We start from the raw sequence: 72,089 nt of genomic DNA, 5'->3' as shown, positions 1-72,089 counted from the left end.
TCAGAAGAAAGATTTGTCAGAATTCAGCATCTAGTTTTATCATCTTCAGTCTCAACAAATGATGGTAATACGTTTCCATCTCCAAGGAATCTTCTCATCCAGAATAGGGATTCCTCCATTATCAAGGTGCCATAGGAAAGAGCTTTAAGTGAACCTACTGAATCAGTCCTCAGACATACTTATGCACAAATAAATCATTGGTGCAAGATCCAAAATGAAAAGTTTATGGCGTGTGCCACAGAAACAAAATGGATTGTGCTCACCACAGACTACAACGCCAAAGGTTGGGTCGCTTTTCTAATTACAGAAGTGAAACAAATTTATATGGCTATAGAATAAAAATGTCTGCACACAAACATTCTGAGAATGAGGGCACTATGGCATGCATTCAGCATCTCAAGACACAAACCTCTTCGGATATATTTGACAACAGAACAGTAATTGTTTTCAGAAACCGCCAAGTAGCACAAGAAGAACCTTTATGGTTAAAGTATCAACAAGAATGGGCATAAATAATTATCTGTCTGCACTGCATGTTGTAGGCAATGGCCACAAAATACATTCTCAGTTAATATAGTGTATATAAGATTTTAGATACAGTAAAATAGACATACAAAATGTGTATAAAACGGCACAATTTTGACAGATCACAAGTAACATCCCCAAACCAGAAAGAGAGTAATCGCTATCGCCAAATTAAGCAGTCGCAAAAGGGGAGAGATATGGGAAAAGTCCAAATACTGTGCGCTGCAAACTTAGATTGGGGCTAAAACTAACTAGGGGGTAGGATCTCCGCACACAGGAGTCTGTTTGTCATACCAATAATAATTCCAACCGAGCCACTTAATTAAGGAGAAAGAGCCTGAGGTTCTATGAACACATCCTGCAATCTTCATTTTGCAGTGTCCATAGACTTGCAACAATGGAGGAGAGGCTAGGGGCAGCAGCAGAATGCCAAATTTGGGCAATCGCTGCTTTGGTGGTAAATAATTTTTAAACCATCGCATACGGATCACCTAAAAAAAAAAAAAAAATTCCCCGTTATAAACATTGGGAAAAAAAACAACAGGAGTAGGGACAACCACAATCAAACAACTCTCCAAAGGGGCTCCATAGCCATGCAACCTGAAAATGCATTAAATATTTCTTCCAAATTCTCCATAAGTACCGAGAAACTGAGGGCCAAACTTATGTTGCATTGCAGGAGTCATACTCTATCAAGGGTGGCCAACCTGGTACTTGAGATCCCCTAACAGTTCACATTTTACAGACCTAGCTGGTGTACAGGTGTAGTCATAAGTCATTACTAACAGTCACATTTTAAAACGTGGTGCATTAAATTCTAACTGACACATTCTAGAGATCCACAGGTGGTCTGGAAAACATGCTGTTGAGGGATCTTGAAGACTAGTTTGGCCATCCCTGCTCTATATAACACTGGGAAACAAAAAAATATATATTTTGTCTTGCAAAGGATTTAAGATCGGTTTGAGAGTACTCGCAGGTCCTATTTTTGCATTAGATCTTCACTATAGCTGAACTGGCTCCAGTTTTCAAATTAATGAAAAATTATAAAAATTTTATTATTTTCTCCATTTGAAGTACCTTACTAGTCTAGGCCTGCTTTACAGAATCTACTTAGTTTTGCTTTTTTAACAACTACCCTCTTTCAACAATAACAAGAATTTGTTTTATTTGTGATAACGTAGCTGGTAGTCACGTTTGAGATGCAACACATTCAAATCTCACTAACGCTGGGAGGAGGCATGGCAGTGCACTGCTGAGCCTGCTGGGACATCCTCAGACCACAGCCACACCTCCCAGCATACAGAGAGGAGCAACGGAGAGGACCGAGTGACGCAGTTAGCACACCTTCTGTTCGGTCTTCTCTCTGTCCCACCACAACAAATTTCCAGCCATTTGGGCTTGTTTTGCTCAGTCCGTCCTCCTGATTTTGTTGGGAGTTAGCACTGAATGTGTGAAACAAAACATTTTGGCTCTAAAAATTAGTTCTTCTCGGAGATGGTGTACTAACAACTGTGATTGTTTTTTGTTATATTTGTGGCAAATCTAGTGTTGCAAAATAAAGAAAATAATATAACTGTATGTGTAAAACAAGCGTATCAGGCTTATTTTGGACGTCACATAATTCAGCAAGACAAGATTTGAGTGCCTCACAAAGTTTGTAAAACCTGCGTGGGATCACTCAGCAATTGGACTAAAGGTGATCAAAAAGGACTTAATTTCGGCATGCCTATGATGTGGTGTGAGCCAAAAGATCACTTGAGTGACTGCTATTTTTGTGCTGTAAATGTGTGAAGGGTATGAATCGATTTAAGAAACGCAACTGGGCATACCCAAGTATGAATTCTGCAAAACAAACAATACCACATAGCGAAGATTTACCTGTAGCATCATTCAGTTCTTTGTGCGAAGTTGAATGTGGAAATGTTAATTTCATCCAGTGCAAGTAACAACACAGATGAAAGTGAGTTTGAAGAAAGTTCCTCTACTCCAAACAGATTTTCTCAAAAGGATCTAAACAATTTAATTTGTGACTTCAATTTATTGAAAAAAAAAGGGGTTGAGCTTTTAGCATCCAGACGTCAAGAAAAGCACTGGCTTGAGCCTGATGTTACTATAACGTATCAAAATAGAGAGCAAGCCATACTGACGTTCTTTAGCCAAGATAACAATCTTGTGTATTGCAACAATATTCTGGAACTTATCCAGATGATGGGCTTAGCAGAATATCGAGCAGAAGTGGGCGGCTCTTTTTGGATGGTTCTAAAAGGAGCTTAAAATGCGTATTACTGCACGATGGGAATAAATTTGTATCGGTTCCGATCGGTCATTCAACAAAACTTTAAAGAACAGTATGAAAATATCAAGTTAGTCTTAGAAAAAATTGCTTATGATCAGCATCTGTGGTCTGTTTGTGTTGATTGGTAAACCATCTTCTTGGGCAGCAAAGTGGATATACTAAGTATCCTTGTCACATATGCTTATGGGATAGTCGTGTAAAACAAAAGCACTGGCAGCAAACCGTATGGCCTCCAAGAGAAGTTATAATTGTAGGAGAAGCCAACATCATTCATGAGCTCTTAATTGACAGGAAAAAAAAAAATCATATTGCCGCCTCTCGATATCAAACTGGGTTTAATAAAACAATTTGTAAAAGTATTGGACAAGTCAGGCGATTGTTTCACGTATATTTGTCAAACATTTCCATTTTAGTAGTGAAAAATGAAAGGCAGGAATTTTTGACGACCCACAGATACAGAAACTGGTGAAGGATCCAAATTTGACCACACCTATTACTGAAACCGAATCTGAAGCATAGCTAAGTTATGTGTCTGTTCAAAAATTTTTAGGCAATCACAAAGCAGACAACTATCATGAATTAGTCCACAACATGCTAAAATGTTTTGAGAAAGTAGGTGCCAACATGAGTATTAAAGTACATTTTTTGTACAGCCACCTAGATCACTTCCGTCCAATCTAGGAGATTTAAGCGAAGAACAGGGTGAACGGTTCCACCAGGATATTCAGGTAATGGAAGAAAGATATCAAGGAAGGTGGGATCGTCACATGATGGCCGATTACTGTTGGAGTCTGCAGAGGGACTGCCTGCAACAAGAATACAAAAGAAAATCCAACAAAAAACTGTTCTCATAGCTTCCTAACACTTATGTATGTAATTATCCTGTGTCTTTTTATAACATTTTTAGTCAAATTTAATCAGAATAAAAAAAACAGTTTCCAAATTGTTCATTGTTTTATGTTCTGTTCATATAATCTGATTAGTGCTGCGCCCAGCAACATCCTTCTTTTCCCACTCTGGTCATTGTGGGGTGTCCAAGTTTCTGTAACGGTCGCTAACTCTGCAGTAATGGCAACTGACTGCAGCATTAGTGACAGTTACAGGAACAGAGATAATAGTCTAAAAAATAATAGAGATTTTATTTTTGGAAAGTATTGAGTTCATTTTTTATCATAACAGCAGGAGTTACCAAAATAAAACACTAGGTTTTCCAGCCTTGGAAATATGCTTTCATTACTGATAAAAAATGGTCCTTAGTGTACATTGCAACCAAATACAGATCAGAACCCCAGATGAGGAATAAAAAACCCCATAGCACCATCCTGCATCCTAATTACTTACGCTAGCAAAAGTGTCAAGATCAATTAAAAAGCCACTTGTAAGAAACAAAGTAGTAGATTATAAGAGATTGTCTCCACTGCATATATATAGTTTATATAATGGCTGACATTTTTAATCAGCCTATAAAAATAAGAGTTTATTTATTATATATATATAAAAAACTGTGTGTGTATGTGTGTACATATATATATATATATATATATATATATATATATTCTTACACAGCTTATCAGTCTATATATACATTATATAGAGGGAGTTTTGTTTTTGGAAGAGAGCAAAAACCAAGCCGACAACCTCTTTGAGGTTGGGGGCACTCTTATTAGTATTAAAATTTTACTTTTAATGGTTATACTTAAAATATATAGTAAAAGGAAGAAAGGATAATTCCCTAAAAATGTTCTATTTTCTTCATGCATAAGTATGTGGTATATTTTTTGAATCACAACTTATGAGTGGCGAAATCTAAAAGGGAAATGCTCTAACTAAGTTGTACAATAATGTAACTCACATATTGTCATCCAAATATAGCAATTTGCGTTGAAGAAATCAGGCACCAAGAATTATTATATAAATTTCATAGTACATATACTGTCTATTTTAACTATCCTGGACAGGTCCAAACTGCTGGTAGCTGATATTGGACTGCTTGTTATTAATTTACAAATGACGTATAAGGGAAGAGGTGCCTAGATGGTTAGCGTCCCAACCTCTGCTAACGTCTTCACAAATGGTCCAGATGCCTTCAAACAGTTGTCAGGATTTGGGTTAAAATAATTCTACACCCAAGACGTGGCTTTTCCGGTCTTATACCCAGGCATGACAATGTCTTGAACTGATGCCACTGGTGGTTGATTTAAGCAAACAACATCCTCATCATCAACATTCTCATTAGCGTCAGATAGGACTCAAATATCCCCCTCATCCTCCTTTTTCACTTCCTCCACACTATCATCCTCAATTTCTATTATTTCACCATCTAATATTAGCAAAGCCGTCATGGCGTCAGTGATCTGCTGTGCAACTGGGTGACAGCTGTCATACTTGCTTCCTCTATCAAAGAATTGTTTAACAGTCAATTGTAGTCTTTGTCCCTTTCTGGGATGAAGATCCACCACCAGCAGCAGCAGGCCTAGCGCTCAATGTTTCTTTTGAGGAATCCTGGATAAGTATTATCCTGAATGGAAAACTTCTATCGATCACTAGTGAGGACATTGATGATGAAGGTGCTGGGATCTAGCTGAGGGAAGGGAGCTAACTGATGCTGTAGCTATTTTAGCATCAGTTTCTGATTTTCCCAAAAACATTCCACGAAACTCGCTGAAAATGACGTAACAAGGAGGAGGTTCCTAGATGGTTAAGGTCACTTCCTCTACTTACTAATTCCACAAATAAGAAGTTGATTATTTTGTCTTCTGCCCAAGCATGACAATGGGCTTAAACGTATAATGGACAACAACTGTTTCCACTAGTGCCTGATTTACACAAACATCATCCTCATCAACAACATCTTCATAAACAACATCATCATCAACATCTTTATTAGCGTCCGCTACACAAATAGCCTCCTCATCCTGGTGCACTTCCACAGCAGTACCTCAATTTCTATGTCAGCATGTTGACTTGTGCTGCTCATTCCCACATTTGCAGAGGGTGCGCAAATGGTTGAAGGAGGCTCCTCTTTGAGTACAGTACTGGAAAGGTCAGGCTCGCACATTACACCCACGGACACACTTAGACTCTCCTCAGGGATTTGTGACGTTTCTGTTCACACAGTCTGTTCCTGCGCCTTAGTGGTTTTAATTTTTTTGACACCTCTAGAGTGAGAAGGGCTTACATTGTCATAACAAGATGCAGAAGAACATGCCTCACCAACAGTTGCAGAACCACTACTCATAAATAAAGGCCAAGGCCTTAGCCTTTCCTTGCCCCTTCGTGTGGGTACTATGTACTAGGGTACGGAAGCATACACTGGGGTATGGACTTCAGCATCACAGTGCTTATATAAATACACTGGGATACGGACTGCAGCATCACAGTGCTTATATGAATACACTGGGGTACGGCCTGCACCATCATAGTGCTTATATGAATACACTGGGGTAAGGCCAGCAGCATCACAGTGCTTATATGGATACACTGGGGGGGGGGGGGTACGGCCTGCAGCGTCACAGTACTTACATGGATGGATACACTGGGTAGAGCACAAAAGAAATCTACTTTTTAACATTATCTTTTTTTATTTTTTTAAACTTTTATTGACTTATTTTTTATAGACCCTGGATGGACAGCACACCACTGGATGGACAGCACAGCTCTCCCTGGACGGGACTCGGCAAGGAAATGGCGCCGATCACTGCAGGGAGGGACTTATATACAATCCAAAACCCGTGAGAATATGACGTGCGATTGATGAAGTTTTGCCTCATTTTCAGATCCGAATTAGGTGGGAAAACCCGAGCTGGACATGGATCCCATTCAGAATTGCCATGTGCGGGCGGGTCCGGTTCTCTGAGAACCGGACACGCTCATCTCTAAGCTAGAATAGTACTGTAGCTGTTCTTGTATGTTAGGGCCTTTCATTTATGATTGGAAAGCCGATTTCCGACCTGAAAGGTAGTTATGTATTGCTCCAGATTGCCATTGAGTTCAGTAATCTCTTTGTAACATTTATGCTCCTGACGCATATGATAAATCTTTCTATGTGTCCCTAGCTCTTTTACTTTACCCTATTGCTGACACTACTTTGGTGCTGGGGGGTTATTTTATTGTCATTACCTCCCATTTCATGCATAGACAGGGCCTGATTCGGCTTTGATCGCAACTGCTAAAATGCATGCAATCGGCCAATTGTTGCGTTCTGCGTATGCATCGCAGAGCGTGTGCCGGGGACCGCGATCAGTGACTACACAGATCCATCACAGAATGATTGACATGAAGCACCATTTGTGGGTGGTGACGGGGGTGGGTGGCGAAACGCTGGCGTGCCAGTGCGTTTGAACGCCGTTGCAGGTGCATGCATAAATTATTCACTGCGATGCCCTAAGGTCTCATAGCATGTGTGGAAGTTAGCAATTTCGGAGTAAGGTCAGACCTTGTGCAAGTGTGCGTGAGGCTGCGATGGTACTCGATTGTACCAATGGTTTTGTAGACTTGCTAAGCATTACGGATGTGTGTAAGGTAAGGTGGGCGTCCTTATATAGTGCTGCAGCGGCATAGTGATCACAATGGATTAGCATACTATAGCAGTTGAACTGCGAGCGTAATCGCTATTGCATTCACAGTTGCGATCGGTAGTGAATCAGGCCCACTGTGATCTGTGCAGGGCCCCCTTAGACAACATAAAGTTGGTATTGGCTTTCTTCTTAACAGCTTGCATCTTACTGATATCTGGCGCCTTCAATATCATTTGGATAAGGAATTTATTTTCTATTCCCCACCTTCTGGGACACCAACAAGAATAGATTCTATATTAATTTCTGACTCTTTGATATCTTGTGCTTCTTCATCTGCCATTGAACTGCTGAGCATTTTGGATTATTCTATGGTCTGGATAGAGTTTAGATCTTTTGATATTGTCTCTTCCCCTGTTATTTAACATTTCTACATTTAAATATATTCTGCAATCATCATGGAATGCTTATGCTTTCTCAAATGCCCAACATTATGATAATCCCTCCTTATATTGGCAGACTGTTCTTAGAGGCAGTGGCGTATCTATAATGGGTGCAGTGTGCGGGGCACACGGGCCCCCGGATTCCAAGGGGGCCCCGCACCGCACACACTGCACCCATTTTTTTTTTTAAACTTACCTGTCCGTGGTCCCACGTCGGGTCTAAGCGCTGCTCGGAACACCGGAAAATGGCCACCGCGGCCTTTTTCCCCATGTTCTGCGAATGCGCAGTAGACTCCGTGCATTGGTAACCTCATCAGACCTGGTAGATAGATACTGTAACATGTATTATGTTGCCTTTTCGACTTCTGTATATTTATTGTCATGGTTACAACCTCGTGACCAACCCCCGTGCCCACCTTACAGTATTTTCCTTAGTTGTTAATGGTATGTATTACCTTTTGTTATGTATGACCCTCTTAGTTTTGGGTTTCCATAAGCTGTAATGTCAAAATGAAAAGAAATGTATATATACATTTTTATTAAGGAATTACTTTATATGGTTAAATCTTCTGCCTCTAGGATTTGCAAAAGAAAGATGCCATCTTGCTGATGATACAGCCCTAAATTGCTGAATCTCATCCAATCTCTCCAGCTATGTGTAGGAAACCTATATTGACAGTGATCCTGCAAATCTGTTCTTATCCAATATATATTCATCTTTCTCCTGAACGTGTTCTGTTATGGTTTTTAAGTGCTTTATAAAGCACACACTCTTTTTGCCTTTTCCCTCCTTTTTAAAAAAAAAAAAAAATAGTTATCATGAATGTGTATGGAGAGTACAATACCTACACACACAACCATTTATATATCAAATCTGGAACAAACCACATTCAGGATCAGTTTGGTGATTAATAATATTTAGAGAATATGCTTCAAATACTTTCAGTTTGAGCTATATTCAGTTCACAGTATGGAGGGGGCGTGTTATCCTTACACAAAGAGGAGGCTTGTTTTCCCAGGATTAAATTATGCACTGTTAGGGACCTAAAAAAGAAATATTGGTGGATTTTATGGACTGAGGAAACTTAAAGTGACTTGAGTCCTGTTTTTTGTTTTTAAAATGTTGGTGTTGCTCTATTCGGGTACATCGTACACTAGTGTTCATAAATGTTCGAATATGTTTTGAATGAAGCATTTGATTCGAATTTTTTTTTGCTATGTAAATAAAGGGTAACAAATTGTCAATTATTTTCCAAGCATTAATTAAATAGGCTCACTCTTCTAGGCCCATATGTAGCCTTTTTGAAAGTTGCCTTGTACTGTTAATTGAAAATATTAATTATGCTAGATACTCAAAAGTTCAATATTGTTTGTGACCAAAATGGTCCAGTATCATTCTTTGTTAATTTGCCTGTGTGTGTCCAGCTAACCATGTATGTGGCAGGTGGGTTAGTCTGTTTGCTTAGTCCAAAGTAGTCTATTACTGCCCAATCAATGAGACTAAAGCTGGGTACACACTGACAGATACATTTTCCGATCAATTGATCGGCCAATGTATCTGCTGCCCGTCGGGCAGTGTGTACCCGTGATATGTCGGTGAACTTCGGCGTTCACCGACATATCTCATTGGCTGTGCTTCACAGCCGATGGACAGATATGTCTGCAGACATATCTGTCCATTGGCAGGTGTGTTCGGGCAGTCCGCAGACCGCCCGTACACACACAGCGCCAGCCGTGGGGAGGGGGGGGGCACACGCCCCCTGGTCGCCGGGACCCGCAGCAAGACACAGATGATGGCCATTCAGTGTGTATGAACGACCATCATCTGCAGATATATCTGTCAGGTGAGTACCCACCTTAAAACAATTGTCCAAGTCAATCACAATCCAGTTAAATGGAATTTTGTTTAGTTCTGTTGAGCAGTGACCTTTTTGCATGCATTGTGATTAGCTACTGTGCCCCTTGCTGTCTGGTTTGTTTGTGTGTGTGATTTGCCCGATCTGGTGCTCCATCTGTTTAGCCAAACTTTCTGCCGACCCATCCATTCACAGCTCACATATTCTATTTAAGGGGAGATTCAATTAGGTGCAGGGTTTACAGGCAGCTAATAGAACATGCTGCCTGATCCAGTTAGATGCGGGTACCCCCTGCGCTAAGTCCCAGAGAGTGGATTTTTCCTCGCAACCTCAGGAGCAGCGAGAAAAAAAAACTGTTAAAATGCAGACTCTCCATTTTAATGTGTGGGGAACCCATAGATTCCAGCACTTTGCGCAGAATCTATAGGTTTGCACGCATTAACCAATTGTTTACCCCGTGCGGCAAACCTAGCACTTAATTGAATTTTCCCCATAATGTTTAAATTCAGTAAAATAAGTAAATGAGGAACCGTTTTTCTTGAACAGTTTCTGATTTTCTGTTACTCCAAGTGCTCAGGTATGTGCTTTAATGTGACCCAAAATGGAGCATTTTAGTGAGCGATTTTCACCTTTATGATTACTGTAGTAAAAGTGCCTACACACTTACCGACTTGCTGACGATCCGACATCGTGCACGATTTCCCTTGAAACTCTCCCCGGCAGCTCTGCACACGATCTACACATGATTTGGTGTCCAATCTTCAAACGATATCTCCTGCATCCAGACTTTTTCCAGTGCATCGTGTCCTAGATAGTCAGATCTGCCCTACTGCACGGCAGATCTGACGATGCGATGTGCGACCAGAGGGGACGCGCATTGCATCGTGATCGTGAGTGGGGACTCACGATTTGGGCATTTTTTACATGATCTGTCGTTCCAATGCGTCGGAATCGGCCAGATAGTGTAAATAATCGCCAAGTGTGTAGGCACCTTAAAAGTCACACTTTTATAGTCACTCTCACAATTATCTCAACAATTTATTTTTATCTATATATGTTTAATGAAGTAACATATATACACAAATGCTTACCAACAAACATTATACCATGCATAAAGTCACTAATCTAATACATACACTTAGTAATTGTTTGTTAAAGGAAAACCGTTAATCACAAAAGAAAATAGTATGACAGGTAAGGGTGCATGTGACATTTTATCTTAGGGGAAACAAAAGTGCTCATTTGCAAATTGCTACAATTCTTACATACTTTAATCATGATTGTTAGTTGTAGTATCACAACACAGAGAGAGCTTACTGTCCTCCAAACTATTGACAGTTCTGTGTGTATAAATCGAAGTATAAAATAATATATTCCTACATTTAAGAGGTTCAGATGAAGTCTTACAATGAGCTGCAGTCATAATACTGACCGCAGGGATTCTGGCGCTCAGAATACCAGCGCCAGAATCCCGACACCTGTCAGAATCCCAGAGCTGGCATCCCGAAGGTAAGTAGCAGGGTTAGGGGGAGGGTTTGCTTTAGTGTTAGGAACTAGTGGGAGGGTTAGGTACTAGGAGGAGGGTTAGGATTAGGCACTAAGGGGGGGAGGGTTAGGTTTAGGGTGGGGGGAGGGGGAGGTTAGATTTAGGCACTAGGGGGAGGGTTAGGTTTAGGGTGGAGGGATCGGGAGGTTAGGTTTAGGCACCAGGAAGGGAGGGTTAGGGTAGGGAGAGGGGGAGGGTATAGAATACCAACCTACAAGTGTCGGTAGCCTAACCCTGTCTGTCCGCCGGGATCCTCACATAATCAAACATTAGTTACACTAGAGGAGCAAAGCTGAGAGCTGATTGGCTACTACAAGTTAAAGAACATTATTGTTCTTTATGTTGTCATATTAAACATTGTGAAAGCTGCTCAATTTCTTGTACATATGTACACGGTATCCGGTCAACTCGTCGACGTTCAGACTTTCGACATGTTCTGAGTGTTGACATAATGTCGACATGGTCATTAGGTCAACAACCAATATGTAGACATGCATTTAGGTCTACATGGTTCAAATGTCAACACATTCAGAATGTCAACGTTTAACATGCCGATACCAAGATGTCAAAATATATATTTTTTTTGTTGATTTTTAGGGCTAAGGTTAGGCTAAAATAACTAAAAAAATGTTGACATTTTGGTGTCGGCATGTTAAATATCGACATTCCGAACGTTCTGACATTTTAGCCATGTAGGCTTTAATACATGTTAACATATTGATTGTTGACCTAATGACCATGTTAACAATCTGACTGTTGCCATTCAGAACCTGGTGTCGATCTTCTGAATGTCGACAAGTCATACCACACCTATGTAATTGTACACCATACTAATAGTACAGCATAGATATGTGTAACAGATCATTAACAATATTATTAACTAGTAAACACTATAATGGTTTCAAAAGCAAACTTTTTCATAGTAAAATATTTTCGAATATTTCTATTGTATCCTTGTCAGAATGGAGTTATAAGCTGCACCTATGATAGAAACTGCAGATATACTGTCATTGCACTTTTGTATGCAGCCATAAAGCACATGATTTAAGCTTGACCATCGGAATTGTTTTGTCTTTACTATGAGGACTGTCCTGCTCACTGTGGTAAGTAGATGCATGTGGCAATGCAGGGGTGCTTTAGAGGATGGGTTTCTTGTAGCCTAGTGCTTCAGAAGTGCTAGCTATGCCCATGAAATGTCCCCAGCATGAAGCAGCCATGCACATTTCATATTAAAACAATTGGGCAAAGAAGAACAGAAATGAAAATACAATAAAGCATTTTGAATATCCAATGTTGAGGGTGCGCTGGGTTTGTTTTCATTCTAGAAGTTTTCAAATTCGCAGTTGAAGTCTGTCATTCTGCAAACGATATACTTCCACTGACGGTCCCTTGAAAAATGAAAAAATAATTAAGAAGAAAAATAAACATCCTAGTTTACATGACTCCTTTTTTTTATATATATATATATATATATATTTCTACTTCAGGGTCCATAGGGTATCCACAGGATACCTTGGGTATAGGCGATGGCGGCAGACATCCAGGCACCACAGAGTTAAATTTTCAGCCTCCCAGGATGCACTGGGGTCCCTCTCCTATACCCCGCCCCCGAGCCTCAGGCCACTCAGTTTTTCGAAGGTGCCTGGCCGGACCAGTCGCACCGTACAGAGGGGGGTCTTTTTAAGGCCCCTGAATATTTCTTCGCAGCTGTGGTTGCACAACTAGAGTGCTCCAGCATAGGACAGTCAGTATTGACGTCCATGCTGTCACTCCTACACCCCGCCGGTACCAGAACGCCGGTACCGATCCGGGGATGCTGGTAGGTAGCTGGGGTCACAGCTAGCGGTGATCCCCGGCTACCTGGACTGTGGCCGGATGCACGGGGAACAAGGTAAGCGGCGGGGTCCCGCAGTGGGCACCCGCCGGTAACACAGTCCTGTTTGGTCCCCAGGCAGGGGGCTCCCTGGGGACCGGCTGCGCGTGGGGCCAGGTACTGATCCTGCGCCTTCCACTAGACCACCAGGGACAGCGGGCCGCAGCATGTGCGGTACAGCGCGGCGTCCCAGGGGTTAATAGCACGCCAGGGGAGAACGCCTTCCCTGTCTCACAGCCGGCGTCTCCCCCGCTGCACAGTGCCATTCCTGAGCGGGCTGTGTCAGCGCTCCTCCCCCGGGCCCTGCCTTCTCTCTGCTCCTCGGTGACCATTTTCTCACTACATGTGCTGGGGATGGCAAACGCTGCTGGAAGCTGATACAGATGCCATTGCGGTCCGGGTCCCCCGCATACCTCTCCTTCAATTAAGGTCAGTGTGTGCAGCACTGTTTCCTACCAGGCTCTGGTCTGTGTAGTTGATCGCAGTGCTTGTAATGCAGGATGTTATCTGTGCATTGTATGTGACTTAAATGCTAGCGCTGTTTGCCTGTACTTTCATTTCTGACTGTCAGCCTTTTCCTATCCCTGTTCTTCTGCTACAGCCCTTGCGGTGCGGTGTCGCAGGGTGTTTATTACCTCACAGTAAACGTGGTTTTTCTGTGTGGGAGGTCACATACGCTCCGTTCACACTCCTCATGTCGGAAAGTGAACGAGGATATCCTCTTCCAGCTATAATGTACTGATATCATGTGCAGTTAGCGGAGGGATATGTAGACGCTGAGGGTTTATGGAGGGCATGTTGTATTATATATCACGCCCCATTTCTGTCACTGTGCCTGCACAAAAAAAGGGGACCGCCCTCGGCTGGCTAAGATGCTTACAGCCTTTGTGGGCAACGCCCCCTGCGTTTCCCCATAGGGGTTATCGCAGCCTGTGGTGGTCTCATCACATGCAGGGGTCCCTGGACAGTTGATGGTACCCCAGTGTATCCTGCTTTTCGCCCCCCCAGGTCTCGCAGGAGCCTGTGTGGGTGAATTTATTGTCCAAATGGTATAGCACCTGATGGACGTTTTACAGGGGGAGTCACCATTTCGGCCTTCTAAACGGCCTTTCGGGTCTCAGACGGGTAAAGACATGACGTCTGATGACGGTGACATTATTGACTTTTTCAGACACGAGCCCCTTAGTGCAAAGGAGGCGTAGTCTGGGTCTAAAGTCTATATACCTGGCCTTCTACGGGCAGTCCGTGCGGCTTTGGTTATTACATATCCCCCGTGGCTAAATCCAAATATGCCTTCTTTAAGGATAAGGGTGTTGCCACTGTAATTCCTCTATCTGGTCAGGTGGATCATTTAGAGGAGGCGTGGAAATTCCGGGTAAGCGGTTCAGCCTCAAAAACGGTTGACCTTTTGCATACCCTTTTTGCGGATAATTACATTTCCGAATGGGAGTTACCTTTCCGGGTAGATTCTCATGTTACACGCCTAGTGAGGAGTGCTACGTTGCCCATGCCCTCCAGGTCCTCTTTGAAAGAGGTTCCAGATTGCAAGGTGCAAATATATCTAAAATCCAATATTCCCTTGCTGGAGGGGCTTCCAGGCCGGCTATGGCCGTGTGCTGGGGGGCCAGAGCCATGGAACACTGAGTAGGTAACTGGATCTCTGCACACTGACTCTCCAGCAGAGCAGGTGGATAGTGGCAAATTCTCAGAGACTTTGCCACGTTCATAATGAGACGGTCTTACATATAGCCTACTCCTTTCCAGAATCTCCTCGGCAGCAGTAGCGGCTTGCCGCTCCCTGTGGTTGCGCTCTTGGAGAGCGGACGCAGATTCCATTTGGAATGCTTTGCCTTTTACGGGACAAGTCCTGTTTGGCCCTCGTCTGGACGCAATTGTGGCCCTGTAGGCAGCAGCTACGTCTGCGTGTCTGCCATCGGCTACAGTCCCATCAGGGTCTGGGACTTTGTCTTTTCGGCCCTGTGAGGCCAGGGTAAATCTAAAATACAGCTTTCCAAGACAGTCAGTAGCCAGGAAATCTGCTCAGCCATAAGAACAGGCTTAGAGTACAAGACGTCCTACTCCCAAGTTTGACTATAAGCCTTCAGCCTCACGGGACAGGCCTCCTCTCGGGAGCCCCCAGAGTTGGAGGCCGGCTTCTCCAGTTCGCCCAGTGCTGGTATCTGACCACCACGGTCACTGGGGTAAGAGAAGTATTTTCTTGAAGGTATGTCCTCTCTTCCCGGTAAAAGCCTCCCAGACGGTTTTTCGTTACAGGTCTTCTGTCAATTCAGGACAAGGCCCTGTAATTTTTGAGGGTGTTACACTCTATGCTCCAGGCAGGAGTTATAGTACCTATTCCGTTGCCCCAAAGGGGAACGAGGTATTACTCCATCCTCTGTCTGGTACAGACACCCAATGGGGCTTACCAGGACATTCTCAACCTCGAATCCTCCAACAAATTCTTAAGGGTTCCTCGGTTCGGGAGAGGGACCCTGCATTCCATCATTCAATGGAGCCTGGGAATTTTGTGGTGTCGTTGGATATATTCAGGGTGACTACCTGAATATCCCTCTTATCTTAGCACACCAGTGTTTTCCTCAGGTTTGCAGTGGTCGATAAGCGTTTCCAGTTTCTGGCATTGCCCCTTGGTCTGGCCTCCGCACCTCACGGTTTACCAGGGTCATGGTAGTTATGGCAGCCCACCTGCGGATGCAGGGGGTCCGCTTGTTACCCTATCCGAGTGACCTCCTGTTGTTACCACGGTCTCCAGAGATACTTCAGTGCCATATGCAACGGACAATATCTGTGTTGCTACGTTAGGGCTGACTGATAAACTGGAAATGGTCCTCTCTGATTCTTCACAGAGGATGCTCCATATCCCAACATCTGAGGATCTTTGTGATTGAGGAAAAGATCTCTGCAGGCAACTGCGTACCTTTGCCTGTAATGCAGAGTCGCCGAGTGTCTATTCACTTGGCAATGTGGTTCCTGGGTTCCAGGATGTCGCTGTTCGACATGGTGGAGTACCCAGCTTCACTCTAAAGAACTTGATCCTCTCCGGATGGCATGGGTTGCCCCATAGGATAAAGTCAATAGGCTTTCCCCGGAGGTTTGTCTCTCTCTGGCCTGGTGGCTGCAGAAAGCTCACCTAAACAAGGGGCACCCCCTTTGGGATTGCGGACAGGGTCCTTCTGATGACGGACGCCAGTATCCGTGGCTGGGAAGCAGTGACTGGTCCACACTTGTTCCAGGGCAGGTGGACACCAGTAGTTTTTGCGCTTCCCATAAACATCTGAGAACTCTGAGCAGTATTCAAGGTTCTCCAGCATGCAGGACAGGTCCTCCACGGAAATACCGTGCAGGTACAGTCTGACAACGCCATCATGATGGCTTATGTAAGCCACCTAGGAGGTTCCCGAAGTCAGGCGACACTAACAGTGGTGTCCCGAATTCTGGCTTGGGTGGAAGGCTATATCCCTGCCGTCATCGGCAGTGTTCATTCAGGAATCCTCAGATGGAAAGCAGGCTTTCTCAGCCGTCAAGACGTGCATTCAGGGAAATGTCCTCTTTATCAGGAGGTGTTCAATCTTCTGGTGAACAAGTGGAGCCTTTCAGAGATGAGACTCTTCTGATAGACGTAGGTAGGTCCAGTGGACCTTCCAAGTTGTGTACCTCGTCCCTCCGTTATCCCTTCTTCCTCCAGTAATAGCAAGAAGGAGGCACGCTCCTGCTGATAGCTCCAGCGTAGGCCAGATGGCTCTATTACTCAGATCTTCGGAGCCTCTCAGTTAACACTCCGAAGCTGTTGCCTCTACGCCCGGACCTGTTGTCTCAGGATCCTGGCTGATACCCAGACCTGGGTTGTCTGTCCTTGACGGTGTGGCGGTGGAGACTGCCCTCTTAAGGTCTAGGAGTTTTTCCAGCTCTATAATTAACAGGGGCTCTGTCCATGCTAAGAGCTCGGAAGTTTTTATCTGCAAGAATTTACCATTAGGTATGGTATACTTTCTTTCAGGTGTCGCCCTAGAGGCTAGGTATTCCGGATATCCACAGGTTGGCTTTCCTACAGGTGGGCTTAGATAACGGTCTTCGCCTTGCTTACCTGAAGGTGCAGGTTTCTGTCCTGTTAGTATGGTTTCAGTGTAGGATTGCTACTCTTCCTGATGTCCGCACCTTTGTGCAGGGTGTACGTTATATTCAGCATCCCTTTGTTCCACCTGTGGCTCCTTGGGATTTGGCTGTGGTCCTTAGGGCTCTCTGAGGACCACCATTTGATCCACTGGGCTCAGTGGATTTCAAATGGCTTACGGCTAGGACTGTATTCCTTCTGGCTCTTAATTTGGCCAGTAGGATCTCAGAATGGGAGGCTCTGTCATGTAGACCTCCCTTTTTCTCATCTTTCCTAGGAACAGGGCAGTGCTTGCCTTTACTTTTCCAGTCCTGTCTGCTGGTGAGGCCTATTTGGCTGTGGTACGGGCGCTAAGAATTTAAGTTGACCGTACCAGTCCATTTAGGAAATCAGACTCTCTGTTTTGTCCTTTCTGATTTCCATAAAAAGGGTTGGCCTGCCACTACGCTAACTTTGGCAGGATGGATTCACAGGTCTTCCTGTTCCATCCTCTATTAAAGCTCTTCCACTAGGTCTGTGGGTCCTTCGTGGGCAGCTCGACCTGGCGCCTCAGCGGTGATTGGCAGCCACGTGGTCATCTGTCCATATTTTTGTAAGGTATTATGCTTTTGGTACCTTCGCCTCTCAGGATGCTTCCTTTCGGCGGTGGATTCTCCTTACAGCACAGGAGCGTCCCCACCCTTAAAGGATACAGCTTTGGGACATCCCCAAGGTATCCTGTGGATACCCTATGGACCCTGAAGTAGAAAATATGAGATATGGTAAGAACTTACCCTTGTTATCTCTATTTCTACGAAGTCCATAGGGTTCCACAGGACTCCCGCCCTGTCGCACCTGTACTGCAGATGGGCTTTGATCTCCGTCTCCTTCTGGTGAGAATGTGATTCTTGTGTGTTCCAGACTGTCTTCTCTCTCTTTTTTGCTCCTGCTCCGGCCTATGGCTTGTTACGAAACTGAGTGGCCTGAGGCTCGGGGGCGGGGTATAGGAGAGGGACCCCAGTGCATCCTGGGAGGCTGAAAATTTAACTCTGTGGTGCCTGGATGTCTGCCGCCATCGCCTATACCCAAGGTATCCTGTGGAACCCTATGGACTTCGTAGAAATAGAGATAACAAGGGTAAGTTCTTACCATATCTCATTATATATATATATATATATATATATATATATGTTAAAATATGTAAAAATGGAGCCCCCCCTACCCTGCGCGCGCAGCACAAAAATGAGCGTGGTCACAAGGGGTGTGATCACTTAAAAATGGGGCATGTCAACATGACACACCCCTTTCTCGTCACTCTGAGCATTCCTTTTCATATGCATCTTAACCCTATTAGGGCTCCTTATACAGTACCCCCAGTATACAATGTCCCCAGTAGTGGTCCCTCTTATGCAGGCCCCTAGTAGTGCCCCTTATTCAGTACCCCCAGTAGTGGTCCCCCTTATGCAGCCCCCCATTAGTGCCCCTTATTCAGTACCCCCAGTAGTGGTCCCCCTTATGCAGCCCCCCATTAGTTCTCCTTATACAGTGCCCCCAGTAGTGGTCCACCTTATGCAGCCCCCCATTAGTTCTCCTTATACAGTGCCCCCAGTAATGGTCCCCCTTATGCAGTGCCCCCAGTAGTGGTACCCCCTATGCAGTGCCCTTTATATAGTGCCCCCAGCAGTAGTCCCCCCTAGTAGTGGTCCCCTTTATGCAGGCCCCCAAAAGTGATCCCCCTATCCAGTGTTTCCTGTAGTGGTCCAGGTCCTCCCAATGTAGTGCCCCCAGTAGTGGTCCCCCCAGTGCAGTGCCCCTAGTAGTACGCCCCTTATATAGTCCCCCCCAGTAGAGGTCCCCCTCCCGATGCAGTGCCCCCCGTAGAGCTCCCCCCTCCCGAAGCAGTGCGCCCAGTAGAGGTCCCCCCTCCCGATGCAGTGCCCCCAATTGTAGTCCCCCCTCCCGATGCAGTGCCCCCAGTTGTAGTCCCCCCTCCACATGCAGTGCCCCCAGTAGTAATAGTCCCCACCCCCCGAGTAGTGCAGACAAATACAAGTAATTACCTGAATCCATGCTCCGGCTCCAGCCACTGCTTCTGCCACACGTCAGTCCTCCCGGGCTTGCACACTGCATTATTATCCACTGCAGGAGCCAGAAGGCGGAGCTCATGAGTGAGCTCCAGCCCGGCTCTTGCAGTGGGTGCAGCAGCCAATGAGAGTCTGTCTGACTCTCATTTGCTGCTGGTTAACACACACATTGCTGCCGCGCTGGCGGTGATGTGTGTGTAAAAATGCACAGCCTGAGCCCGCCTCCCACCCTCCGCCTAGCGCTATTGGGTAAGCGCTTGGGGGAGGGAAGGGGCTTGGTAGTGCAGCACAGGACCGGCGCTGGGCTCAGTGTATAATGTGTAGTGCTGACCGCACTCACTGCGGTCGGCACTACACTGGCTAACAAAGACGGGCTGGTACCGTGGCCCGGCGGCGCCCCCAGCGCCGCCGGTCCTATGGCGCCCAGGGCACACACCCTAAGTTACGCCACTGTGTTAATGTAGGGTGGCACATTGTGGGAGAGACCAATATCAGTTATTTAGACTGAAAATAAAACACAGGATCATTTATATCACTTTATGGTGTACATCCATGTGTCCAAATGTGCAAGGACTGAGACGCCCACTGTCAGCATCCATAAACACTGAATTTCCATTTGGTGCGTCAGTCATACCATACCGTGACATGCCCACGACACTCCCATAACATATCCATAAAATGGACCATCTCTGTGCATGCGCTAAGCCACCGCCCAGGAACTCCCATCATTTTCATGCGCTATTTTCACCTGGCTTCTGGAAACTCCTTGAGATACCCACATACCTGAATGCTCTCTCTTGATTTACACTAAGGGGCTTATGCAATAGGTTGCGAACTGCAGCTGCTGTGGGAAGTCCTGCGAGTGTTCCTGTATTTTTAAAGCTGGCAATCCTTTTAAAGGAAAAACCAAGCTGGTTTTGCCATTAAAAGGATTGCTGCTTTAAAAATACGGGAACACTCGCAGGAGTTCCCGCAGCGGCTGCAGTTTGCAACCTATTACATAAGCCCCTAAAACTTACCAGCCTTCAAAGGAATCCATTCTGACAACAACCAAAACCTGAAAAATCCTGCACAGAATTCTCATATATAATGACGTTAAACTCCTATCCCTTGCTTATATGCCATTCTAATTACAATTTATCGTTATATTCATTGATCTTATATTATTGCATTATTGTTATGGGATTTGGTGCCACCAAACTCATTAGAATAGAATATCAAAATACAGAGAAAAAGGAAATCATTGTTGGCGAAATAAAATAAAATTTAGAAAGAAAGTGAAAAAAGCTGAGAAAAAAAATATATTAAACAGTTTGATTCTTATCACTGTGTGTGTCCTTTATTAATAAATACCTATCTTGGTCATATATAGTTAGTCCTGTTGTTGCTAATACAGCGCACTGTATTGCTGGCTAAATGGATGTGCTAACATGTTATATAAAAAACGTGATCTTAGTGTCTAAAGAAATGACACTTAGGGCCGTATTCAATTAGACGCGAAAAGCTTCACCGGTGATGTCATTTTGCCAGACGAAAACGTATCCCCGTATTCAATTCCAAAGACTTTTAGCCTACGCAGAAAGTCAATGCAATGTAATAGGCGGACAAATTTCGCCTATGAATAGAAGGCGGAAAAAAGTGCTGAATTGCGGTTTGGGGTGCAAAGGTGGGGAAACCACCCTGCACCTTTGGAACAGGTCCCCAAAGCTTAACTGCTTCAAAAAAAATCTTTCAAAAAGTGAACACCCCAAAAAATGACTTTGAAAAAGGGGGCAAAAAAGTACAAAGTTGGGTTACAAACTTAAAAACTAGCGAAATAAGCTTTTTGGGGGTCTGCAAGTATGGGGGAGCAGTTTTTTGTTTGCATGTGCTTGCTGAAGGTGTGTTTTTCAAGATTTTTAAACTTCACTTTTGCAAATTTTAACCATGCTTGCACCTGTTTTCATGTACCCCAAATTTGCTGGGACTACTTATTTCACCAAAAATCCCTGCTAAAAGCTATTCTTCACCACTTGTGCAAAGACGCTAATTAGCAGCTATTGAGAGCATTTAAGTACCCCAAATAACTTCAGTAGGGCTATTCGGAGGCAACCACATTGATCCCCAATGTTAGTGCATCTTTCGGGGGTTGCCAGGCTAATTTTCCCAAAACTGACAGCACCTTTCGCCTGCTTGAGTTTCACCGGGTCCCATTTTCGCGTCCTTTGGAATTGAATACGGCGAATAACGGGGGGCACGCTCGATAAGTTTCCGCATTCAAAACACGCGATGTAGGCAAAATGTACATTTCACCGACCGCGGCAAAATTGTCGCTGCTAATTGAATACGGGCCTTAGTATTGCAAACTCTCTTAAATTCAGCAGGCTTGCTGTAATAAGCTACTGACAATATTGCATCAACCAAATCTTTTATCAGACCCGTAGTTTATGTTGTTTTGAATGATTAGTTACTCACACCCATTCTTTAGTTTAACACTAATAAAGTAATCTCATTATTCATCAATTAGGTAGTGTGTATAGTTTTCCTGATGTCACCTTTTATAATATAATGATACTGTATCCCTTTATATGAGGGATGTATTATCTTATCAAGATTCATATACAGTATGTTGAATATTATAATTATTACACACACACAGCATTCCAATTTAAGAAGCTATGTGTATGATGATCCAACATACTGTATATAAATCTTGATAAGATAACACATCCCTCTTATAAAGGGATACAGTATCATAATATTATAAAATATGAGATATGGCAAGAACTTACCTTTGTTATCTCTATTTCTACGAAGTCCATAGGGTTCCACAGGATACCTCGGGGGTTTAGGTGATGACGTCAGGCATCGGGCACTATAGAGTTAAGTTTTCAGCCTCCCAGGATGCACTAGGGTCCCCCTCCTATACCCCGCCCCCGAGCCAAGGCATCTGTTACGTACCAAGCCATAGGCCGGAGGAGGAGAAGGGAGAGAAAAAAGATCTGGACACACACAAGAATCACATTCTCACCAGAGGGAGACGGAAAAAACGGTGACCAGAGTAAAGCCCATCTGCAGCACAGGTGCAACAGGGCGGGAGTCCTGTGGAACCCTATGGACTTCGTAGAAATAGATATAACAAAGGTAAGTTCTTACCATATCTCATATTTTCTACATCAGGGTCCATAGGGTAGCCACAGGATACCTTGGGGATGTCCCAAAGCAGTATCCTTTAAGGGTGGGGACGCTTCTGTGCTGAAAGGAGAATCCGCCGCCCGAAGGAAGCATCTTGAGAGGCAAAGGTGTCAAACGCGTAATACCTCACAAAGGTATGGACTGAGGACCATGTGGCAGCCTTGCAGATCTGGACTGCAGAGACACCACGTCGAGCAGCCCACGAAGGACCCACAGACCTAATGGAATGAGCCCTCACAGAGGAAGGAACCGGAAGGCCTTCATGAAGATAAGCTTCTGAAATGGCCATACGAATCCAGCCTGCCAAAGTCTGCTTTGAAGCAGGCCAACCCTTTTTACGGAAGCCATAGAGGACAAACAAGGCGTCTGACTTCCTAAATGAAGAAGTGCGGTCAACATAAATCCTTAAGGCCCGCACAACGTCCAAAGTGGCTTCACCCACTGAAAGATCAGGTGAGTTAAAAGCCGGCACAACGATTTCCTCGTTGATGTGAAAACTGGAAACAACTTTAGGAAGGAAACCAGGACGAGTGCGCAGCACCGCCCTGTTCCTATGAAAAATCAGAAAAGGGGGTCTACAGGAGAGAGCCCCTAAGTCAGAAACACGTCTGGCCGAAGCAATGGCCAGAAGGAAAATTGTTTTAGCTGTCAGCCATTTGAGGTCCACTGAGCCCAGTGGCTCAAACGGCGGTCCCTGGAGAGCCCTCAGGACCACAGCTAAATCCCAAGGCGCCACCGGTGGAACAAAAGGTGGCTGAATTCTGAGAACACCTTGCATAAAGGTGCGCACATCATGGATTGTAGCAATCCTACGATGGAACCAGACAGACAGGGCAGACACCTGCACCTTCAGAGATGCAAGGCGAAGCCCATGGTCCAGTCCCGCCTGTAACAAAGCTAACACTCTAGACAGACGGAACTCCCGAGGAGCATAACCTCTCGGCCGACACCACTGGAAGAAAGTATGCCACACACGATGGTATATCCTTGCAGAGGATGGTTTCCGAGCCCTTAGCATTGTTTGCACTACAGAGCTAGAAAACCCCCTGGACCTTAACATGGCCGTCTCAACAGCCACGCCGTCAAAAACAGCCGAGTCAGGTCCGGGTGAAGACAAGGACCCTGTGACAGGAGGTCCGGTCGTAACGGCAACCGCAGAGGAATGTCCAGGGACAGTGCCTGGAGGTCTGAGAACCTGTGCCTCCACGCGGGAGCTATCAACAGGAGCGTCCCTCCTTCCTGTTTGAATTTCTGGATTACCCGTGGAAGAAGGGAAAACGGAGGAAACAGATAAGCAAACCGGAACGTCCACCGGACGGACAGAGCATCCACCAGAGATGCCTCTTCGTCTCTTGTGCGAGACCCATACACATGCAACTTGTTGTTGTGCCGTGACGCCATGAGGTCGATCCCTGGAAGACCCCACCTGTCCACCAGAAGTTGGAAGACGTCCTGGTGCAGAGACCATTCCCCCGGATGAACGTCCTGGCGACTGAGAAAGTCTGCCTCCCAGTTTAGGACTCCCGGGATGAATACTGCTGATATGGCCGGGAGATTGCGCTCCGCCCAAACCAGGATTCGGGACACCTTTACGAGAGCCGCCCGACTTCGGGTTCCTCCTTGCCGATTTATGTAGGCCACGGTGGTGGCGTTGTCCGACTGGACCTGCACGGGGTGACCTTGGAGAACCCGATGTGCCTGCTGGAGAGCATTGAAAACCGCGCAGAACTCCAAGATGTATGTTGGAAGCTCTGCTTCCGCCCGAGTCCACCTGCCCTGGAACAAGTGTCGACTCGTGACTGCTCCCCAGCCCCGAAGACTGGCGTCCGTTGTCAACAGGACCCAATTCGCCACCCAGAATGGACGACCCTTGTTGAGATGGGTCGTCTGCAACCACCAGGCTAGGGACAGGCGAACCTCCGGAGTGAGCACCATCGTCTGGGATTTTAGACTCTGAGGCAGTCCATTCCTTTTGGACAGGATCAATTGCTGCAGAGGTCTGGAGTGAAACTGGGCATATTCCACCATGTCGAATACTGACACCATGTAGCCCAGTAACCTCATCGCCGAGTGCAGAGACACACGGTGATTCTACAGACAACTGCGCACCCCCAACTGCAAGGCAGAGATCTTTTCCCCTGTCACAAAGATCCTTTGCTGTCCGGAGTCCAATAAGGCTCCAAGGTGCAGAATCCTCTGAGACGGGATCAGGGTGGACTTCTGCCAGTTTATCAACCAGCCGTGCCGTTGCAGTACCGCAATGGTCAGGTCCAAGTGGCGTAGAAGGAGCTCTGGAGATCCTGCCACCAACAGAAGGTCGTCCAAGTACGGTAACATGCGGACTCCCTGCAGCCGCAGGGAAGCCGCCATGACCGCCATCACCTTGGTGAATACACGTGGTGCTGTCGCCAGCCCAAAAGGAAACGCCCGGAACTGGAAGTGATCGTTGCGGATTACAAACCTGAGGAACTGTTGATGGCGTAAAAGAATAGGGACATGCAGGTAAGCGTCCTGTATGTCCAACGACACCATGTAATCCCCAGGTTCCAGCGCCAGAATGATGGACCGTAGGGTCTCCATCCGAAACCTTGGCACCCGCAAAGACTTGTTGAGTGCTTTGAGGTTGAGGATCGGACGATACGACCCATTGGGTTTCTGCACCAAAAACAGATTGGAATAGAAACCCTGGCCCCTCTGGGAGAATGGAACAGGCACTATAACTCCAGCCTGGAGCATAGTGTGCAAAACCTTCCGCAGTTCCATGGCTATGTTCCGTTCTGATGGATGACCCGTGGTGAATAATCAGGACGGGGGCCTGTGCTGAAAGGAGAGGGCGTACCCGTGAGAAACCACCTCGTGAACCCAAGTGTCTGTCGTAGTAACCGACCAACACTGGGCGAACTGCAGCAGGCGGCCTCCCACTTTGGGATCCCCCAAAGGGAGGCCCGGACCGTCAGGCCACAGGGTCGTCATCTGGCTTAGGGGCCGGACGTCTGGTATTCCAGGCCTGTTTCCAGGGCTTGGCCGATTTTTTGGGGCCATCCTGTCTGGGAAAAGACTGTGTCTTAGGCCTACCCGGGCCCTGTAAGGCCGAAAGGACGACGTACCTGAACTGTAAGGAACCGCAGCAGACGGAAGACATGCCGATTTGGCTGCCGCCAGCATGACTACGATTTTGTCCAGATCCGGACCAAAGAGGACTTCTCCATTAAAAGGCAAAGCTTCCAAGCCCTTCTTGGATTCAGCGACCGCCTTCCAAGATCGCAACCATAAGGTGTGACGAGCAGCTACAGCTGCCGAAGAACTCCTTGACGCCAGGGTACTGATATCCAAGGCCGCTTCATTGATATAAGTGGCTGAATCCCGGAGATTGCCTATCAACTCGGTCTGTTCAGCCGAACAGTCGGAATCGAAAGACTCCTCCAAACTATCAGCCCAGCGCTCCATAGCTCTGGCTACCCAACAAATGGCCATAGCCGGCCTAGCTGCCCCCCCCGCAAGGGAATAAGCGGACTTCAGGCAGATCTCCACCTTACGCTCCGTAGCATCCTTCAAGGAAGACATGGAGGGCATGGGCAATGTGGCACTTCGGACTAGGCGTGTCACATGAGACGCCACCTGTGGAGGGGATTCCCACTTAGAAAAATAATTATTCGCAAACGGATAAGCCACCGCCAAGCGTCTCTGAGGCTGATACCGTTTGCCAGGATGTTTCCACGCCTCCTCTAAATGGTCCACTAACTGACCCGAAAGAGGAAACACTGTGGCGTCACCCTTAATATCCTTAAAAAAGGCATATTTAGATTTGGACACCGGAGGATCTTCATCCTCAATCACTAAAGCTGTGCGGACTGCCCAAATAAGTCCAGGAATATAAACCTTGGACCTAGTGTCCGACTCTTTAGTACGGAGAGGTTCCTGGTCAGAAAGATCCAGAATCTCCCCATCATCAGACGTCACATCGTCATCCTCATAAGGAGCGGACAGAGATGCCACCGGCCTCAACACAGACTCCCCTTGTAACACGTCCGACAAGTGCTGTACAGAACTTGTCAGTGAATTAACCCACGCAGGCTCCTGAGAGACCTGGGGAGGGCAAATAGGGAGACTGTGGGCTACCATCAATTGTCTCGGGAAACCCTGCATGGGTGACGACTCCACTGACTGCTGGGACAATCCCATCTGTGAGAACTCAGGCTGCGGAGCTAACTGGCCCACGAGGGCTGTAAGCGCTTTGGCGAAACAAGCCCAGGGCGGCTCCTGTACCGGCGCCGTGACAGTGATTGGCCGCGCCAATAAATAACACTGCCGACATAGCCCCTCCGCGTTACCCTCCCCCTCCGCTATTGGTACCTTACACGTAGTACACATAAGCTGGAGAGGAAAGTCACTCTCAGACATGATGGTAAGTATGTGAACCCTCTCACTGATACTTGTTAGTATAGTGTGAGACCACCCTGCAATCACCGCACCGCAAGGGCTTTAGCAGAAAAAGATCAGGGACAGTGAAATGGCTGACAGTAGAAAGTGAAAGTACAGGCAGCAGACGCTAGCAGAAGTCACATACAATGCAAAGAAATCAATTCCTGCACTATCAGCGCTGATTCTCAACTACGCAGACACAGAGCCTGATAGGACACAGCGCTGCATACACAGACCTGAACCAATGGAGGAGAGGTACGCCGGGGGACCCAGACCGCGATGCCACCGATCTTCAGCGTCCAGTAGTGCTCACCATGCTTCCAGCAAAAGATGGCCACCGAGGAGCAGAGAGGAGGCCGGCCTGGGGGAGGAGCGCTGCCACAGGACCAGTCAGCTAGAGCAGAGAGGGCTGTGTGCAACGGGGGGCTGTGTTACAGGGAAGGCGCGCTCCCCTGGCATGCAATTAACCCCTGGGACGCCGCAGCGCTACCACTCAGCCTTGGTCCGCTGTCCCAGGGGGGTAGTGGAAGCGCAGGTTAGTTACCTGGCTCCACGCTGCAGCCAGTCCCCAAGGAGCCCCCTGCCTGGGGACTCTGGACCATGTTTCAGCAGGGACCCACCGCGGGTCCACTGCTGCCCCCTTGAATCCGGCCATGGTCCCAAACATCTGGGGTCACCGCTAGCTGTGACCCCAGATGCTTACTAGCATCCCCGGGTCAGTACCGGCGTTCTGGTACCGGCAGGGGTGTAGGGAAGACAGCAAGGACGTCAGCACTGACTGTCCATGCTGTACTACCAGATGTGCAGCCACAGCTGCTTTGAAGAAAACTTCAGGGGCTATCCTTAGCCCCCCTCTAAACAGGTGCATCCGACTCCGGCCGGGCACCAAACAAAACTGAGATGCCTTGGCTCGGGGGCGGGGTATAGGAGGGGGACCCTAGTGCATCCTGGGAGGCTGAAAACTTAACTCTATGGTGCCCGATGCCTGACGTCATCACCTATACCCCCGAGGTATCCTGTGGATACCCTATGGGCCCTGATGTAGAAAAGGTGACATCAGGAAAACTATACACACTACCTAATTGATGAATAATGAGATTACTTTATTAGTGTTAAACTAAAGAATGGGTGTGAGTAACTAATCATTCAAAAAAACACAAACTACAGGTCTGATAAAAGATTTGGTTGATGCTTATTACAGCAAGCCTGCTGAATTTCAGAGAGTTTGCAATACTAAGTGTCAATTCTCTAGACACTAAAGCCGTCCATACATGGTGCGATATGCACCTTGCAGCGCACAGAGCGATCGGGTGGCCGACCGCCCGATATGCCAGCACCCCCTTCCCTCCCTGCATAGCACTGCATGGGATTGCACATCGCAACCCCAGATCAACTGTCCCTGCATTAAGATCTGGAGGTGCAATGTACGACCCCACGGGTGTGCGCACGATCCGATATCATGCCCATACATGGTACGATATAGCAATAATATCGTACCAATCCATCGGATCGGCTGCTTTATCGTACCGTGTATGGGCACCTTAAGATCACGTTTTTTTAAACAACATGTTTCTTATATCTCTGAATATATTAATCTAGATTGTAGCAAACAATCTGATACATAACAAGTTAGCACATCCATTTAGCCAGCAATACAGTGCGCTGTATAAGCAACAACAGGACTAACTATATATGACCAAGTTAGATCTATATTAATAAAGTCAAACACAGTGGATAAGAAACAAACTGTTTAATATATTTTTAAATTCCCATTTTTTTCTCCTCTTTTTTCACTTTCTTTCTAATTTTATTATATTTCGCCAACAATGATTTATGATATAAAAGTTATTTTTAAAATTACTAGCATTAAAGGTTATGTTTTAAAAACAATATGACACATCATATCATTTAAAAATAAAATTGGTATAACAACTCCTAGAGTGCACCAAAGAATCTCATTTCCTTTTTCTCTGTATTTTGAACATGGGTAACCAATCACATTTTTAAAAACAACTTGTTTTACTGGTTTTCTTTTTAATCCAGTGGTTACAGCTGTAACAGTGATGTTGTGTTATCACTGCCTAACAAACACACGTGATTAAGTAACAGAGCATGCTACTAAGCATAGTAGTTATATTAATCATATATTGGATAAACTAACCTTTCCACCCCAGAGAAGGTTGTAGTTGCTCCTCTGATATAATAGCCATAGGAATACAGAACCATGTCCACTTCCTCCCCGTAATGTCCAGGATAGTCTTGTGTCAACCTATTATTAAAGAAAGTTAAATACATCAGAGATTTCCACAAGGAATGACCATCATTTTGCATGTTAAAAAAAACAAAAAAAAAAACTGATCAGTAAAAACATACCTTCCATCTTTTTCATGTTTGGAATCTGGCGAGTGTGGGCGTCCATTAGAAAGGCACTGGAATCGGAACAATAGTCCCAATTCATGGGACTGTATCCTAAAATCAGACTTTTCCATCTATAGTGCGACCTTTAAGAGGTATAATAAAAAAAAAAACGCTGCCCTACTGATGCTATTACACTTTCTTGAAACATGCACACAACTAGTGTTTGGTTTCCAATATCTACTTACTGGACCTCAAAATTAGTCAATTTATCTTGAATCATTTACATTTAGCATAAATAATTTGTCAGTAATTTGTTACTACAAATTGGTGGTCAACAGTAGATTTTCAGAATACATATTTTCTAGGGGGTAACATAAACTCCTGATTTAGTATGATCTCTCTAAGTTTGTTAAACTGACATTTGATTGGTTGCTATGGGTTACAGCACATCATTGTTCATGTTATTAATTAAGACCCATAGAGAGCCAACAGCTGCTTATTCTGGACCTAGAAGAAATAAAGCAGGTGTGATGTACAGGACTGGACCATGTAAGCCATGGAGGAAGAGATAACTGAAACCGTGCATACACACTAGATGATTTTTGGAACTATATGGAACTATATGCCCGATTCTGACACATTGGAATGACATATAGTTCAAAATGTTCTAGTGTGTATGCTCTATGTCGTGGTATGTCGTCATTCACATAGTCAGGCAGCCTACATGTAGGGTCGACATGCTGATGCGGCTGACTACCCCATGCAACGGAATGCGGCAGGGGCCGACATATCAGGCGGGCAGGCACCGGATCATCTAGTGTGTACGGGCATCCTGATATGTCGGCCTGTCTTGGGGAGGGTGTCACATCACTGGGTACACACATTGTTTAGTATGTACCCAGCTTTAGTGTGTGTCAGCGTGTATGTGTGTGTCTGTGAGGAGAGTGTGAGTCTGTGTCAGTCTACTGCCTTTTTCCTGCTCCTCTCTGGGAGAAGTCTACAGAGGAGATGCAAGTGATCACTCTGGGGGCAGGGCCAGGCTCTTTAGACCCTGCCACATCAAATCATGAGTCTGTGAGGAGGGGACAACTAAAATGGCGCGATTCTCCTTGAATCTCGTCTTGTTGGGCCGGACCCTTCCCTATGGACCAGCAATTCACCATATTATTTTCCCCATCATGTCCACTCCATTATGAAGTGGCCTGAATGCTGGAGATCCGCCCACTCTTCCGAGGGCCGAGGACTAACTGAAAAATTGTGAGTCTCCCACACCTTCTGGGAGAGTAGGTAAGGTGTGTGTATGTGTTACCCCACCAAAGAACCCTCTATATAGACATAGGTGGTGGTATCACACTTATTAAAAAGGGGCTCATATGGGTGCATTATATGTGTGTTGCCACAGGCTTAGACAGTAATGTGTGTGACACTGTGCTGCTGAGATGGTTTTCATGGACTGACAGCTGGAGCCGTCATTAAGACTTTTGTGCTGAACTGCATCTGAGGGGAAAGGAGAAGCCCTGTAAGTACCACTGAACATTTGTCCACTGCTTCCCTTCTATAGCCAGAACAGTAACCAAGCTATTAATTTGCTGAGGGGACTGAGACAAGTGATACTGCCCTAGTTAGCTAAAGGTCCCTCAGTGCTGGCTGGTAAGTTTACTGATATAGACTAAGGAGTGAAACACCAGTAGGCACAGTCACTACAGACAGAGGCAGATTATTCACAAGATGGTACAGGTGGCTGCCTAGGGTCTGGGAGCTCCTAGGGGGCCCGCCTGAAACTGCCACTGGCATTGCAATCAAATTGTTTTTTGCTTTTTTCATAATAAAGGGCCGACGGGAGGGATGGAACGGGGCGAGGAATTTTGGTGAGCTGAGCCAGGGGGTCGTATGTGGCATCGCCACCTGCCAGTGCCAGCGTGTGTGGATTGGAATGGGTAGAGATAGATCCTCTTCCGTAGATTACGATGATGTCATCTGTCAGTGTTCAACGTCATTACCTACCATCCAAGTGGGCATAGAGGGGGAATATATTCATGTGGCGAGCGAAGCAAGCCCGCAAGGGGCCAACTTTTTTATTTTTGGTTAAAGTGTGGGCAGAAATCTCCACTTCCGCCCTCACTCACGTCACTTCCAGGTATGGCTACGGAAGGAGTTTTATGCTCTTCCGGATTGGAACAGCTAGCCGGATGCAGGCAGAGAACCCTCCCCGATCCAAGCTGGAGGAAGGCTCTGCATCCTTTCTTCTCTCAGTTACTAGCTGCCCATACAAAGCTGCGGCGCTGCCTCACTTCTCCCACCCGACATCCTACTCACCACTCCGAGTCCCTGCTGCGCTGCCGGCTATATAGCCCATTGCTGATTCTCACCTCTCCCCGGTCCCGGTTGGTTCAGATGGTGAGGGAGCGGAGCATGTGCGCCCGCGTGAGACGGGCAGTGAGATGTGACGGAGCTGAGGGATTCCGGGGGTGCCCTGAGCCGCTATTTTTACACTGTCAATGACTGGAGGAGAAGATTGTGTACGGTGAATAGAGCAGGAGGCAGAGGATGGGGTAAAGTTGAAGGGGCAGGAAAGGAGTAAAATGAATGATGGAGGTGAAAGGAAAGGCAGAGGATTGAAGGGAATGAGGCACGTACATGGGGGGAAGCTAAAACAATTGATATTTATAAAGAGGTTGAGATAATAGAATTATGCAGGTGAATGGAATGAGTGAGATAAAGAATAGGGGTGAAAGGAGGAGGGAATTCACCAGGTAAAGAGGGACTGTATAGGGAATGTAGGTAAAGAAGGAGGAGGTAATAATATAGATGTGGGTGTAAAGGGAGGAGAAAGCACTAGAGGCAGAAAACGAGTGGTGAAGGAAATGAGTGAGACTGGGGAGTTAAAAATATTGAGGTAGGTGAAGGAAGAGTAAATGAAATCAAGCAGGTAAAGAACATAAAACAAAGAGACTGAGATGGGACAGACGGGGCATGACGGAGCAGGCTGAAGTGACTGCGTTACTAGAATATGCAATATATATGTATATAGATATAGGCCCCAAACAACCATATTGCCTAGGGCCCCATGAGGCCTTAATCTGCCTCTGACTACAGAAGCCTTTACCCAGGAGTGTAGCGTTTAGCCATGGTGCCCGGAGCATGTGTGTGCTACCGTGCCCCCACCCCCCAAGTGTGCCAGGTTGGGGAGCGTGTCCAGCATGTAGGGGCAAATTAAAGGGATATAAAAATAAACATTAGGGGCAGTATCAAACTGGGACATGGAGGGCTAGATATATTCCAACCCACTAAAGTAATTCCACCAATTAAATCTAAACCACACAGTAGTGCCCACAATTTACGTTCTGCCACACAGTAGTGTCTTTTATTCATGCTACGCCACAGTAATGCCCCTTATTCACATTATGTTACAAAAAATGGCCACAATGCACTGCACCACAGGTTCTCAAACTCGGTCCTCAGGATCCCAAACAGTGCATGTTTTGCAGGTCTCCTCACATAATTACTAGTGAAACAGTTAGCTGCACCTGTGGATCTTTTAAAACGTGTCAGTGACTAATGAATACACCTGTGAACCTGCTGGGTGACCTGCAAAAAGTGAACTGTGTGGGGTCCTAGGACCGAGTTTGAGAACCACTGCACTGCACGTTATGCCACACATTAGTGCCATTAATTTGCGTTATGCCACAGTTTGGGCTATATTTTCACATTATGCTACACAGTAGTCCCCACATTTAATAATATGCCACAATAATGTCCATGGTTCACATTATGCCATAGTAGTGCCCCTTATTCACATTATGCCTTATACAGAGATCAGTGCGTCCTTGCTGGGGGCATGGTGTGGGCGGAGCCACAAGTGCCGCTCTGTCCACACCATGCCCCTTTTCTGGAAGCACTGATCTCTTTATGTGTTTCAGGCTCAGCTCAGCAGGTGCTCTGCCCTTCATCGGATGGCTGATCTCCAGGTCCCTTCCCAGAGCAGGCGCCTGGAGCAGGTGCTCCTCTAGAGCCACCCTCACTACTCTCCTGCCTTTACCTCTTATAGAGCTGTTAACACACTGTACTGCTGAAATTAATTCCATTGAGAGACAAATGAGTTTAAGGAACAATTCCTGCAAAATAAATATATGAGACAGTCTTATAAACCCCTTAAACCACCGATTTACATAGTCTCAGAGCCTGCAGCCCATAGGAAGCTAAACCAGGTCCAATATCACTTACCTGTGACAGGAATAAATAAAGACTGGAATAGTATATATTACATTTACAAAATGTAATTATAAGTATATTGTTGTGTAGAGTTATTGCTTATCACCAATTGCTTACTTCTTATGGGTGATCAGAAAGTTATATGTCTGTGGTGTTAACGCTGATGATAGTTAGAATTAAGTGATAGGAATTCCTGAGTATTGATATTGGAAAATACTTGTAAAGTGTTGCATAAATATAAGATACTGTGTTGCTGTTGTGTAACCCTTGATTAAGAGGTTCCGAATTCGAATTGAAGAGATCCAGATAAATAAAATGAAACGTTATTTTATCCACTGTGTCATTCATTGCGCTGTGATTGGGGGCCGTCCGATTCTCTGCTGTGAGTGTAGAAAGCCCAGAAGACCCCAGGTATGTCCAAGACAAGACCCACCACACTAGAGTGTCACATGTGTATAAGAGAGTATGAGACAGGAAATGTGTGCAGGGCTGTATCTAGAGAGATTTTGGGGGGATAAGAATTGAGGAATTTCCCAACTCTGAAGACGTGAGGCTCAATTTGGTAATTATTATCCCTTTTCAAACGGTACCTTGCAGATCAATGATAAATACAGATTTGGATAAATGCAGAATACAACATTGTATTACATACTGGAGAGAGTGTTTTTTGTAGACGTCACTTGCGCACTGGGGGGGGCGGAGTTTGATACGTTTCTCAACCAGAATAGAGGGGCTGTTTCATCTTAAGACTTATTAAGTTGATGAATTCGGATGATGAATTCTTGTTGTAGCTATGTCATTACTGTTGGTTCTATAAGCAGTGGCGGGTGCGGGCCGAGGGGTGACACCAAAGTGCCGTCTTCTCAGTGACAGGAGCTGGGTGCTGCACTGTAGCATTACATGCAGCACTCGGCTCCTAACACAGTGAGGGAGCCAGCACTTCAGGCCGCGAGGCCACTCCCCTACCCACATAGCCACACCCCCATCCAGCAAGGTCATGCCCATTTTTTTAGCGGCGCGTGGCTTCGTCGTGCACATAACAACCCTCCCCACACCAGGTGTCACCTCAGGGAGGGACTCCACTGTCAATAAGTATATTTCATTTGCAAGAGTTCCTGTTATTGATTAATTGGATTTTGATTATTGGGATTGTTTGAAGACGTCCTTTGGTTTTAGTTATTTTTAACATTGTTTATTTTTTCATTTTTAATTGTATGTCATTTATTATTGACTGTAATAAATTATAATTTTATTTATAGTCACTGTTTCCGGAAAGCGCACCTTTATTGTTTGCGTTTCATATGTTGTGTTTGTACTTTTAATAATAATGTGCATGACACTTTCACCCTGTGGGGGCCCGGCAGTGCCTGGAAGGCTTCACTGAAGCCGCAAAGGCTGCTGCCGGTTCCCTATTGGCGGCAATGGAGACTGTATCGCTATTGCTATCTAAAGATGGCTAGAGAGCGATACAGTGACAAACAGTGTTATTCTTAGATTACCGCTGTTATGTTAAATATTGAAAGGATGACATAACCCCTTTATCGAGTGCTAAAGAGGTTATGTATCATTGATAAATGGAGCTTTATGGATGTAGTTTTGAAAATGTACTTTCTGGAAGAACACTGAGGTATGTAAATGTGTGGGAAGTTGTTGGACATGTAATATATAAGAGAATTTGGTGAACATGGGTGCAGGGCTTGTACTGTATATGATACAATATATAGATAAATGTTTTGAACACTTATCGAAACTGTTTGAGATAGTTTTGATTGTGAGATATTTCTTTCTCACAATAGACCTTGCCAGTAAATCGTCCAAGAATCACTGTAGGCAAACTTCTTTCTGACCTTTTCAGAAAACTTTGATGACTATATGGTGAGCCTGTGCTGCTCCCTACCTCTGGAACTATCTCCCTCTCCCTATCAGACTGGTCCGGCCCGAAATCCAGTGACCGCTGGACAAACAGGCGTCGGCGGTTCGGGCAGCGCGGTGCGGCGGCGGGAGACGGGGCTGGACGAGCTTGCATCTGAAAAGATTCAAGCTTGTCCAACCACCAGCGCGGATTTTGAATTTGGCGCCGCTGGCGAGCCAGTAATGGCTCGCGGGCGGACAGCCAATCCGAGTCTGGCACGGCGGGCCAATTGTGGCTCGCCGCGTCATGGCTCCGCCCCCTCGCGGCTCCATATATTAGGCGCCGCTGAGCGGGGCAAGTCAGTCCGTCGGCGGAGAGCAAGCCAGGAAGACCGTCCGCGGAGGAGAAGAGTTCCAGAGGCGCCGGAAGACTCCGTGCTCAACCCCTGAAGACGGAAGCGCTGTTGCTGGAGCAGGAAGACGGCGGCGGGCGGCGGTCAGCGGAGCCGAAGCTGAGGACGTGTTTGTCCGTGAAGGAAGGGGGATTGTTTTGTTTGATTCTCAGGGGCGGCGGACGACTCGTCAAGGTGACAAGGGGTCTAATGTGAGTATCTCTCAGTGTCTGTCTGTCTGTCTTTCATTGGAGCGTCCGATAGGGGATCTCTCACAATGGTGAGAGATCCAAACATTCTATACTTTCTCTTCCTCTGTCTGTTCTTCCCTTGAACACCGGTTAGGGGATCTCTCACAACGGTGTGAGATCCAAACTACACCTGAGTGTGTGAGCACTGTATAGGTGAAAACTGGGTAGCTGAGGCCCCGTGCCAATGATGACCATTCACCCAACCGGTGAAGGTCGCGTTCATCCCTAGCGGTTATTGTGTCACCAAGCATAGGAGGATTGTTATTGAATACCCCATTCTCTTACAGCTTCAGGCTGGTTTGAACCTGAGACTAAAACGGTGAAGAGGATCCGGATCGTAGATCAGTTGGCAATTTGGGAACGAGGGCTCTAGGACTCTGCCGCGGAAAAGTGGTGAGTGTTGGCTAACGAGTTATCGCTAGGGGCTCACACTACCTCGCTACAAATCTTCAAACGGGCTCTTAAGACCCACTACTTCACGAAAGCCTTCCAACCCTCATCATAACCTGCTGCTCCATGTTTCTTCCTGTCTACCCCATCTGTGTCACCCCTGTCTGTCTGCCACCCCCTTTAGAATGTAAGCTCTCACAAGCAGGGCCCTCTTCCCTCACATGCTTCTACTTCCCTCACTCATACGATCGTCTACTCCAAACTCCCCACAAGGGCACCTAACACTTGGTTGCTGACGCCCTGCTACTTTTGAGTGGTATGATCGCTATTGCAGCAATGTTTATAAACAAAATCCTTGTCCTGCCTTGTTTTGTACTGTAAGTTGCTGTTTTCTTGTTTGCTCATTTGTTTATGTACTTTGTAAGGCACTGCAGAACTCTTGTGGCGCCATATAAATAAAGTATAATAACAATAATAATAATAACTTGGTACATGTAAACCAGAATCATTCACTAGAGGAAATATGTTCTAACAGTAGCACTTATGTGACTAAAGGACAAAAGAATCTGAATACTCTATGCCAGTGATAACTGAACTTACCAGCAACCATAAGAGCACTTTCGGCTGTAACGGCAGCAGTAAAATTGCCATTCTCTATCCAAGACTGCTTCAAAGTACTGACTCTGAAATCCTGCCACCAGCCCATTATTAGAACACGTCTGATACCTGCAAATTAAAAATATTGCAATAATAAATACATTGGATGTCTATTATTTCTATATATTCATCATAATGAACATTTGCTTTGAAACTTAAAGGCAAAATGAAAGCGCAAACTTATAGCACAATTGAAAATCAAATTATTAATTTATGAATGTAGCTGTAAAAATGAAATATAGTTTTTGGTACAGTTTTTAGATGTTGAATCAGAAAATATGAGTTATAGTGACAAATGCAGTGTTTTGGTCATCCTTAAAGTGATTCTGAATAGTTAGAATGATACATTTTCGATCTTCTGATTATCAAATTCAGTTATTTATAAACAAGATATGACAAAAGTTTCTACATTTTGTTCTTTACATTCAGTGATTATCTCAGGAGGCCATGGCTGGAGGATTGGTACTGCACCACAGGATCCAGATACATTGTTGACAGTTACCATGTTGGCATTCACGAATGTCGACCCTGCAATGTTGACACCACAATATCAACAAGCTAAAAGGATAGAAGAATTCTTGGGTTCCTACCAATTTAAACTGCCCCCCTTTCCTCCGTCAAGAACAGGGAGTTGTCACTCGCTTTGACTCTGAGGGGTATATTTACTAAAGTGTGGGTTTTTAGAAATGGAGATGTTGCCCAAAGCAACCAATCGGTTTCTACTTAACATTTATCTAGCACCTTCTAGAACAGGGGGGGGGAACCTTTTTTCTGCTGAGGCCCATTTTGATATATATAACATTATTCGCGGGCCTGGTGCAGGCCACGTCCCCTCTGTCTCGGGCGGGGCCACAATCGCCGGTGTTTACACCAATGCCCTGGATCATCCTGAGGATGCTCCAGGGTGCTGTAAGGGCAGCGGTGTGACCGCCGGAAGTGTCCTAATGTCGCTCCAGGAGGCACTGCTGCATAGATTCTGGCTGTAGGGTGCCATTCTAGTCACTTGGCTAGCCAGATGAGGCTACCAGAAAAAAAGCTCAGAGGGCCAGACCAGGAGGTTCTAGAAGATAATAGCAAAAATTTGACTGGATGCTATGGGCAACATCTCCATTTCTAAAAAAACCCCGCACTTTAGTAAATAATATACACCTGATTCTCAGTGTTCAGCAGTGTCCTCCTTCTAGCGTTGGTGCTCTGCTCCTCCACATCTCTTCTTTACATAGGCACAGAGATGGTGCATGATGTGACATCATCACGTCGCGCGCGTACTAGGCCAGTTTGCATTTTATATGTAGGTAGGTGAGGCTGAGTTGGGGATTTACAAGGAAACTGTCCTCCCACTCCATGTTCCTTACCGGACGGACGCGCTGGCCATGATTACATTTAAACTGGCTAATGGGTGTCCGGTATACACTCGGACCACCTCATTCGGTTTGCGCGGGGATCTATAACATCATCTTGAGGAATCTGGCTGGCTGCCAAGGGTCCTGACAGGAGACGTAATTTTCCATACGAACTTCCGGAACGGTGTTCTGGAGCATTCTGGCCGAAATATAGCCCTGCTTTAAAGTATATTACCAACGGGCTAACTGGCAATTTTCAGTCTAGGGACAAGCAAGCAAGTAGCCCAGACCTTTCTACCAGCAAGCTGAAATAGAATAATGAGCAGGGGCGTATCTATAATGGGTGCAGGGTGTGTGCGGAACACGGGCCCATCTATAATGGGTGCAGGGTGTGTGCGGAACATGGGCCCCTGGGTCCAGGGGGGGCCCCACACCCTGCACCCATAGCATTATTTACCTCTGCGGAGTCCCACGTCGGTGCGCTGTAAAAACGTCTGGAAAATGGGCGCCGCTGCCATTTTCCCGTCTTTTGCGCATGGAAGTACAGGGAAAATGGCCGCTGCAGCCATTTTCCCGGTGACCAGCGCATCCTCTATAAACTGGGCGCAGTCTAGGAGGAGGAGGGGGCCCGTGTCGGAGACTGCACACAGGCCCCCTCCTCTCTAGAAACGCCCCTGATAATGAGTATGACAAAAATACTTGCAGGCATCATATGTTTAATGTGGGTGTGGTTTAAATAGCCAATGAAATATATTTAACCTTGTTATGTCAAAGAGCTATAAAAGAGTAGCCTGTTCTAATGGTCTATATTCAATACAGGGAGCATTACAGTGACCTACATACAACACAGAGAGCATTATAGTAACCAATATACAATAAAGGGACCATTCTTGTGACCTACATAAAATACAGGGAGCATATAATAAGCAATATACAGATATTCTACTGTAGTTACCTATATGTATCTATAATAAAGTTGTAATGGTTGTGTCTGTATATAGATTTTTTTGGGGAGAAATGTACTCCTTGGGACTGTGTATGAACTATGGAGAAAAAAAAAATCGGAATTTTTGTTTGTTTGTGTGATCATTCTGGCATCATACGAACACTACCAAATGAATTTGGATTGCATTTTAAATATTGTATAGCTTAGTCACCAAGAAAGAAACTGAGGTATGTATTATATCAATGTGACGTCAGGGAGAGGAACAATACAGGAAAAACCAGACGCCTGACACACGGCGCGTGCAGCGTGCGGGCTCCTCAAGCCAAAAATGACGATGTATATAAATATATTTTTTTGGAACAATTATACTTTTAGAGACGGAATTTGCACAGGCTCCTCAAGTCCAAAATAACTATATATAAATATATATAGTATATAGTGAAAGGATGGCAATTGGGGTCTCAACAGCACTTCTAATAAATAACAGGCACAGCCAGGATATATTGTCAGACTATATATCCTGGCTATGCCTGTTATTTATTAGCAGTGCTGTTGAGACACTGAGTGCCATCCTTTCACTATAGACTACATCTATCTGCTAGAGAAGCACCTGAGCATGCTGTGGTGGCTGGGGTGAGTGCTGGATTATCTCTATTACCTATATAAATATATATATATATATATACAATACATGCATGTATTGCACACCATGAACGCTAACAGTTATATATTTATGCATATATAAATACATAGATATATATGTCAAGATCTCAGGAAAATCCAAATATATATTAAGCACTAATCATACAGCTTATCTTGACTCATAAAGTTGGAGTATACATGTCAATCCAGTAGATGGTGCACCAAGACAAATAATACATATCAAAGTCACTACTCATGTTACTTGCAACCTTTCAGAGTTACTGTAGGTTAAGTAGAAACGGATTTGGGATCTACAAGATAGTGCAGCTGGACTTCCAGCGCACAGCATTGCACTTGAAGTTGGTGTTCTGATCATGCTTCTGTGGAACTTTACTCCGCCCAAGTTATGCAACAGAACCCACCTTAAAGTGACTGCTCTACAGAGGAACCTAATTGAGATACAGATTCTAAGTGCCTGCAGTTTGACGACCAACAAGTCACAGGTACAAATGCTCAGGGCTGCAGGTATAGATCTCAGGACTAACTGCTTTTCCCATGGGCAGCTTTACGTTGCTTGCTCACAAGTATGTAGCCCCAAGCATCTTTTTGGGGTAATCAATGAAGAAAAAAATTAAAATATTGTTTACAAAGACATTTTGTGATCAATGTCTACAATATTAAATATACATCACAATATTAGATGCCACTACTGTCTTTTTAACTAACTAAAATTAGTTCCTGTGAGCAATATCAGACATTCACACGAGCGAAGCTGCAGGCAAGAGATAGTATAAAATACAAAAGTTTTTGGTGGTGTACAGTATAATTTGCATTTATAAGACTTGGATGGTAATATAATCATCAGACATAATGATATTTATTTATAAAGGCACTGGTCATAGATCATGACAAATCCTAAACATTATGATTAATAAATGTAGTTAGTAAAGTCCCAAACTACTGTATATGTAGAAAAAATAAAAATAATATTACTTGCTTGGCACAGAAACATATTTATTTACACAGTAAAATGGTGCTATTCACAGAAATGTGTTCGGCATTTTCATTTGTAAAATTTCTATCAGCCGATGTGTACGATTTGTGTACGATTTCCCTTGAAACTCTCCCCAGCACCTCTGCACACGATCTCCACATGATCTGCACACAATTTGGTGTCCAATCTTCAAACGATCTTCCTGCATCCAGAGTTTCACAGTGCATCGTGTCCTAGATTGTCAGATCTGCCCTACTGCTCGGCAGATCTGAAGATGCGATGTGCGACCAGCGGGGACGCGCATCGTGATCGTGAGTGGGGACTCACGATTTACTCACGATTTGGCCATATTTTACACGATCTGTCATTCCAATGTGTCGGAATCGGCCAGATTGGGTAAAATATCGCTATGTGTGTGGCCAGAATCAAGCTTGCAGTAATCAGCTCAAAATTATATTGCCTCATTATAACTCTGACATCTCTGAACAGCTAAGCGAAATGCCAATAAAACATTATGATCATGGGCATGTTATAATAGGTAAATGAGTAAGAAAATTCTGTGTTAACATCAATTTTAAAAACAGCTCTAATAATAAGTTTATCTCTTTTCCAATAGATGGCGGTGATGAGTTAAACATCAGCCGCTAGTCAACTGGTATTCCATACAGAACAAACAGTAAGCAAGTTATAACAATGTTTGGGTTTTGTATTGCTTAATTGGTGTTTGGACAGGTCATATCTTGCAGGAAATGGTTGTTGTTTGCTTATAATTTACTGCACCTACTGAATGAAACACGAGTTCTGGATGAAGAAATAATTTCTGCATCTGGTAGAAAGATAAGTGGAAGATGTTACATCTGTACAGTTGCCAGACACAATTAGAGGCTTTTATTTAATTAAAACAAAAGAAATAGAAATACATTTTTTATTTTCTCATATGTGTAATTTGCAAACGGATTAGCTAGAAGCAGGTTCTGTGCAGTTAGCATTAACTTTTGTCTTTCTCTACATCTTTATTAAATATAGCTCTCTAGTTATCAAGTTTACAATGCTGTGTTTTTCTTTGTGCCATCCATTTCTTTGTTAAAAAAAAATATATATTTTTTAAAAATCTATTTATACTTTCCTTTGATAGATAATTATAATTTTAAATTGTACAAATATCATAAGAATCTATTTAAAATGAATATGCTATGCAAGTATATTGCAACATACTGGGAACATACTGTATATATGTTATAGCGCCTGCCCCTCCTGGCTCCACCCTGCGCACCTCTCTGCTTTTCCTGTTTTCCCCTCAGGACACCACATTCTGATACCTTAAACTCACTTGCAGGAACACACACACATAAAGGGGAAGGGAAAAGCCACTTAATGATATAGAGGCCCGGTAACTTATGACCTAAACCTGGCTGTGGATAGTGTGGGTAAGTAAGTGGTTTGTTCTATATACAGCAATAGGAAAAGGTGTACTGTGGTATAATTGTGAAGCTTTAAGGCTTAAATGTAAAAAAAAGGTACCCTTGAAGCAGGACATAAACTGAAGAATACAATATCATATACCACATATTGAAGCCTGACAATATAATTTGAAATGCATTCATCTATTTAATAATATTAATAATAATTAGCAGTGTGACAATATACTGGTATTAACTCTTGGTGGTAGTTCCCCATGACCAGGACTGTTTTAAGACTAGAGGGGGCCAATGCGTAGGTGCCCGTGGGCCCCCTCCCGATGAAAAAAAAGCTGGCGCCAGATGTGCAAAGAAACAGAGAGACTCTAGCAGCTGTGACTGAGGGCCTGATTCAGGGTTGGGAATAACAACTGATCATCTTGGTGAAACCATGCTGCACTGCAGGTGGGGCAGATTTAAAATATGCAGAGAGATTTAGATTTGGGAGGGAGGTGTCCAAACTAACATGTAAATTGTAGAGTAATAATAAAGCTGTGCAGTATTTGTGGGCTACATGCAAAAGCAGCCAGTATTTACACTACATGCAAAAAAATTATGTATTTCCACCCCTTGCATTGCAACATGGTTTGTCCAGGTATACAGTTAATGCTATTTCTCTCTCTATTCCCAAATCTGAATCAGGCTCTGAGTCTTCTATGCTACCGCCATATTCCTGTTGAATACGTCAGAAATATGGGACCGGTGTCATAATTCTGAAGACATCATCGGAGAAGGTAGCGGGAATGGGTGCAGACATAATAAATACTGTATGCCGATGCTCATGACAATAACCCTAATATACAAGTTTATAGTCTTCATTTTTGAAGAATGTGTTGCAGTAATAAAATGGTCTCAACACATGGAAAGGTTTATAGCATTCCTCAACTAGTGTAGTGTACCCACTACACTACACTACACTACAGCAAAGTTGTCCCTTAAATGACAGTCACTACTGAGTTCTTTGTATGGTAAAATTAGGTGAGGTAGAAGCATACTTGCAAACTCTCCCTGATTGCCAGAGAGACTCCCTGAAATAGCAGCAATCTCCCTGTCTGCCTGAAGAGTCCAGCAATCTCCCTCATTGTACCTTACCCCCATTATATAGCTGTTATATACTAGAAAAAACAGAGATAGATAGCATTTCCCTGCATTGGTTATAGGGCACAATGATCCCTATGGCTAAATGCATTTTCTGAAAAGTATCTATCAGTGTGGTTTCATCAACACATAGATATTAGTAACTACTTTAGGGCTAATTTACATCTTTTTACATCAATTTTATGACACACCTCTCAGATGTAGCAGTACACGCCCACTTTAATGCGCACTCATAGGTGATGCTTTCACAATCTCCCTGAAATGTTTTTTCAAAAGTAGGCAAGTATGGGGAAAAGTAGTCCTAGCAGCATAAGGCAGTACAAGGAATGACCTCTTTTCCCTGAGGGAATATAGCTCTGGGTGTGAGGAGGTGTAGTGTTAGGCAAATAACTCACTCATTCAGTGAACAATGACCAGCTATGGAAACTTGTGGGGTCTGTTAATATAAATCAACTATTTGGAATGCCATGCAGTGGCTCTCCTTGTCATATGGCATTGTGCTGGGAGCAACAGTAATATCAGCAGCCAGGGGTGTAACTCCCAGAGACAATGGAGGCGCCTGCCTCCGGGCGCTAAGCCCTGAGGGGGCTCCTCCATCTATAGCATGCAGCACTTATGTGGTTCATAGAGATAAATGAGTGGGACCACTGCAGCAGTCACCCACTGCTGCTGCAGCACTGAAAGGCTCTATCCCCGGAGCCCCGCTAACACCTGCAATAGGGTATAGAAAGGCTCCCGCCTGATAACCCCAGACAGCGCTGCAGCAAGCAACGGTTCATACGCCACTGTTGTGCACAGTGAACTGGGACCCGAGATACTTCTCTGATCTCCTATCTCAGGGATCATCAGTACAGAGAGCCACCTGCCGGTGACCACTGATGCTGCATCACAACAAACGGTGGCTCACCAGCATATGTTGCTGCAGATTCGGCTGAAACTCGGTGAGTCTGTCTGACTCTAACCCACGAGCCGTTGTCACACAGAGTACCTGGAGCCCTGGAACAAAATGTACATAGGCATAATTGTAAATGAGTGTCTGTGCCTGATTCAGCGCTGCCAAGGCTAACCTTGTAAAAGCTACAGCGAAACACATGTTAGTGTCCTGCTGTGCATCAGATGTCACATGTACAAATTGTGAATACTGCATATATGTTTGTACTTATGCACTAACTTTAGGAGAACTATCCCTGCGTCATGATTTTGCAGGACCCTGGGGCGTAGCAGCGCTAAACATTCTCTCATATACAGTTATGCCTGATATGTAAATTATCATACACTTCTAATCCCCATAGAATCAAATTCACATATTCTATTTAAGTGAATATACAGTCAGGTCCATAAGTATTGGGACATTGACAGAATTTTCAGATTTTGGCCTCTATTCACCACCACAATGGATTTGAAATGAAACAAACAAGATGTGCTTTGACTGCAGACTTTCAGATTAATTTGAGGGTAATTACATCCAAATTGGGTGAACGGTGTAGGAATTACAACAGTTTCAATATGTGCCTCCCACTTTTTAAGGGGCCAAAAGTAATGGGACAATCAACTCAAAAGCTATTTCATGGACAGGTGTGGACTATTCCCTCGTTATTTCATTATCAATTAAGCAGGTAAAAGGTCTGGAGTTGATTCTAGGTGTGACATTTGCATTTGGAATCAGTTGCTGTCAACTCTCAATATGAGATCCAAAGAGCTGTCACTATCAGTGAAGCAAGCCATCATTAGGCTGAAAAATCAAAACAAACCCATCAGAGAGATAGCAAAAACATTAGGTGTGGCCAAATCAACTGTTTGGAACATTCTTAAAAAGAAAGAATGCATCGGAGAGCTCAGCAACACCAAAAGAGCCGGAAGACCACGGAAAACAACTGTGGTGGATGACAAATGAATTATTTCCCTGGTGAAGAAAAACCCCTTCACAACAGTTGGCCAAATCAAGAACACTCTCCAGGAGGTAGATGTATATGTGTCAAAGTCAACAATCAAGAGAAGACTTCACAAGAGTGAATATAGAGGGTACACCACAAGATGCAAACCATTGGTGAGCCACAAAAACAGGAAGACCAGATTAAAATTTGCCAAACAACATCTAAAAAAGCCATTACAGTTCTGGAACAACATTCTATGGACAGATGAGGCAAAGATCAACTTGTACCAGAGTGATGGGAAGAGAAGAGTATGGAGAAGGAATGGAACTGCTCATGATCCAAAACATACCACCTCATCATTGAAGCTTGGTGGTGGTAGTGTCATGGCGTGGGCATGTATGGCTGCCAATGGAACTGGTTCCCTTGTATTTATTGATGATGTGACTGCTGACAAAAGCAGCAGAATGAATTCTGAAGTGTTTCGGGCAATATTATATGCTCATATTCAGTCAAATGCTTCAGAACTCATTGGACGGCGCTTCACAGTGCAGATGGACAATGACCCGAAGCATACTGCAAAAGCAACCAAAGAGTTTTTTAAGGCTAAAAAGTGTAATGTTATGCAATGGCCAAGTCAATCCCCTGACCTGAATCCGATTGAGCATGCATTTCACTTGATGAAGACAAAACTGAAGGGAAAATGCCCCAAGAACAAGCAGGAACTGAAGACATTTGCAGTAGAGGCCTGGCAGAGCATCACCAGGGATGAAACCCAGCGTCTGGTGATGTCTATGCGTTCCAGACTTCAGGCTGTAATTGCCTGCAAAGGATTTGCAACAAAGTATTAAAAAGTGAAAGTTAGATATAGGATTGTTTAGTTTGTCCCATTATTTTTGGCCCCTTAAAAAGTGGGAGGCACATATAGAAACCGTTGTAATTCCTACACATTTCACCTGATTTGGATGTAATTACCCTCAAATTAAATCTGAAAGTCTGCAGTTAAATCACATCTTGTTTGTTTCAAAGCCATTGTGGTGGTGAATAGAGGCCAAAATATGAAAATTCTGTCAATGTCCCAATATCTATGGACCTGACTGTATATATTTACACACAAACACACACACCATATTTGTTTTCCCTTTGTTTGATTTTTGGGGGGGTCACCAAACTCTAACTTGCCTCCGGGCGGCTGGGATGAATTTACGCCCCTGTCAGCAGCAGAGACCTGAAATAACAGCAATGAAACAGGACATGCAGCAGACAATTCGATCACTCTTGGATTCTCCCTTGATCTTCGGGTTCTGTTAGGGACCTCTTATTTTCTTAGTGCTGGTGTGTTGGTTTTTCTATTGCTCTGGCTGTTTCTGTTTGTGCTTGTGGAGGACCTGGACCTGTGCCTCTCTTGCAGCAAGTGTAGGACTCCTGACAAGTAATTCTCTGACTATAGTAGACTCCTGGCATAACAGTCTTGAAGCCTTTCCTTACAGAAAGATGGCCTTTGTTCACCAAACTTTGACTGCAAGTGTAATAGCTCTGTTTGTTATTAATGCAGCTTGTTCCATGATACTGACCGGTGAATCTTTCTGCAAGGTGAAGTGTCGCTCTTATCTCTCACTTTCTAAGGTCTCTTTTTACTACAATCCGCATTAGTAATGCAGATTGTAGTGTGATACTAATGACTGAATTCTCATTGCGAATTCAGGCAATATCACAGGGATTTACTACAAATCCCTTGCAGGGACAGAGCTTGCGATAAATCTGTGTCCGTGCGAACCCACTCCACACACTTATCACGACCGTTGCTAAGCCCCGCCCCCCTATCGCGTACCTCACCTCCCTTAATTACACTTACCTGCAGTCATCGGTGCCCTGGTGATGTCCTCCGTGGCTCCGGTCAGCTGACATCCCATACTGCACTGGGTCTCAGTCAGGTGACGACCAGGCCTGCTGTCCCCGTTAGGGCGGAGCAGGAGTCTGGTAACTGGGGGAGACCCTGGATAATGCCACCTCCAGGTGGCGTTATTATCACAGGGCCTCCCTAGGTATCTTTTTCACATTTTATTTTTGGTAACCATGGTCGGATCACATTTCCCATTACAATTATGGGAAATGCGATCTGCTTACTAAAAATAAGTGATACTTAGGGGTTGGAGTAGAATTTTACGAATTCTACTCCAATTGCCCTATAATAACTATAGGTGATACTAAAATAATGTGAAAAGGGTGTGAAAACACCCCTTTTCACTTTATTTTAATCAAAATAATGTTAATAAATAGAGCCCAAAGTGTGATAAAAGGCCTGATTTGGAGATGGACGGAATTGCAATAGCAGTTACAACATTTGTAACAGCCACTTCTGCAAATTGATACTAATACTGTAGCCGATGGGCTTCCTACTGAGACGCGCTGTGGCTCTAATCCGACAATGTGCGCAATTAGTTGCACCAGTAATAGGGTAACCATCGGGATGCATGTGCTGTGAATCTTGGATGCATGCGCAGGATTAAAACATTAAGCAATTCCGTCCTCCTCTGAATCAGGCCCAAAGGTTCTGTTGCCTACTGACTATCGTATTTACACAACTCACACAGTCTGAGTTACCTGTCTTCCCCAGCAGCCCGTTAGCAAGGGTTGTGCAGGCTTTCTGCCGTAACTAGACTTGTTGGTGCCCTGTGCCAGAGAGAGCATTGGTGCCCCCCTCCCCCATTTTTTAAATAGGGACATAAGATAGTGCACCTGAAAAAGGGCCATGGCCTCATGGGGAAGGGCCAGGGAAGAGATAGGGGAGGCCAGGAGATGCTGAGGTTAAAAGAAGAGGAAGCTACAAGTGAGACTGATAATAAACAGAAAAATTTACAGGCCCAAACAGCGCTCCCTGCCCTGCGGTGCCATGGCACAGGTCGCACTACCCTAGTTTCGGCCCTGAGCAGGCATATAGACATTGTTTCTTCTCAGAGTTTGGCCTTGGACCCGTCTAACTACACGTTCTTCCTCCTCTTATTTATTACATTCTCTTCTGTGACTTTGGAGGCATCTGCCTTTTCAGCCTTCATACAGCATGGGGGTGCTGGAAAGTGTACATTTTAGCAGCTACACTGCACACTTCTGACTGGAACTGAGCCCACGCCACCATGTCATTCCCCACTGGAAAGCACTGGGTTTATGGATTACACTTGAAATAATACTGTTGCATGAAATTGCCTGTTGAATATTTTGAAAAAACTCAAAAACACACAAAGTAGAAAACAGCCGAGTTGCAGTGATTTCTTTTTTCCAGTTCTGCTATGGTCCTCAACTTGTACAAGTGTGACAAAATTTCCATTAATGCGCAAAATGCCAGTATTTGTGCCGGATCACCAGCCAGGGAGGAGTTGGGCAGAGTAACTAACTATGGAGTACAGGCACCATTGCACTTACTTCATGGAACCAATTTTTACTTTGAGGTGCGAGAATATAGAAATGAGAAATTGGTAGAGTGGGCACATTATAAGACACACATCTTGCTGTATTGATGGGCACATAGCCATTCCCATTTTCAAAAGGACTTGATTTTAGCACCAATCCTAACCCAGCATATACAGGGGTTTATGGGCCTGATTCAGAGCCTCTCGTAAGCGGCCGCTCGTTCGGTCTGAGCGATGTTCGCACAACTGCACATGCGTATGGGTCGTAATGCGCATGCGCACACCAGTCATTGCAGTCGGAAATCGAGCGCTCGCAAAACAGCGAGGGGCTGCAAGCCGGGATTTTTGTCAGTGTAAATAGATACACCTGGGTCCAGGGACCCGGGGATCCAACTCAGGTAGTTTGCAGGGTTGACCATGGGTCGTTCCTGTGTCACCCTGCAATGTAAATTGCACGATCCGGGTCACGATGACCTGGATCGTGCCGCATGCCGCCTTATTGGCCGGCTTCAGTGGTGCTTTGAGATGACATCATCTCCAAGCATCCACTGCAACTAGCGCCGGCTAAGCAGCACGGAACAGCGCATACCTCCCTTTCTCCCTGCCTCTGGATCGCTGCGGAGTGAGATAAGAGGGGAGGGGGAGGGAGGGGAAGAAGAGCTGCTCATCTGCACCGGAAGAGCCGGGCCAGTGGTAATCCTGCTCCAGTGTGAACGGTGCCCGGGTCGGCGCCTCAGTGTAAAAGGGGTCTGTCCCGGGTCTGAACCGGGTCAGAAATGTGTTCCAAATCCTGGGTCAGACCCAGGACATTGGTATAAAAGGAGTATTAGTAAATAAATCCTTTAATCTCATTCTATACATTTAATGGAGGCTCATTTCTAGAAACTCTTGGTTCAATGTAAAAAAAAACTTCAAACATGCAGAAGTGTAACAAGTAATAAGTGTGGTCACGACTTGCCAAGTCTGTCATAATTTAATTTGATTCATAAATAAGCTAAACCAAACAGTATTATAGGAGAATACCAAAAAATATTCATTTAATTAAAGCTGTGGTCCTAAGCATAGTAGTTTGGCCTTTTGATGTGACATTTAAACTTTTGCACAATGCTCCTCTCCGCATTTTTATGCTTTCCCAAAATAGCACTCGGTTTCCTTTCCAAATATATGATTGACTGCCAGAGATAGCTGCAGGGAAGGAAATGTAGCACTACCAACCCATGTTGTTAGAAGATCCAGCACCTGACGACACAATTGTTTTCAGCTGAAGCACAAGTGGTTGGGGGGGTGGAGGAGGTGGCGCAATTAGAGTGCTCTGGAGCACTTTTCTGGCAGCCGAACAAGGTGTTTAGGTATTTTATCAAGTGACTGTGCTAATTTTATGTTCCATCAGACAGGACAGTATGTACGGATCCTCTGTGATCTGCACTGTGACACTGGTAACAATACCATGTCCAAGGTACTGTGGATTCCTGGTAGAAAATGGACTCATGTATATGTAGATGTGGAGATGTACTCCAGTGCAGTAACCAGCACTGGTATCAAGTGTCTGATCCCAGCACCAGAATAGAGAGGTGTGCAAGGAGATGTGTCCCTAGCGGGACACATCAGTGGGCAGTGCTGGGACAGTATGTTTGTCCCAAATGCTGTCCGAGTAAATAGCAGCAGCGGGTGAGACTTAGCTTGGGGTGTGAGCTGATTGAAGCTCGCCACCTGGTAGCCTTGATGCGGCACCAGTTTGAATATGGTGCCTGCCATGGCATGCTAATCGCGGTCAGCCAATTGCGGCTAGCCGCGCCATGGCCCAACCTGCCCACGTAACGTGGAAGAGCCAATTTGGCTGCGGCAGTCCAGTACCCCAATTGATATGTTTGGGCATCAGGCCCAGTTAATTGTAAAGTGTCCCGCTGGTAAACCTGGGCAGCAGGCGCAGTTAAAAGGATAGAGTGTGGGCAACTTTTTGCTCTCACCCTCCGGTAGTATCCTTTCCCTCTCAAGGGAAAACTGTCAGGCACCCACTTCCCTAGCGTTGCTCACCAGCAGTTGCCATACCCCCAGCATTAGAGAAGGAGCTGGCCAGCTCTCTGTAGGCAGGTAATAAAAACATTTAAAGAAACAGTGTCATTATTTAACATTGTGATCTGTAATTATTAGGAATGCTATATCCGTGCAGAGTAACTTTGCTAGAATAAACTGTGTACTATAGGTTGTGTTAAAGAGTTGAGGGTTGTTGTTAATATACATAAGTGTAGTAGTGTGACACATCATAGTTTAGGATAGGGATCTGTATGAGAGTGAGTGGACAAAGATCAAGGAAAGTCACAGTGAGAACCATCAGTGTTTGTTTGTATATCCCTGTCTATGCACTCCAATCTACAAACCAAGGGAGGGACCTTCATTATGGGCATTTAGATTGAAAAAGTCCTGGGACCGGGGCGAAACGCGTTACTGCCCTCTGTCCCATTGACACTCCTGCTGTCTCCGGCCTCATGCTACCAGTACCTGTCCTGCACCTGCCGCTTGTCCTTGTGGTGTGGGGATTTCTAACAAGTCGCGGCCGCACCTTCTTCCACACGCTCCATCTGTCCCCAACACCGCTACAGGCTCTGTCCATCCAAATGGCTCTCTCACACCACATGTGAGTCGGACACGGAGTGAATACCGGATCACCCTACTAGCCTGAGACCTCCATGCTGGTCGCCTCTCATTATTTCACCTTCTATAGACCTACCATTGTGATGCTCCAAGGTTACCTCCGTATACAGCGGCTTGTGGTAACATCTTCAGTTCCGTGTCATTCACTCTACACGGACATCATTACAGCACAGTGGACACTTTGTTACCAACACAGGTACTATTTATTCACTTCTGAGTCACAATATTGCAACTGTTGCACTTGACTGTTTATCAAGTTACAAACTATAGATGCATTGTCCGGGACACAGTACAGCTTGACAACTTTATACAATTCAATCATTACTATTTTTATTATTTGTATTTATTTATGTGTTTCATCTTTTACCTTGCATATTTATGTTATGTTTTATGTATATCTGATTATTTATTAGATATTTGTATATTCTTTAATTAGCGCGGTATTTCCTCTTTTTATGCCCTCCAATGAGCCATGCACTCCAGTGCAATGTTGAGTTTCATCTGGTGGTCAAGTACCCATAGGTGCAAAAGTGCCCATAGGTGAGACTCGGGATCTGAGACCACAAGTGCCAGTGTTGATTTTCACATAAACCGGATCCTTGCATGTGAGTGGTTCCCTGTTCGATAGAGCATGTGAGTCAGCTTGTGGAAGAACAGCTCTCACATCCTCTCTTTCTCCTAGACCTCCTCCTTCGTGTCAGAATCCAGTTTCGACGCAGCAGGCGACACCATGCATGTCCCTCTTACACAAGTTTGAGAGTAAAAAGGACAAAGTAGTCCATTTCCCGCAAATGATAGGCCAAAATATACAAAATGTTCAATATGACCTTAATACTTTGCCGGATTTACACTGTCGATACAAACTACCCTAAAGTATGTGGACTCCTCCCTATTGGAGAAGTATCTTCAAAGCTTCTATATCATGCTAGCCCTGGACATGCCAGGATACCAAATAATTATTAATTACGCCAGCTGTCCCCTTCAACCTTGCTCATTAGACCACAGGTTCTCAAACTCGGTCCTCAGGACCCCAAACAGTGCATGTTTTCCAGGTCTCCTCACAGAATCACAAGTGAAATAATTACCTCCATCTGTGGATCTTTTAAAATGTGTCAGTGAGTAATGACTACACCTGTGCACCTGCTGGGTGACCTGGAAAATATGAACTGTGCGGGGTCCTGAGGACCGAGTTTGAGAACCACTGCATTAGACTTTGCAAATCCACAGTGGCTCACGAGTGCAAATTAGCTTTTTTGATTTTTTTAACAAGTTCTAACATTTAAAAAATTCCTATGAATCTTAAAACTTTATAACTGATTTACTGAACTGGTTCGAGACTCGAACAGTGACCCCCAGTTAATTGAATATTGTGCCACCTCACAGCTGGGTCCAGATTGAAACATGTCTTGATGACAGCTTCCCTGTTTGGTCTACTCAGATCAATTAGGTCTGTTCTGTCAAGTAACTATCCTATTTTCTGATATTCCTGCCAAACTTGGTATTATAGCATTGTCAGTTCCAGAGGTGGGGCTGCAGCTCAGTCCAAAATTCAAATAAGGGATAGAGCACCATCAGGGTAATTTGTTATCTAAAATATGAAATGAGTACAATACTGTTGTTGTCATCCATACATCCATAGGCTGATAAATAGCATATCCAATAAATGCTTTGTGTATTTTAAATCAATAAATAGAATGCTCTCCATTTTGCATAACTGGTCCCGAATATTTTATGTATTCTATAGAATTCACTAGAATGTACTCTGGGTCTTATTCAGGTTGGATTGTTTGTGCTCTGTACATGCATATGAATCGCAGTGTACATGCACGAACCGGCCGCTGTGATCAGGAAGCCATCGCAGTGAGCACGCGGTGACTTCAATGGTGGGAACTGCTCATTGGCTGAGAGGCGGAAGGATCGCCTCTCTCAGCCATTGAGCGCTCAGTGGCGGGGTTTCCATAGTGTTACCCTGCCACTGAGCTCTCATTCGGGAAGTACTGCCAAATCGTGTAAAAAATCACATCGTGTATGGGCACCTTTAGAGGCATTTCAGCCCATTGATGTTTGACCAGATCCCACAATGCAATTGGTAAAATTAGCATCTACCATAACATACTTTCCAGGTCTTCGCACACATTCGTCTTGCAATGCAGTTAGATGATGCATGCCAGGATCTTTTGAATTTGAAACCCAGAGCTTGTTGTTGGTCACTTCTATTAGAGAAACTTTAAACTGGAAAACATTATTCATTCACATTAATCAAAGTATAACCAACAGGGAGCAGGGATTTGTGTAATCTACAGGAGATCGGTATCATATGATAAACAACTGATATGCATAAATAGGCCTTATATATATTTAGCACTAAAATTACTTATCCTTTCACACAACAGTTCTTCTGAATTATCCATTTCGATTATGACTTTGGGATATGACAGGTTTCAGCTTGAAAATGCTGTGTGAATCACTGGTTTTGTGGAAAGCAGAAACACCCCTGCAATGGCTGAGTCATTGTGTGTGCTAACTCACATCTTAGCTTACTTCTGTTGTACAAAAAACAATATATACAGTATGTTATGAGTTTAACTTTATATAAATGACATAGGGCCCATTATGCACGCAATCGGCCGGTTGTTGCGTTCTGCACATGCATATGCATCACAGTGCACGAACCAACCACTGCAATCAGGACTACGCAGACCCATCGCAGAGCGACTGACAGGAAGCACCATTCGGGGGTGGTGACAGGGGGGTGGTCGGCGATACGCAGGTGTGCCAGTGCATTTGAACACCGTTACAGGGACATGCATAAATTATCCACTGCAGCTTGGGGACCCATAGCGTGCGATGAAGTTAGCAATTCCTGAGTCTGAGGTCTGAGCTTGTGCAAGAGTGCGTGAGGCTCCGATGATACTCGATAGTACGGATGGTTTTGCAGTCTTGCTGAACATTACAGATGTATGTAAGGTAAGGTGGGCATCCTTGTGTTGTGCTGCAACGGCATAGTGGATTAGCATATTATCGCAGTGAGACTGCGTGGCGTAATCACTCTTGCAGTTGCGATCGGCAGTGAACCAGGACCACAGTTTGGAATTCAATTAATTTAATAATCACCCTTTAAACAAACTGGATTTCATCTGGTGAATCCATAAGAGAGACCCTGATCTCCCTGATATGGTAAATAAAAAAAGAATGATATAAATTTGCCAATGGTAAATGCCACCTTATTCAATTTACACCCATACTAATCATATGCTGCTCAGTATGTTTTGCATGTACTTACATTAATACATTTGGAATCAAAGCCGAGAGCAATAATGTTAGCAAGCCACAAAAAAAATACCATATATTAATTTTGTTTTATCTAACTACTACAGTGCTACAGTAGCTGCCCAATAGTCCAGAGACAACCAAACACTCTCCGGACGCTGGTCTCTGCTGCCAAATGAATGAGGTATGACTACACAGGAAACCAGAGCCGTCACTAGACATTTTGGTGCCCTGTGCTAGAAAACGCATTGGCGCCCCCCCACCCCCACCCCCTCGGCCAAAAAAAGGGACATGGTCTCACAGGGATGGGACACAATAGTAATCCCAATTTAAATGACACAACACAGTATTGTCCCTTAATCACGTTACACCACACAGTAGTACTCCTTATATATTCCACACAGTAATGCCCCTTACACGTTATACCACCCAGTAATCCCCTTTTACATTATTTCACACAGTAATGCCCCGTACGCATTCTGTTACACAGTAATTCCCCTAACACATTATGCCACACAGTAATGCCACTCGCAGTTACAAGGAGAAGGTTGGAAAGTTGAAGGGTGTAGGGGTATAACACTTGCATTGGGGGCAGTTACAGGGTGTAGCGGGGCAGTTACAGGATGCATAGGTGCAGATGTACGTGGGTGCACTTATTGCATGCAGGGGTATAGTTGCATGGATGTGGGTGCAGGGGTGTCACATGCATGGGTGATAGTTACACGGTGCAGGGTGGGAGTTACAGGATGCACTTATAGGGTGCAGGGGTGTAACTTGCATGAGGGCGATTACAGGTGCAGGGGTGTCACTTGCATGGGTGATAGTTACACGGTGTAGGGTGGGAGTTACAGGATGCAAGGGTGTAACTTGCATGAGGGCTATTACAGGGTGCAGAGGTGGCAGTTGCATGGGTGCAGTAACAGTGTGCAATGGTGATAGTTGCAGGTAGGGCAGTTGCAGGGTGTGGGGGTTTCAGCTGCAGGGGGAACAGTTACACTGTAAAGGGGTGGAAGGTCCAGGAGTGGCACAGGGTCCAGGGGTTGTAGTTACAGGGTGCAGGCATGAATGGAACTGCGGGGGGCATCTGTGTGCAACCATTTATTACTAGATGTCAGCACCCTCTCCCTAGCCCTGTACTAACCCCCCTTTCTTTGCTCCATCTCTACCTGCTGCTTCACCATTTGGCTTTAGTGGCCAGGGGAGAGAGGGTTACTTACTACTGCTGCTGCTGTAGAGGGAGGAAATGGCCACACAGTTCTACAGGAGCCAGGAGGAGACCGGAGCTAAAGATGATGCACCACCTATGTGGTGACTGGAGGAGCTTTGTCTTGTGAGCGCTCCTCCGCGCTGCGGACTGTTGACAGGTGCTGGGCTGGCAGGCTGCCAGTGCCTGCTATAATAGCCGGTAAATGACATGTGACTCGGGGGCGGGGCTATAAACACCCTTCGGCCCCACACAGTCCGGCTGGCCAGTGCCTTTGAGAAGGAGCTGAGCCACCGGGCGGCGGGCGCTCCGCTAGTAACAATATACAAGCGGGCGTCAAGCAAATAGATATTGCCGATGTGGCCGGTTCCGCCCCCAGAGCAGCTGCGCTCTGTGCGACGGCATCGGCTGCACCATCCTAGCTACAGCCCTGCAGGAAACAAACAGGGCTTAGAAGAATATCTAGCTCATCACATTGGCATACAGCTCATACTGCACAGACTAAGGGCCCGATTCAACGCAGTACGCAATTTTGCAGCATCTGCGGCCTCATTGCATGCTTGGAAATAAATGCAGATCTCCTCCTTTATGTACAGTTGGCCACACCTATGGCACCGCTCCCTATACATCTGCTTGTTGAAGTAGCCGATATCACTATCCGCATCCATTTGCACAAGTCCTACCCTTGGTATCAGAGATCCGTCTGATGTCTGACATATCTCTACGTACACACCACTCTGAATAGCCCGCAATTCTGTCGAGACATCCATGACACATTTATCCTACATGCAACTGCCCAGTTGTCACCTACCCACTAACCTGTAACTGGAAATGCGGCTGAGATGCATACAACTCTGAATTGTCCATAGTTGCTCACCATATGCAAGCTTTGACGCAAGCACAAGTTCTTCATCTGCAGAGAGGACTTGTGTGCAAATCTAAGTCAGCCCCTCTAAATGTGCCACATTATATTATCCCCTCTGTCCTTTCCCATATAATGATTACCAGTCGTCACTCACGTTATCTCCGTTCACTTTTACTTATTGACTGCAATAACATGTGTAGCTGGGAAACAGTCGGGAAGCCGATGGATGGAATCCCAACCGCCGGCTTCTCGACTGTATAATCCTGGCTGGGGTAAATGACAGGCGTCGAAATCCCGACACCTGTGACCATGACCGGCCCAAGCCTGATTTTTTTTTGAGGATGAAAGCACTGGGTGACAGGGAGAGGATGAAGATAGGGAGAGGATGACAGCACTGGGTGACAGGGAGAGGATGACGATAGGGAGAGAATGACAGCACTGGGTGACAGGGAGAGGGTGACGATGGGCAGGGCCGGCCCTAGCCCAAATTTTTTGGTAGGCAAGTATATTTTTTGGCGCCCCCCTATGCAGTGCCCCTTTTACAATGCCACCGGTAGTGGTCCCCCCTGTGCAGTGCCCCTTGTGCTCCAAGTAGTATTCCCCTTATATAGTGCCCCCAGTAGTAGTCCCCCTATGCAGTGCCCCCAGTAGTGGTACCCCCTATGCAGTGCCCCTTTTACAGTGCCCCCGGTAGTGGTCCCCCCTGTGCAGTGCCCCTTGTGCCCCCAGTAGTATTCCGCTTATATAGTGCCCCGGTAGTACTCCCCCCCCATGCAGTGCCCCCAGTAGTGGTACCCACTATGCAGTGCCCTTTATATAGTGCCCCAGTAGTGGTCCCCCCCCTTGTAGTGCCCCTAGTAGTAATCCCCCCCTTGTAGTGCCCCCAGTAGTAATCCCTCCCTTGTAGTGCCCCCAGTAGTAATCCCCCCCTTGTAGTGCCCCCAGTAGTATTCCCCCCCTGTAGTGCCCCCAGTAGTTACCCCCTGTAGTGCCCCCAGTAGTATTACCCCTGTAGTGTCCCCAGTACTATTACCCCCTGTAGTGTCCCCAGTAGTATTACCCCCTGTAGTGTCCCCAGTAGTATTACCCCCTGTAGTGTCCCCAGTAGTATTACCCCCATAGTAATCCCCCTTGAAGTGCCCCCAGTAGTATTACCCCCTGTAGTGTCCCCAGTAGTATTCCCCCTTGTAGTGCCCCCTGTAGTGTCCCCAGTAGTATCCCCCCCCTAGTAATCCCCCTTTGTAGCGCCCCCCAGTAGTATTCCCCCCTGTAGTGTCATAAGTAGTATTCCCCCCTAGTAATCCCCCCTTGTAGCGCCCCCACAGTAGAGACGTAATGAAAATTAAAAAAAACCCACTTACCTGAAACTCGCTCCTGGTCCTGGTCCCGCCGCCGATCCCAGCTCCTCCGTCCGCCGCTTTGCATTATGGGAGCGACATCACGTCATGACGTCACTCCCATTACCCACTGCGGGAGCCGGAAGATGTCCGGCTCTGGCAGTGGGAGCAGCAGCCGATGAGAGTCTGTCTGACTCTCATCAGCTGCTAAAGCAAACACACAGCTGCCGGCGCCGGCGGCTGTGTGTTTGTGCTGTGTAGCGCTGACCGAACTCCGTCACAGAGACACAGTCTGCACCGCGGCCCGCGTGGTACGCAGCTGAGGCGCCCTTCACTATGTGGCGCCTTACGCAGCTGTGTACCATGCGTAATGGGAGAACCGGCCCTGACGATGGGGAGAGGATGACAGCACTGGGTAACAGCAGGGAGAGGGTGACAGCACTGGGTGAGAGGGAGAGGGTGACAACACTAGGAGACAGGGAGAGGGTAAGAGCACTGGGTGAGAGGTCAGCATCACTAGGTGACAGGTAAAGGGTGACGACAGGGAGAGGGTTACTTAAGAAAAGGGTGAAAGCAGTGGGTGACAGGGAGAGAATGACCAATGGGTGACAGGGACAGGGTGACAGCCATACAGGGTATATCAATTTCCTTACCTGGGGGCAGAACTGCAGCGCTCCTCCTCGGACCTCATTTAACGCTGGTGGTGGTAACGTGATCATGACATCAGATCTCCGACGTCCAGTACAGCCTCAGAGAGAGAGGAAGCTGGGGTTGGAACGTGAAAAGGGGAGGAGCGGAGGAGAGCGCGGCTCCTCCTCCCCATCCAGCTCTTGTAACTAAGCTGTGTCACTCTGGGGAGACAGGCACTGGCAGCTGACTGCACAGCGGCATATAATGAGTCAGTGTGACTCATTGTAATGCCGGCACCTGGCGGCTGTGTGGGACTACAGTGGGACACAGGAGATGATGTGGCCGCCCTTCAAGCTTGGTGCCATACGCGGATGCGTACCTGGCGTAATGGGCCGGCCGGCCCTGCATACACATGTGTATACGTATATACAGGATGTATGTATTATATACCTCACATTTTTATTTGCTACTGTAAATCCCAAAGATGGGGCATGGCCTAACTACAGCTATATCTATCTACAGATATAGATATATCTATGTTATATATCCTCACCAAAAATAATATGCCTCTAGGCTATCATATAGCTGTATCTATATATCTATCTATAGGGCTTAAACATGCTAATGGTGTGGTTTTATAGATATAGCTATATCTATAAAACCACACTATTGCCATGTTTAAGTCCTATAGATAGATATACCTTTATGATATGATACCCAGCGGTCAAATTACTTTTGGTGATATATATCTTATAGATATATATTTATAAAAACTCCATTTGCAGGTTTAAGCCCTGCCCCAGGGCCAGGCCAGCACCTCATCACTTGATTTGAGTATTTTTCTGCGAGTGCGACACACACTGCCAGTGTTATAATACCAACTTACCAGCCAGGCAGGATGTGGATAAATACCCTACCCATCATTCCCGAATCCCGGTGACAGCGCCTGGAGACCCTGGCGCTCCAGCCCACAGTACTGTACTGAGTGACAACACAACAGATATGCTGGCCATACACAGGACGATTTTTCACACGATTTGGGCACAGGTTGGACAGACCAATCTTATGAAAATATGTGTATTTTGTGTCTTCTGCGACCCCGATGCGCGTCCCCGCCATCGTCTAGTTGGATCGCAGATGAAATGGTTTTGCAGAGAGACCTACTATCTTTTGAGTACAACCTGATTCACTTATATGCATCTTATCCTATGATCTTAATTATCAATCGTACACCATTTGACCACATTTTATGAAGAATTTCAAGGGAAATCGTACAACTGATCTTACCAACTTTGAATCTCACTGTGTATGGCCACCAATAGATTGGCGCTGGCGCCCCGCCAATATAGCTACTCGCAGGGCCAGCAACAGAAACCTGGGGCCCTGTGCACTGGTGTCTCCAGGGGACCCCCTCTACCACCTTCGGTCCCACTACCCTCAACCATCACAAGCACATATCCCTCCCCTGATTCCGCTAGTATATGAATGTTGATATAAATGCACAGAGTTCGGCACTCCAGCTGTGAAGAGCAGTGTAGATGCCCAGGTACCTTCCGAAAAATAATAAACAAATGCAGAGAAGATGGACGGCACTCATGGGACTTTTACAAGAAAAAAAATCACCACACTGTCATAGCATAAGTGTGTCTGACGTTTCCACTTCTGAAGAAGGTTATTAAGGCAAAAACGTCAGAAACACTTATGCTGTGACAGTGTGGTGAATTTTTTTCTTGTAAAAGTCTCCAGAGGGCCATCCACCTTTTCTGCATATTGTATGTGTATATGTGTGTGTGTGTGTGTGTGTGTATATATATATATAAATATATATATATATATATATATATATATATAATATACACACACAACATATATATATATACAGTATATATACACACACACACACACACACATATAAATAAACCAAATAAAGTAAACGTCGACTTACCATAAAATTGTCTCTCAGGGAAGGATGCCTGCAGTCTGCAGAGCAGACACTGGTGGTACTGCTGCTATACTTGCTGCTTGGGCTTACACTGCAGCAACTTCCCTTGCCTCAGTCTGCTCTTCAGCCTCCTCTTAGGTGGCCGCGGCTAGCCCCTTGATAGTGGATCCAACACAGAGCCGCAGCCAGTCGCATTGGGGACAGGTAAGGCAGTTCCCTGAGGGAAGCCTCCGGCAGTGGGGCATGGTTGTCTCCACACCTCCACTAGACCACCAGGTTTTAGCAATGGGGCGCTATTAATCAGCGATGGCCATGTCCCTGGTGGGTTAAGCCACACGGGGGAGGATAGCATTCCCTATTGGCCCCTCTCCATCTCTTGGCTCGTCCCCTCAGGTTATCGGTAGTGGATCCCCGGGCAGACGAAGGAGGCAGGGACAGAAGGGCCGGCGCAGCGTTGTGCGTAATCGCACCGCAGCGTCATCAGGCTCAGTAATTGATATGTCACGAGCAGTCAGGGGAGGCGCCACTCACGGGGGAGGAGTTACTGGGAGGGTTATTCGGGCCTGCAGCGGCCACCCTATACAAGCCATCGGATGGCCGCCCATTAGGACCGCGGTGCAGCTGTGGCTATTGTTTACAAATCAGCATGGTCGCGGCCACGCCGCCCTTCACTATGTACCATGCGTAATCATAGAACCGGCCCTGCCTGTCATTTTTCCTACACCGGGAGACCGACACCCGGCTTGCCAATCGAAGGTTAGCTGGACGACGGGCACGGACAGTCCGGTGGGTTAGGTTTAGGGTTCCCGGGGAGGGACTTAGGGTTAGGCACCCCCCCGGGAGGTTAGTTTTAGGTTAGGGGAAGGGGGGGTTAGGGTTAGGCATCCCCCGGGGGACTTAGGTTCAGGCGGCGGGGAAGGGGAGGGTTAGAATTAAGCATTTAGAGGGGGGATTAGGGTTAGGCACTTAGGGGGGAGGTTAGGGTTAGGAACCCCTAAGGGAGGGTTAGGGAATAGCATTGTTTAGTGAATACTTACCTTGCGACGATCAGAATTTTCATCCTTGTCGGGCTGCCGCTGTCAGGATTTGAACCGCCGGCCATACTGAGTCCATGTAGCTAACATATCGCTAGCACTTATATACAATTCCCAGAAAGTATATATTATAAATGGGAATAAATTACTGGTGTATACATTTTAAATGGTTCTCAGAAATATCGATAATTTTAAAAGATAACCCCAATCCCTGAAGCCATGCATATAAGTAGGTTAATAAATTTTAAAGTATTACAGTCTGTTTACAGATCAATATATGATTTGTCACTGAAAGATAATTCATAGACTGAATGTAGCAGAGGAAGATTGCGGGGTAAATGTAATAGCCTTCGAGCTGCAGGATTTCTGTGATTTAAAAGTTGCTGCTTTAAATATAGCAACTCACTCGCCAAAGTCTCACAGCTATTACATTAACCTCTGCATGTTCTACAGTATATGCCTAACAGTGTACATCTTCCTGTGAGTCACTGCAGGTCTCATCCAACCCTTGCTGCAATGTTTCTCTACTTCTCCTTGCAAGCCTAGTATACAAAATACACAGAAACAACAATATCACAGAACCAAACAGATATACAGTAGGGCCATATTAATTATCACTTCATTTCTACAAAAGTAAGCGAAAATGAACATTGTCACCTACTTTTGTAGAAATGAAGTGTCAGGGCTATTCATAATAAAGGTAATGCAGGAGATATCTCAGATATCTCCTGCTAACTTTTCACTCCTGATCTGGCCCGCTGTCCCCATACATGAGTATGGAGACCTAAAGTAATAAAAATGCTTGACTGTGGGCAGGGCCGCCATCAGGGGGGGGACTGCCGGGACTGGAGTCCCGGGCCCGGCCTCTGGCTGCACCAGGGGGGGGGGCCCGCCGGGGCCCGTCCGCTACCACACCTTTGCAGAGCCTGCAGCCTGAATTACCCCCTTGAAGAGAGGGAAGAGGGCCCTGCCGCCGCTGCTACCGCCCGCCGACCCATCCCCGTTACTACTGATGGAGCTAGAGGAGGCAGCCCGGCCCGCTCGGGCCACTCCTCCACCAACTTATAGTGGCATAGTCTGACTCCAAAACAAGCTTTCAATAAAGCTTGTTTTGGAGTCAGCGCGTGTGACGTCATGACATCACGCACGCCACCGGAGGACAAGGTCGACGTCGGAGGAGCCGGTGATCAAGAAGAGGAGTTGCAGTGGACCGTGGAGGAAGTAGCCGCCGCCGGATCTCATCGCAAACAAGGTAAGTGGGGAAATTGCGCACAATAACCGGGGGGGGAGGTAATAAAAAAAAGGCAGGAGTCGGACCGTGGACGCACTGCTGACCGTGCACAGACTGCATTCAAGGGGGGGAGAGTGAGGTGCATTCAAGGGGGGGAGAGTGAGGTGCATTCACGGGGGGGAGAGTGAGGTGCATTCAAGGGGTGGAGAGTGAGGTGCATTCAAGGGGGGGAGAGTGAGGTGCATTCACGGGGGGGAGAGTGAGGTGCATTCACGGGGGGGGGAGTGAGGTGATATATATATAAAAAAAAGGCAGGGCGCGCCGTAAACAGACTGCATTGAATAATGGGGGGGGGGGCTCTGTCTGTTCTGTCAGTCCCGGGTCCCATAATTTCTGATGGCAGCCCTGACTGTGGGAACATTTGCCATCTTCAGATGCCATTTGCTCCCGTAACCCCGCTCCTTCCCTATGGAAAGGAGTCCCGGGTTATCCGCCCCTGTCTGGCTCTTTTCACCGGACGCAGGGGCTTTGTGCGCCTGTGTGAACCCTAGTTCATGCAGACGCACTAGCACTGCCGAGTCAGACTTGGCAGATCTAATTTTCACTGCTACAAAACTATCAGTGAAAAGATTCAAGGAGACAGATAATTGTCGGATCAGCTGTCTCGGGCGTTCACCATGAGTATGAATGTTAATTATTGGGGGCCACCCAGCCCCCGACAATTAACATAATAAATATGGCCCATAAACACAGATCACTATCTTTCAGTGGTCTATGTACTTAGCCTTGGAGAGAGATAAAGTGGGTGGAGATAAAGTACCAACTAATCAGCTCCTGTCATGTTACAGGCTGTGTTTGAAAAATGACAGGAGCTGAATGGTTGGTACTTTATCTAAACCCACTTTATCTCTCTCCAAGGCTTAGTACATAGACCTCTCAGTAGGGACTTACCAGATAAGACAAATTTGATGTTAATATTGGAGGAGGAGGAGGAGGGGGTGGTTAGTGTAATATTAGACACAGGAATTAATACAAACCTCTGCAAAATATAAAACGCAGATAATCATCCATAGCTGTAGCTAAAAGGTCTCACAATCCTAAGAACGCAACAAATGATACAAATGTTCATAAAATAGCAATGTATTGCTTAATGGCCATTTATTTCTAAAGTGGAAGAATGTAAGTGAGAGAAAAGAAACTCTTCAACAACAAAAAATATAATTTGTTATATATTAAAATAAATTATTTTCATTAGTGTTTGCTCATAAGGTCATAAATATTTGTCACAAAATGGTTGTTATTTCTGCAAACATCATTAGTGATGGAGCAATAGAAACGTCATAACAAAGGGGATGAAGAAAGTATGATGTTATGTTGCCTATTGTGTAAATACTCTGAGACAAAAGAAAAAAACATACTCCTAAGCATATGTGCTAGAGTAGTAGTTTTGGTTTATATGAACAGTATGTAGTCCCGTATTGGTAAAGGAGAAGCATTGTCAATAAAATGGTCAAAAAGTTGGGATTATATTTTGTATAAGAATAATGTTTATCTTTATGAAAGTTACTTCATTGTTTCATTTACAAGAGACAAAGCATACGTTATGGATTACATTGTCATCAATCAGAGCCAACAGGTCTACAAAAAGTACATTACTTCGGGATTGTGTATATAACCATCACATGATTAGGCCATTAGTAGTATTTAGGGTTTTAGGACTAAAACAATATTAACTTCTTTAGATTAATTTAATAAAAATATCCATTAAAACTGCCTCCTGACAGCAGGGGCTACCAGTCCTACAATTGTCACTATGCAGTTCTTGACGTCAAGTTGATGTACAGTATACTGTACACTGGAATCACCTGCAGATTAAACAGTGCCAATCCTAGCATGTCAGATGAACAGGGGATTGGTGCATTAGTAAGGTCCTCTACCAGATAATCATTATTTTTAAATAGTGAACAAAAAACAGCACACATAATTACTGGTGGTAAATACGTAAAAGGATTATATACTATTATTTACTAAAACTAACTTTAATCTGGATAGTACAAATAGGCAATGACAGCAAGGGGTTTATGTACTAAGCGGTAGCTTTGCTTATTGGCAGTTTTGGCTGTGGGATTTAAAAGGGCAATAATATTCAATGCATCAGGATTTAGGTATGCATCGAAGGTCCCAGAAAAGGTGTCATGGCCTGATGGCAAGGGACATGGTCTTGTGGGAAAGCCACGAGCCACACCCCCATTTTCATAATGCTGGGGGCATGCCCAACGCTCCGGGAGCTGCAGCTGGGAGGTATGATATTTTTGCCCTTTTAAAGCTCATGGACAGAACCACCAATAAGCAGTAAGTTTTTAAAAACACCATTTAGTAAATATACCCCCAAGTGTTTTATTAGTTGCCATGGTTTACCTAAATGCAATGTTAGTAAATTAGCTCTAATGACAGATTCCTGTGTGCATTAAGCATTTGAAAGCACAAACCAATGGAGAACTGCTGTATGATAATCTCTTACCATTCCATTCCAGCTCTGTTAATATCTTCCCACCAACATTCTGTAGGTTCCCCAAGCTCATAAGGTGTTTGCATACATCCATAGTTCCATCGTCTATCTGATCCTTCTTTTTTGCTAAATGTGCTTCTTATTGCGACTACCACCTGTCCATGGGGGCATTGGAAATTATATCCTTGCCTAAAAAGATTAACCCATTGATCATCATTTTCATAGTCTTGATGTGAGTAGTAGTAATCATGTTGTGCCCATGTTGCAGCCACCAACTGCAGCAGTACACCAAGCACTAGCAGCATCGTGCTGTCTCTCCTCCTGGCGCAGACTATGGGATCTGTTGTCTGATCTTGCTCTTTTTTATCCAATGGAACATTTGGTTTCCAGATGTTCAGCATCTCGAGCCAAGTCCAATGTGTCATAGTTTAGCAACAGAAAAAAAAAGACATTAAATATTGTTAGAAGATAGAATTTTAAGGTGGAAATATGTATTTAAAGACATTAAAAATAATTACTTGTTTAAAATAAAACTGTTGATAAGAAAAAAAGATTAAAGTTAGAACTTTTGAATACTTAGCAAAATACTATTATGTTTTAGGACCAATGTGGATGGGGATCACATACCATGTATACCATAGGGGTTAACTTTTCAAATTAATTGAGTGCTCAAGTTAATACAATCAGTACCTCATTAAACTTTATCAGTCATCTCCCAATTAATATAATTTTTATATTTTTATAATGTTTTTATTTTTTTTCAATAAAACCCCCTTTTTTAATTAAATGTATATATTTTAAGAAATAAAATAGGCCAGTGGTCCCCAAACTCGGTCCTCAAGACACCCCAACAGTCCAGGTTTTCAGGATATCCATTCTTTAGCACAAGTGACTTAATTAGTACCTCAGTCAATTTGATTATACAATCTATGCACAAGCATGGATAGTCTTGAAAATGAGGACTAAGTTTGGGAACCCCTGAATCATACGCACATCTATAGATCACAAGAAATAAACTTTTCACTCGCTGCTGTGAGTCTGTGGCCTGCCAAGAAATAAACTGTTACACGTTTCACCTCCGTACAGATCCAAGGACATAGGCTGTTGTATGAGTCGGGTAATAATTTGCAAGCTCGAGGAAAAATACCCACTACTAACACAGGGGGATAGTTCCTGGTAGCAGCAGAAGCAAAGTAGGGAGTCACACAAGGCTCAGGCTGCTATCTGCCAATGTAGGACACAGTATAAATGTATCCTTCAGCTGTTTCCTTTTCTCTTATGTCCTACATTTCACATTATTGCTCTCTTTTCATTCCCAGCAATACCATCTCTGTTATTTCCTTTCCTATATTTTCTCCCTATTCCCTTTCAACAAATATTATTTTCTTATGGAAGATGAAAGGAAAGACATCTACTTCTGATTATTCACCCTACCCTTAGATGACAGTTGAGAGTGCTACACTGCTCCTTTCTTATGTTGTGGCTTCAATTTGCTATTTGCAGCTGTGAGGCCAGATAGAGCAACTGTACAGCTATGGCCAAAAGTTTTGAGAATGACACAAGTATTGGTTTTCACAAAGTTTGCTGCTTCAGTGTTTTTATACCTTTTTGTCAGATGTCACTATGGTATACTGAAGTATAATTACAAGCATTTCGTAAGTGTCGAAGGCTTTCATTGACAATTACATTAAGTTTATGCAAAGAGTCAATATTTGCAGTGTTGACCCCTCTTTTTCAAGACCTCTGCAATTTTGGGGTCGCTTTTGGGGTCGCTTTATTGGCTTGCAGCAGAATGAAGGTGATACTATACTGAAAATCCAGACACACTGCAGACTGTTTGGCTGGATTATATGTTTGCTTCATAGTAAACTAGACTGGAGGAGCTGTCCATATAGTTCCAGATAAATCACTCCCATTATACACTAACAATCTGGGATTATTTGGAATGTGGAGTTCCTATCAGCTTGCAACAATTTGTTCCACCTTATCTTGAGTTAAGTCTGTTTGAATAAACTTGAACCTATATTTTTGCATTTGTACATCCCAAATAAAGTCTGTTTTCTATGGATCTATAAGATAGAGTATTCCCTGACTGTGCAGTCTAAAGTGTAAGAATTTCTTATGAATTTGTACATTTTCTAATTATTAATGTAGTAAATATACCTATATAGCCTAGAAAAATAGCCTTGTATAAAACAGAACTGATATAAATATCTACTGTATATTTTTTATTTATACAGTAATAGTTTTTTTATAGTATTTATTGATGTACATTTTTTGTGCATACAGTAGAGGTGGAAGCACACACTGAATGTTCAGTTCCGTTCATGTGCTGGTCCCCTGCACACACTTAGTAGGGCTGAATATTTTAATATTTCGTGTTGAGTTTTTTGTTTCAGAGAAGTTACATGTGTCCTTTTTTATGAATACAAATAAAAGTAATATATTATATTTAAATCGGTGCCAGTGCACTGACAGATAGACTTCTTCCCTTTCTTTTTTGTGTTAAGAAGACTAATATATGGCACAGGTGGGTGTACCAACAACTAACACAACATGGTCAGACAAATCAATGCTTTTCAGCGAGGGAACTAAATAATTGTCAGGCTGGATATGACTAATGGGGGGCATCCACTAGACGATTTTATCCCTGTCCAACCTCTTAACGATTTTCCCTTGAAGTTTCCCTTGAAATATGATCTTCCACTCTGAACAATTTGCAAAAGATTTGCAAACGATTTGCAAAAGATCTAACAATAAACTATGTTGCTTTAATCTGTGATTGAGAGCTTTCAGCTATAGTGGGCAGATAGTGGTTCATCGTTTGATCGTTCAGCGTGAACGATGTGTAAACGATGTGTAAATGATGTGTAAACGATTTGTAAGCAATCAAGTGAAATTGACCTGCATGTTCAGTCGATGGAGGAGACGATCAAACGACCAGCGGATCGTACATCGTTAGAAACAATTACTGCACGATTTGCAAACGACGTTCAAGCGATGTTTCACCGATTATCGAATGATTTTATCATTATCGTTCAACTTTATCGTCTAGTGGATACCCCCCTTTAATGGAGCATACACACGGTCAGATTTGTCAGATTTGTCAGATGAACGATTGAACGATTTGAACGATTGACTGCATTAAAATGAATGGAATCGTCCAAGTCTGACTGCAAACACATCAGATGTCAGATATCGTTATCTGACAAGCGGGAACGCGCATCGTTGATCGTCCATCGTTCAGGTATGTCAGATATGTCAAATTTTCCTTCAGATATGAATGACTGAACGATTTTTAAATCGTTATCGTTCATATCTGAAGGAAAAATCTGACCGTGTGTATGCACCATAAGGCAGAGAGTGTTTCTCAGCATAAAATAGGGGGAGATGTATCAAAATTTTCAGAGCGATAAAGGGGAGAAGTTAAATGGGAGAAGTTGACCAGAGCAAACAATCAGCTTCAGATAAATGGTTGGTTGCAACTTTATTTCTCTAGAGGGTTTGATACATCTTTCCAGAGCCGCAACTAGACTTTTTGGTGCCCTATGACACAGAGAGCATTGGTGCACCCCCCCCCCATTTTTTGAATAGGGACATAAGATAGTGCACCTGAAAAAGGGCCATGGCTTCATGGAGAAGGGCCAGGGAAGAGATGGGGATACTCCTGGAGCAGCCAGGAGATGCTGGGGATAAAAGAAGAGGAAGCTACAAGTAAGAATCATAATAAGTCACCCATTTGTTTTATTATTCCCTTTTGTTAATTTAACTTAATCCTAAACTTAGGAATAAACACACTGACACATGTATGGAATTAAAAGAGGTCACAGCCAGAATTTATTGATCAAATTGAAATTTTAGAATAGGTGGCAAGAAGAAAGCAGTGCTCCAAGGCCACAGCCCGATGGATACCAAAACTAAATAATAGGGGCGGATCCCCGCCCTGCGCAGACTGACCTGGGGCAGTACCATCCTCCCCTAATTGGCACAGCATTGGCCCCTCCCTTGGAACAAAGACCATGTCCCCCCTTTAGGCGGTGACAAACTGGCCGCTCTCAAAGGAAAGATGCTACCACAGGCACTCCTGCGCTAATAATAGGCCGCCCGTGAGCACTGCTTCCCGCCAGGCTGCACCTCTACCTGTTGGGAGAAATCACAGACAAAAGCACGATCCAACAAAAATAAGGATGATAGAAACCAGCTTAAACGGGTGGGTGGGTGGGGTTAAATAAACTGGAAAGAGGAAGATGGCTCCCTTCCCCAGACTATTTATATGGGACCTCTAAACCCTCCCAGAAATCCTACCATAGGCTCATACTCCTCAAATGACCAATAACTAACCGCACCCCCCTCCAGCTTTTAACACTTAACTTACCTAACAAAATTACATATCAAACAGGGTGCTTATCTATCCTCAAACTTATTCAAGTATTCGGATGCATTAAGTCACCCATTTGTTTTATTATTCCCTTTTGTTAATTTAACTTAATCCTAAATTTAGGAATAAACACACTGACACATGTATGGAATTAAAAGAGGTCACAGCCAGAATTTATTGATCAAATTGAAATTTTAGAATAGGTGGCAAGAAGAAAGCAGTGCTCCAAGGCCACAGCCCGATGGATACCAATACTAAATAATAGGGGCGGATCCCCGCCCTGCGCAGACTGACCTGGGGCAGTACCATCCTCCCCTAATTGGCACAGCATTGGCCCTTCCCTTGGAACAAAGACCATGTCCCCCCTTTAGGCGGTGACAAACTGGCCGCTCTCAAAGGAAAGATGCTACCACAGGCACTCCTGCGCTAATAATAGGCCGCCCGTGAGCACTGCTTCCCGCCAAAGCCCGGTTCGCAGAACCAGGCCCGCCACCAAACTGTGACCTTCCTGAAAATAAAGGGAAACTGCAAAGGTCCCTGATCAACCACACTAGCCCCGCGCCCAGGAGTTTAGCCCCATTGGGTCTATGAAAGCTCTCCGCCCTGTAACGTAAAAAACTTGGGTATTGCATGACGCGTCCGCCAACGCTAAATGACAAGTGTGCAATGACCATATCCGCTCAATACCCATGCATGCGCCCAAATCATTGCCTCCCAAGTGGGGCCCCAAACGTCTCGTCTGCTGCCCATAGGGCATCTAGCAGGCGCTTCCAATGCATTTCTCGTAATCCTAACAATTGCAACTTACCCACTCACAACAAAAAATTGGACCTGCAAATCCAAGGGGTGCTGGCTAGCCCAGTAAAAAATAGGAATTTACCCACACCCGACAATTAGCATTCCCGGACAAACCTGTCCGAGAGTTCACGTAGACATAAATTGGCATTTATACAGACAGATATTGGAATTTGATACAGACAGAAATTGGTATTTAATAATAACAACAACAATTTAACCCCAAGGAAAGGGAAACAAAATAGTTGGGTGACCCATCTGAAGATGAAAAACAGCAAAACCTCTTTGAGGGCAAAAGCTGAAAATCCTTTCAGAATCCCTAGCGGCAGTAGGCATAAGGCCCCTAGGTTTCCCAACAAACTCGCAAGGAGCGCAACTACCTAGTGCAACTTATCCTCCTTTAAATACGACCTCACCACCCTAACTGTTTTTAATAAGTCGACTGAAACACCTGTCCACGCTGCGCAAGCTGCTGCCCCTAACTAAATTAATGAGTCCTGCAAAGCTCCGTAGCTATACCTAAAGCAATAAGATAATTCTGAAACACCCTCATAAACTGCCACCTGGACAAAGGGGGTTAGATTAGCAAGGATAAACCAGTGCCCGCCACCTGGAGGGCGAACATTATTAAAGCACCCTGCCTGAGCAACTGGACAAATTCACGAGATATGCAAGCGCCTGAATAGAAATGCAACGCCCCCTGGCCAGCTAATTTGTCTTAAACCTATGTAATTAGCATAAGATCAATACCTGCTTAATAACCACCTTATTAAACCTTAAACCTGCTAGCGCATAAAGCTTATTAGCAGCAACTAGCTTGCCCATGCTTAGTATAATGTAATTGGCCAGATCCGCCCACGGCGTGCCTGGAAAAATTTAGAGATACTTGATAATGCTGAAGACAAACCGCCTTGGAATGACCCCTTTCGTGGCATGCCCCAGACAAACTCTGCTATATAATCATCAATCGACCTACCTCACCCGCTCTTGGAAGCTAAGACCCTGCCCATCGTAAAAAACCGCCGTGTAGGTCTTTAATGTACTAGGCGTCAATGACTTCAGTGTGAGGTCCTTGATGCCAGCCCAATGAAATGCCGGGCATGGAAAGGGAAGGTTAAATCATTTAAACAGGAGGCACGATAAAATGAACCTGTCCCACTGAAAAAGATTTTAGGCGTCCGCCATACCGTTTGCAGCGCCTGAAACCTGCCATGCCCTAAATTCAATATTCCTTACCCACTTAGCAGTGTAAAATACATCAACAACCATAAGGCCGGATCTAAGTCCGTCCCTGATTAGCACCGACCTACACCACGCTTAAGTTATCCAAAAGGGAATTCGCCTATTGCAAATCTTGCTCTCCTACAGCTACCTACCATTGGGAACACTCTCTAAAAGAAGGATGTTCTTGTTTAGGCCCTGAAACCCATAAGTAACCGGCCCGGGCTCCATGCACCACACCCTTACAAAATGCACCAAAACTTAAGGAACCGGACACATCTGTAAACAGTTGAAGTTCGAATTGGCTA

The 72,089-nt window shown here is 45.0% G+C and overlaps 1 protein-coding gene across 1 annotated transcript; it reads right to left on the bottom strand.

The window, feature by feature from the left end:
* Positions 1-11,878: 11,878 nt before the first annotated feature.
* DPT (dermatopontin) lies at positions 11,879-65,788 on the bottom strand. The gene is made up of 4 exons (XM_088444922.1): positions 65,400-65,788; positions 36,899-37,024; positions 29,006-29,113; positions 11,879-12,571 (listed from the first exon to the last, which is right to left on the bottom strand). Exons 1-4 carry the CDS (start codon positions 65,786-65,788, stop codon positions 12,505-12,507), a joined length of 690 nt encoding a protein of 229 aa, XP_088301048.1. The 3' UTR covers positions 11,879-12,504.
* Between the last annotated feature and the right edge of the window lie 6,301 nt (positions 65,789-72,089).

The sequence above is a fragment of the Taudactylus pleione genome, unplaced genomic scaffold, assembly GCF_031769625.1.
Source record: "Taudactylus pleione unplaced genomic scaffold, aTauple2 ptg000374l, whole genome shotgun sequence".
NCBI classification, from domain to species: domain Eukaryota; kingdom Metazoa; phylum Chordata; class Amphibia; order Anura; family Myobatrachidae; genus Taudactylus; species Taudactylus pleione.
This window is presented reverse-complemented; position numbering and strand designations above follow the sequence as displayed.

What these genes read in the sequence shown, in the direction of transcription:
- DPT (XM_088444922.1), bottom strand. Translation starts at nt 65,788, where the DNA reads ATGCTGAACATCTGGAAACCAAATGTTCCATTGGATAAAAAAGAGCAA. An exon ending in AACAGAGCTGGAATGGAATG is followed by an intron (nt 37,025 to 65,399) that starts GTAAGAGATTAT and finishes TTTAATTTGCAG; the next exon opens with GTATCAGACGTGTTCTAATA. An exon ending in ACCTTCTCTGGGGTGGAAAG is followed by an intron (nt 12,572 to 29,005) that starts GTTAGTTTATCC and finishes TCATTTTTCAAG; the next exon opens with GGACCGTCAGTGGAAGTATA.